The 69,283-nt window shown below is 55.0% G+C and overlaps 4 protein-coding genes across 5 annotated transcripts; all 4 read left to right on the top strand.

Annotated features, from left to right (window-relative positions):
* The first annotated feature begins 13,718 nt into the window (after positions 1–13,718).
* Positions 13,719–15,554, top strand: LOC145514073 (uncharacterized). Its single transcript, XM_081511151.1, has 3 exons — positions 13,719–13,931; positions 14,331–14,643; positions 14,894–15,554. The coding sequence occupies exons 1-3, from the start codon at positions 13,797–13,799 to the stop codon at positions 15,520–15,522; spliced, it is 1,077 nt and encodes a 358-aa protein (XP_081367277.1). The 5' UTR covers positions 13,719–13,796; the 3' UTR covers positions 15,523–15,554.
* A 25,834-nt stretch (positions 15,555–41,388) lies between these two features.
* LOC145513754 (uncharacterized) lies at positions 41,389–46,100 on the top strand. The gene is made up of 3 exons (XM_081510734.1): positions 41,389–41,394; positions 44,885–45,197; positions 45,448–46,100. Exons 1-3 carry the CDS (start codon positions 41,389–41,391, stop codon positions 46,074–46,076), a joined length of 948 nt encoding a protein of 315 aa, XP_081366860.1. The 3' UTR covers positions 46,077–46,100.
* A 13,493-nt stretch (positions 46,101–59,593) lies between these two features.
* LOC145514072 (uncharacterized) lies at positions 59,594–61,378 on the top strand. Its single transcript, XM_081511150.1, has 3 exons — positions 59,594–59,763; positions 60,163–60,475; positions 60,726–61,378. Exons 1-3 carry the CDS (start codon positions 59,629–59,631, stop codon positions 61,352–61,354), a joined length of 1,077 nt encoding a protein of 358 aa, XP_081367276.1. The 5' UTR covers positions 59,594–59,628; the 3' UTR covers positions 61,355–61,378.
* A 5,822-nt stretch (positions 61,379–67,200) lies between these two features.
* On the top strand, positions 67,201–69,021 carry LOC145514071 (uncharacterized). Of its 2 annotated transcripts, XM_081511149.1 has the most exons (3): positions 67,205–67,402; positions 67,802–68,113; positions 68,364–69,021. In XM_081511149.1, exons 1-3 carry the CDS (start codon positions 67,268–67,270, stop codon positions 68,367–68,369), a joined length of 453 nt encoding a protein of 150 aa, XP_081367275.1. In that variant the 5' UTR covers positions 67,205–67,267; the 3' UTR covers positions 68,370–69,021. The 2 variants fall into 2 exon arrangements, with proteins under 2 accessions (XP_081367274.1, XP_081367275.1); XM_081511148.1 differs by having other exon boundaries at positions 67,201–67,402; positions 67,802–69,021.
* Positions 69,022–69,283: the final 262 nt, after the last annotated feature.

Raw genomic sequence — 69,283 nt, 5'->3', positions numbered from 1 at the left:
AGCCCCCGCTCTGGGCAGAGACCCAGAGCCCTTGCCGGAAACACCACGTCCAGGGGAGCGGTCGGCTCTGCAGCCTCCATCCCTGTCTGCTCACCGTGGACGCCGGCAACTTGGTCTGCCCCCAGGGGACATGGAGTTCCTTTCCCCTGAACTGCTTTGCATTTGGTTTGTTTCCACCTTTCTGGTGATGTTTTATTTTGTGTATGGTTTCCTGTATTTCTCTTGGTTAAGTTGGGATTAGTAAACTTTGTCATCATTGTTGCAATTTGGGAACACTGTTGTGTAACTCTGGTGATACTGTGTTACCATCCCAATTTGTAGTTTCAGACCCGTTCGATCTTTATGCCCCACCCCCCAACAAAGCCTGGATTCAAGGCAAGCACGCCCTGTTCATCCCTCCCCCCGATCCTGAACACAATTTCATCTTTTCTTTCTGCATTCCTTCCTATATTCTTGGTGTCCCCAATCAATGACTCTCAGTGAAATGACTGAAGGAGTTTTTTTCGGACTCTCCACCTACTGTAAGACTCCATTGGAGAGTTCTCATTTGTATGTCATTTGAACTATCCTTTGATAGCTGAAAGGACGGTGTACGTCCTTTCAAGATATCATGTGCCAAACGAAGCCCTTTTGGCAAATGCCATCATTATCTCCAGGCAGGCATTGCTGTTTGAAGGGTGACATCTCAGCCAGAAGGCAGAGGCTGAGCTCCTCTTGTTGCACCAGCTCCCAAAAGAAGCCAAGAAAGGGAGCTGGAGCAACAAACCACCCCAACGCCCAGGAAAGCGTTCTTCACGACAGAAGGCTAGAAAATGACCCAACAACCTTGTGGCCCAGAACCCCTCTAAAAAATCACTGTTCCATAAAAAAGAGAAACACATGGGAAGTTCCAAGGAGAGGCAATGCCCATGGCCAGTGTACTTTAGAGACGGCCTGACCGCTCCGGGGAAGACACGCACCGACGGAACCCCTTGGGAAACAGCAGTGATAGTCCTCACCGTCGTAAGGGTTGCCTCTGGGGACAACCTGCCCTGGGCACCACATGAGGGAGCAGACCGGCTTCTCTTCCTCTGCCCCCACACCATTCACTCATGAAGGCAGCTCAGGTGTTCTCATGCCCTGCCTGCCTGCCTGCCTGCCTGCCTGGCTCATCCGTGAGCTGTGCCCACCTCCAGGGCAGGACTCCACCTTCTCCTCTCTGTGTACCGTGAATCTGCACACAGTGGGCTTTCAGAACCTTAGGAGACTTGAGCCATTCCCACTGGAGCCAGAACCCTCCCCAGGAAGGAAAACAGCTGTGGAGTCATTTTGGCCCCAGCACTGGTTCCCAAACCCTGGCGGCTCCTACAGCCTCTACGGTGTGAAGAGGGAGGTCCCTTTTGACAGAGCTTTCCGGCTGTCAGATCTAAGCTGTTGTTTCCCTGTCAGCTGTGTCTCTTCCGTTGCAGCCAGGTGGGCCACGCTGCTCCAAAGGAGCTCACAAGCTGAGTTGCAAGGGAGGTATTGAGAGGACAGGGATGGCTACAACGTGCTGCAAACTGAGTGAGGGTCCCCACAATCCTCAGCAAAGGTCTGTGGTGTGCAAGTGGGGAGTAGAGGGCCCCCAAGTTCCAAAGGAAGGGAGGTACTCGGGAGCTAAAGCCCTTGGCTGCTGTGGTAGCAGCTGCACATGGCAGCTCGTCCACAGTGCACTTCGAATGAGGTCATATGAGCGGGACTCTGGAAATGGCTCCGAAATCCAGAGAAAGGGGTCAGGGTATGTGGGAATCCGGCGGGGGTGGGGGGTGGATGAAGGAAGGTGTCCTTCCCCTCTCCAGTGCAATTTGGTTTGGTGAGTCTCAAAGCTACCAGATGGCACTTCCCAAGTCAGGCCCCCGCAGGAATCAGGGTGGGCTGCGTGCCTCGGCCCCTGCCACAGGGACAAGCCACACCACTGGCCTCCCTGAGCTCAAATGGCCGGATCTGGGGGTTCTGTCTGGGTGCACACCTCCTTGCTGTGGCCAAGTTCCCCCCTTCTCTGAGCACCAGCTTCATCCTCTCGAAGGAGGACATCGATTGCTACCTTGGCACGTTACTCTCTTCATCCTGTGAAGACTCATTAGGCTTATCCTACAATTACTAGCTGGCCCGAAGAGATATCTCCTGAATCCAGATTAAGCTGGAGTCTCCCAGGCTCATCTGGCATGTCTTCCCTGAAGTCTGCCAAAACCCACACCCTTGCATTTCCAGGGACTCCCCTTAGCCAGCTGGGCAGAAAACCCAGCATGCTTCAAACAAGCTGACAGACAAGCGGGAGAGGACTCACGGGCAGACGGCCTCCCTCAGGTCTCGGGTGGAGCTCTGGGACCACAGCAGCAACGGGCCATCCCAGCCCCTGGGCTCAGCAGCGCCCTCATTCTCAGGCCGGCGGCTCTGCCCTGAGGGGAGCAGGAAGGTCACCAACTGCCGCAGGCGGACCTCAAGCCCCTCCCACTGCTGGAGCCTGACCTCCCCCGGCCCCACCCCTTCCCCTACCCCAGCAGGACGAGAGCTCGTCTTCCCCTGGCTTCCAACGTGAGGCCCGGCCCTGGGCCCCGATTGGGCACTGCCCCAGTCCGGAGCCAATCACAGTGGCCAGGGAGGTGGAACGCACCGATTGGCCAGGGCCAGGTCATGTGACCATGCTCCCCAGGAAACTCAAATATTACCAAGATTCCCTAACAAACCAATGAACAAAATTATCCAGTAAACGCAAACCGTACTTTTTAATGAGGCCAATGTCACAGAAAAAAAAAAAAATGCTTCACAATGAACTGCTCAAGGAAGCTACTAAATAAACTTTCAGAAAAGTTAAGTCGTTTTTTTTTTTTTTTTTTAATAGGGTGACGGAGAGCTATACCTTTCCCATCTATGTGAATTTAGGTTTAAACTAGATTTCCCTTGGCTATTATATAAGACAAAAAACCCCACATCACCCCCTTTCACTCCCCCCACCCCCAAAAAGTGTTTTAGTCTATTGAGTTTTTGTGTCCTCAGTTGTGTCTGATTCACGGCAACTCACGAACTCTACACAGCCAGGCTCTTCCGTCCATGGAATTCAGGGCAATTTTTTTCTGTCACAGTAAATGCCCACCCTGGGTGATCCAAAGGCAAGGGCTCAGAGGCTCCTGAGAGACTAACTCCTTTCAGCTGAGCACAGAGCTGGCTCCTCACTGGGATGCCTGTGGCCTGGGGCTCCCAGAGGGAACAGCAGCACTCGCCCCACCGTGTGGTCACTGCTGCAAGTGCAGGCTGCTCCTCACTCCCCCTTGACAGTGTCCCTGAGGGCAGAACAGTGTGAATCTACTCAAGGTGGAAATGCAAACTCCGATGCAACCAAACTTCCCACAAGGTCTCCAAAACCACTCAGGAACAGGGAATTGGAAACTGCAGGGCATGACATGAATGGAGATGGAGACTTGACACCTTACACCGAGTTCACTTCCAGTTATCCCTAGACAAAGTTTCCATGAAAACTTGTCACAAATCTAGAAGAACAATGAGCAGAAACCGGACACGTGCTTTGAGTCTTCACACACAAAACTAAAAGGCAGTCCACAAAACAACCCAGAGAATACAGTGGACTTTGCAAAATCAAAGGTATCTACCGTGGGAAAGACCTCATTACAAAAGCAAAAGACAGGTCATACATCGCGAGACGAATGAGTGGAAACACAAAGCTTCTCAAGGACGTGTCTCCAAACAGACAAAGAACACCAACACAACAAGCCTGTGAAAACTAGGGAAAGGTCTGAAGGGACGCCAGACTGAGGAAGACACACACAGAGTATCCCGGATGATGTCCAGCACTGAGGGCCTGAAGAAACAACAGTCTAGTTGCACTCCCTCAGGCCTGTGTGACCCTGGATGAGGCCTCTGTTTCCCGGTGGCTCTGAGAGATGGACAGGGAGGAAGGGGAAGAGAAATCACTTGCACTTCTAATACTCACAGCAAAGTCTTCCAATGAGAAGGGAATTATCACCCCCACTGACAATGCCATTCACTGAAGTGATACCCACGAGTCCATCTAACCCAGAAGGGAAGGAAGGACCTGTTCTCACAAAACGGCGAGAGATGGAAGAAAGAAGATCAAGCCCACACCAATCACTGGAAAGAGAAGCTGTGCTCAGGGCTTGAAAGAATTCCTATTGGGAAAATGATGTCACAGCCCCACAAGGCAATCCACAGCTTCGATGCTATTCCTCCCAAAATGCCAATGCATGTTCGCACCGAACAAAGAATTGCAAAAGGGGTTACGGAAACAGAAAAGAGCCTAAATTGTCAATACAATCCGACGAAAAAGCCCCGATACGGACGTCCAAGGTTGTGTGAAAGGAAATTAGACGACCAAACTAGGATCCTCAGGAGAGTATCGGAGAAGGCGATGGCGACCCACTCCAGTACTCTTGCCTGGAAAATGCCCTGGACGGAGGAGCCTGGTAGGCTGCAGGCCATGGGGTCGCGCAGAGTCAGACACGACTGAAGTGACTTAGCCGCAGCGGCAGCAGCAGGACAGTACGCTATTGGGAATACAACAACACACACAGATCCAGATCGATGGAATAAAGTTGAGGGTCCAGAAACAAACCCCGGCATCCAAGGTCAACTCATCTCTGACACAGAAGGGGAGAATATCCAAATGGGAACAAGAAAGCCTCTTCAATCAATGTCCATGGGAAAACCAGACAGCTACATCTGAAGAACGCTATTGGTTTTGATCTCACACCACCTCAATATCGGGGAAAAACCTCACCCTAAAGACTGATGTCATGAGATAGCTAGAAAGAAGCGTAGGTCAAAGGCTCCTTAACATCAGAGTCTCCTTGCCATTTGCTGGGCGGAGGTAGAAATGGGTCTCTTCAAGTAAGGGAAAGAGGGAAACCAAGTACACCAATGGGTATCCATCCAATGGAACCTCTTCACAACAGAGAAGCTAAGCATTCACAAATGCAAAAGATAGGAAACGGAACATGAGAGACTCCTTGCAAGTGGTGTATCTGAGAAGGGGTTCATATGGAAAGAGACGAAGAATGCACAGCACTCAGATTCCAAGAAACACCACCACCACCCTTGACCCTTCCCCCATGACCAACTCCGACCTAAAGCCTTTCTCTCCCTCTAACCTATCCCTAAAACATAACCCTCATCTAATCATATACATGTGCATTCCTAGCATCCATCCTTCCACACACGAGAGAGAAAGAGGAAGACACACACTGAATCGAGAAAGGAAAAGAGAGGGACACAGCCGGAGAGAGACACGGAACCAAAGAGAGGAAAGGAGTCGATGGTCCAGACTTTTCACCAATCTGTCTCGAAGGTAGAAGCAATGACAGCGCCCATCCACCCAGGAAGGGGGAAACGGACGGAAGGTTTGGAGAAGAAAAGACAAGAACGCAGGGAGCCATTAGAAGCTCAGCCACCCGCAGAAGCCGAGCTGGGACACTTGAACAGAATCTCAATGGAAACAGAGGACCAGAAAGTTGGCTACTCTTTTCTATCAGAGAGGGAGACCTTCGAGTCTTCCTTTCGGTCCTCCAACTTGCATGCGGGGTCTCAAAACAGTCAGGAGGGGGAGTGCCTTTTCCTGGGTACCACGGTGCATCCAGGCCTCGTTCTGCCCCATTCTGTGCTGTGTCAGCCCTGGATGGAGTCTTTCTTTCTGAAGTCTCAGCGCACAAGCTCCACGTGATATCAGCCCCAGGTGGAAAGGCATGGAGCTGCTCGTAGGCCGACAGACCTAGGAAACAGATGGGAGAATGACCCCCACTCTGCAGATGGAGAGACCGGGGAAACCCTGAGGGGCATATGCTTGTCCAGGGCCACACCACTTATGAGAAGAAGGAGCCTGGTCTGAGAGCAGCGGGGTCCTCGGAGCTCAGGCCCTGGCTGCACCCAGGCCTCCCCAGCGCTGTGGGCTGGGCTGTGTGGCTGTCACTGTGCCTGCACATGGCCTAAGGGGGGTGGTCGAGCAGTCAGAAACCCAGAGATTCCCTTGCGAAGTTTTGGGGAAGGGACCTCAGCACGAACCCCAGGAAATGATGTCACCTGCCGGCAACAGAACCCAACAGAACCCACAACCCGGGTAGCCAGGCCTCCAGAGCGGAGAGGAGCCCCCAGCCAGATCACTTGCTGCCAGGATGTTCTGCTGCTTGCCCCTGCCCAGAGGCCGGGGCCTCAGGAGAGCTCACAGGCAGTGAGCATGGGCACCCTGTCGACGTTGGCTCAGGGCACCCCCGAGAGGCCTCTGGCCCTTTGCCCGGAGAAACAGAAAGGTAACACGGGGAGCCCCAGGCGGGGCCAGGCCACCTCTCCCATGCCACCCGGAAACACCGGGTCCTTTGCCTGTGTGTGTGGATGCGGGTTTCTCGGGGTGTGTCTCCCTCAAGGAAGCCCAGGCGGAGGTGGTGGTCAGAAGCCTGCAGACAAGTTGTGTCCACACCCCAGGGGAGAGCAGGCTGGGTGGGATGGGGAGAGTGTGGGCAGCGCTGGCCGCCCAGGCTGACCTCACACCCTCAGGTGGGTCTCTTTCCTCCCGGGTGGGGATCTGAGCAGACACACGTCTCTGACCCTTCTGGGAAGAGAAGTTCGAGCAGGCAGAAGCAGCGGCTCCACTGGCCAGGCCCAGCTCGGAAAACTCCCAGCACGGCTGGCTGACGGTCACTGTCGTTTCAGAGCTTCCCACGTGATGAGGCCGAGGACGGGGACACCCCGTCCACCTCCCGGAGGGAGGGGTCGGAGCACCACCCCCCCGCCCGTGAGGCCCAGTGCAGGCTCCAGGTGAGCGTGCCCACGGAGGCATCAGCCCCACCGGGGGCGAAGCGGAGGCGGGGAAGGCCTGCTGCCGAGACACCGCCCAGGATACACCCGGCGGCCCGGTCTGAGGCTGCCACGGAGCTCAGCACACCCGGCTCCGACCCAGAGTCCCGAGAACCCCGGCCTCTGAGGCAGCAAGAGGACCTGGAGCCCAGCACGCCAGAGCACAGAGGTGAGGACGCTGGGGCTGGTGCACGGGAGTGTGTGGGGAGGGGGTGCTGAGCTACACACGGACGAGTCCCCGAAAGATGCTGCTGGGCCTGCAGCAAGCGCTGGCCTCACACCCCCACCCCCATCTTGCACACTTCAGTCCCAAAAGACATCCGACCCTGGGTATTCTTTGGGAATCTCTTGGAAGCTTTCTGTCCCGGGATACGCACATGCCAAGGCTGGCCTGTGGGCAAACTTTGCTTCTCCCCCAGCTCTAGCACTGGCCTCCAACTGGAACCAGGCTCTACTTCCCAGACCTGTCCCTACAGAGGTGGTGGCTCCAGGTGCAGGACCCAGGGATCCACCGAGGCCAGATGGAGAACCGAGACTTGCCCTCGCAGAGACACCAGGCCAGCTGGGTACTGGCCAGCACACCGGGCAGATCGGATCTCCGTGCCTGCAGGGCCCCCAGCCCCAGGCACTGATGTCCCACCCCCTCAGCCAGAACCTCCACCTCCACGTGCACCTGTACCTGCTCGGGCTTTGGCAGGAGAACCCGAGGCAGAGGAGGAGTCACCGCCTCGGCAGGGAGAGCCTGCCCTGGCTCCCGCGCAACACCCAGACGCGGACGATGACTCACCCGCCCCTGCAGGAAGAACGAGCCCCCGCTCTGGGCAGAGACCCAGAGCCCTTGCCGGAAACACCACGTCCAGGGGAGCGGTCGGCTCTGCAGCCTCCATCCCTGTCTGCTCACCGTGGACGCCGGCAACTCGGTCTGCCCCCAGGGGACATGGAGTTCCTTTCCCCTGAACTGCTTTGCATTTGGTTTGTTTCCACCTTTCTGGTGATGTTTTATTTTGTGTATGGTTTCCTGTATTTCTCTTGGTTAAGTTGGGATTAGTAAACTTTTTCATCATTGTTGCAATTTGGGAACACTGTTGTGTAACTCTGGTGATACTGTGTTACCATCCCAATTTGTAGTTTCAGACCCGTTCGATCTTTATGCCCCACCCCCCAACAAAGCCTGGATTCAAGGCAAGCACGCCCTGTTCATCCCTCCCCCGATCCTGAACACAATTTCATCTTTTCTTTCTGCATTCCTTCCTATATTCTTGGTGTCCCCAATCAATGACTCTCAGTGAAATGACTGAAGGAGTTTTTTTCGGACTCTCCACCTACTGTAAGACTCCATTGGAGAGTTCTCATTTGTATGTCATTTGAACTAGCCTTTGATAGCTGAAAGGACGGTGTACGTCCTTTCAAGATATCATGTGCCAAACGAAGCCCTTTTGGCAAATGCCATCATTATCTCCAGGCAGGCATTGCTGTTTGAAGGGTGACATCTCACCCAGAAGGCAGAGGCTGAGCTCCTCTTGTTGCACCAGCTCCCAAAAGAAGCCAAGAAAGGGAGCTGGAGCAACAAACCACCCCAACGCCCAGGAAAGCGTTCTTCACGACAGAAGGCTAGAAAATGACCCAACAACCTTGTGGCCCAGAACCCCTCTAAAAAATCACTGTTCTATAAAAAAGAGAAACACATGGGAAGTTCCAAGGAGAGGCAATGCCCATGGCCAGTGTACTTTAGAGACGGCCTGACCGCTCCGGGGAAGACACGCACCGACGGAACCCCTTGGGAAACAGCAGTGATAGTCCTCACCGTCGTAGGGGTTTCCTCTGGGGACAACCTGCCCTGGGCACCACATGAGGGAGCAGACCGGCTTCTCTTCCTCTGCCCCCACACCATTCACTCATGAAGGTAGCTCAGGTGTTCTCATGCCCTGCCTGCCTGCCTGCCTGCCTGGCTCATCCGTGAGCTGTGCCCACCTCCAGGGCAGGACTCCACCTTCTCCTCTCTGTGTACCGTGAATCTGCACACAGTGGGCTTTCAGAACCTTAGGAGACTTGAGCCATTCCCACTGGAGCCAGAACCCTCCCCAGGAAGGAAAACAGCTGTGGAGTCATTTTGGCCCCAGCACTGGTTCCCAAACCCTGGCGGCTCCTACAGCCTCTATGGTGTGAAGAGGGAGGTCCCTTTTGACAGAGCTTTCCGGCTGTCAGATCTAAGCTGTTGTTTCCCTGTCAGCTGTGTCTCTTCCGTTGCAGCCAGGTGGGCCACGCTGCTCCAAAGGAGCTCACAAGCTGAGTTGCAAGGGAGGTATTGAGAGGACAGGGATGGCTACAACGTGCTGCAAACTGAGTGAGGGTCCCCACAATCCTCAGCAAAGGTCTGTGGTGTGCAAGTGGGGAGTAGAGGGCCCCCAAGTTCCAAAGGAAGGGAGGTACTCGGGAGCTAAAGCCCTTGGCTGCTGTGGTAGCAGCTGCACATGGCAGCTCGTCCACAGTGCACTTCGAATGAGGTCATATGAGCGGGACTCTGGAAATGGCTCCGAAATCCAGAGAAAGGGGTCAGGGTATGTGGGAATCCGGCGGGGGTGGGGGGTGAATGAAGGAAGGTGTCCTTCCTCTCTCCAGTGCAATTTGCTTTGGTGAGTCTCAAAGCTACCAGATGGCACTTCCCAAGTCAGGCCCCCGCAGGAATCAGGGTGGGCTGCGTGCCTCGGCCCCTGCCACAGGGACAAGCCACACCACTGGCCTCCCTGAGCTCAAATGGCCGGATCTGGGGGTTCTGTCTGGGTGCACACCTCCTTGCTGTGGCCAAGTTCCCCCCTTCTCTGAGCACCAGCTTCATCCTCTCGAAGGAGGACATCGATTGCTACCTTGGCACGTTACTCTCTTCATCCTGTGAAGACTCATTAGGCTTATCCTACAATTACTAGCTGGCCCGAAGAGATATCTCCTGAATCCAGATTAAGCTGGAGTCTCCCAGGCTCATCTGGCATGTCTTCCCTGAAGTCTGCCAAAACCCACACCCTTGCATTTCCAGGGACTCCCCTTAGCCAGCTGGGCAGAAAACCCAGCATGCTTCAAACAAGCTGACAGACAAGCGGGAGAGGACTCACGGGCAGACGGCCTCCCTCAGGTCTCGGGTGGAGCTCTGGGACCACAGCAGCAACGGGCCATCCCAGCCCCTGGGCTCAGCAGCGCCCTCATTCTCAGGCCGGCGGCTCTGCCCTGAGGGGAGCAGGAAGGTCACCAACTGCCGCAGGCGGACCTCAAGCCCCTCCCACTGCTGGAGCCTGACCTCCCCCGGCCCCACCCCTTCCCCTACCCCAGCAGGACGAGAGCTCGTCTTCCCCTGGCTTCCAACGTGAGGCCCGGCCCTGGGCCCCGATTGGGCACTGCCCCAGTCCGGAGCCAAACACAGTGGCCAGGGAGGTGGAACGCACCGATTGGCCAGGGCCAGGTCATGTGACCATGCTCCCCAGGAAACTCAAATATTACCAAGATTCCCTAACAAACCAATGAACAAAATTATCCAGTAAACGCAAACCGTACTTTTTAATGAGGCCAATGTCACAGAAAAAAAAAAAAATGCTTCACAATGAACTGCTCAAGGAAGCTACTAAATAAACTTTCAGAAAAGTTAAGTCGTTGTTTTTTTTTTTTTTAATAGGGTGACGGAGAGCTATACCTTTCCAATCTATGTGAATTTAGGTTTAAACTAGATTTCCCTTGGCTATTATATAAGACAAAAAACCCCACATCACCCCCTTTCACTCCCCCCACCCCCAAAAAGTGTTTTAGTCTATTGAGTTTTTGTGTCCTCAGTTGTGTCTGATTCACGGCAACTCACGAACTCTACACAGCCAGGCTCTTCCGTCCATGGAATTCAGGGCAATTTTTTTCTGTCACAGTAAATGCCCACCCTGGGTGATCCAAAGGCAAGGGCTCAGAGGCTCCTGAGAGACTAACTCCTTTCAGCTGAGCACAGAGCTGGCTCCTCACTGGGATGCCTGTGGCCTGGGGCTCCCAGAGGGAACAGCAGCACTCGCCCCACCGTGTGGTCACTGCTGCAAGTGCAGGCTGCTCCTCACTCCCCCTTGACAGTGTCCCTGAGGGCAGAACAGTGTGAATCTACTCAAGGTGGAAATGCAAACTCCGATGCAACCAAACTTCCCACAAGGTCTCCAAAACCACTCAGGAACAGGGAATTGGAAACTGCAGGGCATGACATGAATGGAGATGGAGACTTGACACCTTACACCGAGTTCACTTCCAGTTATCCCTAGACAAAGTTTCCATGAAAACTTGTCACAAATCTAGAAGAACAATGAGCAGAAACCGGACACGTGCTTTGAGTCTTCACACACAAAACTAAAAGGCAGTCCACAAAACAACCCAGAGAATACAGTGGACTTTGCAAAATCAAAGATATCTACCGTGGGAAAGACCTCATTACAAAAGCAAAAGACAGGTCATACATCGCGAGACGAATGAGTGGAAACACAAAGCTTCTCAAGGACGTGTCTCCAAACAGACAAAGAACACCAACACAACAAGCCTGTGAAAACTAGGGAAAGGTCTGAAGGGACGCCAGACTGAGGAAGACACACACAGAGTATCCCGGATGATGTCCAGCACTGAGGGCCTGAAGAAACAACAGTCTAGTTGCACTCCCTCAGGCCTGTGTGACCCTGGATGAGGCCTCTGTTTCCCGGTGGCTCTGAGAGATGGACAGGGAGGAAGGGGAAGAGAAATCACTTGCACTTCTAATACTCACAGCAAAGTCTTCCAATGAGAAGGGAATTATCACCCCCACTGACAATGCCATTCACTGAAGTGATACCCACGAGTCCATCTAACCCAGAAGGGAAGGAAGGACCTGTTCTCACAAAACGGCGAGAGATGGAAGAAAGAAGATCAAGCCCACACCAATCACTGGAAAGAGAAGCTGTGCTCAGGGCTTGAAAGAATTCCTATTGGGAAAATGATGTCACAGCCCCACAAGGCAATCCACAGCTTCGATGCTATTCCTCCCAAAATGCCAATGCATGTTCGCACCGAACAAAGAATTGCAAAAGGGGTTACGGAAACAGAAAAGAGCCTAAATTGTCAATACAATCCGACGAAAAAGCCCCGATACGGACGTCCAAGGTTGTGTGAAAGGAAATTAGACGACCAAACTAGGATCCTCAGGAGAGTATCGGAGAAGGCGATGGCGACCCACTCCAGTACTCTTGCCTGGAAAATGCCCTGGACGGAGGAGCCTGGTAGGCTGCAGGCCATGGGGTCGCGCAGAGTCAGACACGACTGAAGTGACTTAGCCGCAGCGGCAGCAGCAGGACAGTACGCTATTGGGAATACAACAACACACACAGATCCAGATCGATGGAATAAAGTTGAGGGTCCAGAAACAAACCCCGGCATCCAAGGTCAACTCATCTCTGACACAGAAGGGGAGAATATCCAAATGGGAACAAGAAAGCCTCTTCAATCAATGTCCATGGGAAAACCAGACAGCTACATCTGAAGAACGCTATTGGTTTTGATCTCACACCACCTCAATATCGGGGAAAAACCTCACCCTAAAGACTGATGTCATGAGATAGCTAGAAAGAAGCGTAGGTCAAAGGCTCCTTAACATCAGAGTCTCCTTGCCATTTGCTGGGCGGAGGTAGAAATGGGTCTCTTCAAGTAAGGGAAAGAGGGAAACCAAGTACACCAATGGGTATCCATCCAATGGAACCTCTTCACAACAGAGAAGCTAAGCATTCACAAATGCAAAAGATAGGAAACGGAACATGAAAGACTCCTTGCAAGTGGTGTATCTGAGAAGGGGTTCATATGGAAAGAGACGAAGAATGCACAGCACTCAGATTCCAAGAAACACCACCACCACCCTTGACCCTTCCCCCATGACCAACTCCGACCTAAAGCCTTTCTCTCCCTCTAACCTATCCCTAAAACATAACCCTCATCTAATCATATACATGTGCATTCCTAGCATCCATCCATCCACACACGAGAGAGAAAGAGGAAGACACAGACTGAATCGAGAAAGGAAAAGAGAGGGACACAGCCAGAGAGAGACACGGAACCAAAGAGAGGAAAGGAGTCGATGGTCCAGACTTTTCATCAATCTGTCTCGAAGGTAGAAGCAATGACAGCGCCCATCCACCCCAGAAGGGGGAAACGGACGGAAGGTTTGGAGAGGAAAAGACAAGAACGCAGGGAGCCATTAGAAGCTCAGCCACCCGCAGAAGCCGAGCTGGGACACTTGAACAGAATCTCAATGGAAACAGAGGACCAGAAAGTTGGCTACTCTTTTCTATCAGAGAGGGAGACCTTCGAGTCTTCCTTTCGGTCCTCCAACTTGCATGCGGGGTCTCCAAACAGTCAGGAGGGGGAGTGCCTTTTCCTGGGTACCACGGCGCATCCAGGCCTCGTTCTGCCCCATTCTGTGCTGTGTCAGCCCTGGATGGAGTCTTTCTTTCTGAAGTCTCAGCGCACAAGCTCCACGTGATATCAGCCCCAGGTGGAAAGGCATGGAGCTGCTCGTAGGCCGACAGACCTAGGAAACAGATGGGAGAATGACCCCCACTCTGCAGATGGAGAGACCGGGGAAACCCTGAGGGGCATATGCTTGTCCAGGGCCACACCACTTATGAGAAGAAGGAGCCTGGTCTGAGAGCAGCGGGGTCCTCGGAGCTCAGGCCCTGGCTGCACCCAGGCCTCCCCAGGGCTGTGGGCTGGGCTGTGTGGCTGTCACTGTGCCTGCACATGGCCTAAGGGGGGTGGTCGAGCAGTCAGAAACCCAGAGATTCCCTTGCGAAGTTTTGGGGAAGGGACCTCAGCACGAACCCCAGGAAATGATGTCACCTGCCGGCAACAGAACCCAACAGAACCCGCAACCCGGGTATCCAGGCCTCCAGAGCGGAGAGGAGCCCCCAGCCAGATCACTTGCTGCCAGGATGTTCTGCTGCTTGCCCCTGCCCAGAGGCCGGGGCCTCAGGAGAGCTCACAGGCAGTGTGCGTGGGCACCCTGTCGACGTTGGCTCAGGGCACCCCCGAGAGGCCTCTGGCCCTTTGCCCGGAGAAACAGAAAGGTAACACGGGGAGCCCCAGGCGGGGCCAGGCCACCTCTCCCATGCCACCCGGAAACACCGGGTCCTTTGCCTGTGTGTGTGGATGCGGGTTTCTCGGGGTGTGTCTCCCTCAAGGAAGCCCAGGCGGATGTGGGGTCAGAAGCCTGCGGAGAAGTTGTGTCCACACCCCAGGGGAGAGCAGGCTGGGTGGGATGGGGAGAGTGCGGGCAGCGCCGGCCGCCCAGGCTGACCTCACACCCTCAGGTGGGTCTCTTTCCTCCCGGGTGGGGATCTGAGCAGACACACGTCTCTGACCCTTCTGGGAAGAGAAGTTCGAGCAGGCAGAAGCAGCGGCTCCACTGGCCAGGCCCAGCTCGGAAAACTCCCAGCACGGCTGGCTGACGGTCACTGTCGTTGCAGAGCTTCCCACGTGATGAGGCCGAGGACGGGGACACCCCGTCCACCTCCCGGAGGGAGGGGTCGGAGCACCACCCCCCCGCCCGTGAGGCCCAGTGCAGGCTCCAGGTGAGCGTGCCCACGGAGGCATCAGCCCCACCGGGGGCGAAGCGGAGGCGGGGAAGGCCTGCTGCCGAGACACCGCCCAGGATACACCCGGCGGCCCAGTCTGAGGCTGCCACGGAGCTCAGCACACCCGGCTCCGACCCAGAGTCCCGAGAACCCCGGCCTCTGAGGCAGCAGGAGGACCTGGAGCCCAGCACGCCAGAGCACAGAGGTGAGGACGCTGGGGCTGGTGCACGGGAGTGTGTGGGGAGGGGGTGCTGAGCTACACACGGACGAGTCCCCGAAAGATGCTGCTGGGCCTGCAGCAAGCGCTGGCCTCACACCCCCACCCCCATCTTGCACACTTCAGTCCCAAAAGACATCCGACCCTGGGTATTCTTTGGGAATCTCTTGGAAGCTTTCTGTCCCGGGATACGCACATGCCAAGGCTGGCCTGTGGGCAAACTTTGCTTCTCCCCCAGCTCTAGCACTGGCCTCCAACTGGAACCAGGCTCTACTTCCCAGACCTGTCCCTACAGAGGTGGTGGCTCCAGGTGCAGGACCCAGGGATCCACCGAGGCCAGATGGAGAACCGAGACTTGCCCTCGCAGAGACACCAGGCCAGCTGGGTACTGGCCAGCACACCGGGCAGATCGGATCTCCGTGCCTGCAGGGCCCCCAGCCCCAGGCACTGACGTCCCACCCCCTCAGCCAGAACCTCCACCTCCACGTGCACCTGTACCTGCTCGGGCTTTGGCAGGAGAACCCGAGGCAGAGGAGGAGTCACCGCCTCGGCAGGGAGAGCCTGCCCTGGCTCCCGCGCAACACCCAGACGCCGACGATGACTCACTCGCCCCTGCAGGAAGAACGAGCCCCCGCTCTGGGCAGAGACCCAGAGCCCTTGCCGGAAACACCACGTCCAGGGGAGCGGTCGGCTCTGCAGCCTCCATCCCTGTCTGCTCACCGTGGACGCCGGCAACTCGGTCTGCCCCCAGGGGACATGGAGTTCCTTTCCCCTGAACTGCTTTGCATTTGGTTTGTTTCCACCTTTCTGGTGATGTTTTATTTTGTGTATGGTTTCCTGTATTTCTCTTGGTTAAGTTGGGATTAGTAAACTTTTTCATCATTGTTGCAATTTGGGAACACTGTTGTGTAACTCTGGTGATACTGTGTTACCATCCCACTTTGTAGTTTCAGACCCGTTCGATCTTTATGCCCCACCCCCCAACAAAGCCTGGATTCAAGGCAAGCACGCCCTGTTCATCCCTCCCCCCGATCCTGAACACAATTTCATCTTTTCTTTCTGCATTCCTTCCTATATTCTTGGTGTCCCCAATCAATGACTCTCAGTGAAATGACTGAAGGAGTTTTTTTCGGACTCTCCACCTACTGTAAGACTCCATTGGAGAGTTCTCATTTGTATGTCATTTGAACTAGCCTTTGATAGCTGAAAGGACGGTGTACGTCCTTTCAAGATATCATGTGCCAAACGAAGCCCTTTTGGCAAATGCCATCATTATCTCCAGGCAGGCATTGCTGTTTGAAGGGTGACATCTCAGCCAGAAGGCAGAGGCTGAGCTCCTCTTGTTGCACCAGCTCCCAAAAGAAGCCAAGAAAGGGAGCTGGAACAACAAACCACCCCAACGCCCAGGAAAGCGTTCTTCACGACAGAAGGCTAGAAAATGACCCAACAACCTTGTGGCCCAGAACCCCTCTAAAAAATCACTGTTCCATAAAAAAGAGAAACACATGGGAAGTTCCAAGGAGAGGCAATGCCCATGGCCAGTGTACTTTAGAGACGGCCTGACCGCTCCGGGGAAGACACGCACCGACGGAACCCCTTGGGAAACAGCAGTGATAGTCCTCACCGTCGTAAGGGTTTCCTCTGGGGACAACCTGCCCTGGGCACCACATGAGGGAGCAGACCGGCTTCTCTTCCTCTGCCCCCACACCATTCACTCATGAAGGCAGCTCAGGTGTTCTCATGCCCTGCCTGCCTGCCTGCCTGCCTGGCTCATCCGTGAGCTGTGCCCACCTCCAGGGCAGGACTCCACCTTCTCCTCTCTGTGTACCGTGAATCTGCACACAGTGGGCTTTCAGAACCTTAGGAGACTTGAGCCATTCCCACTGGAGCCAGAACCGTCCCCAGGAAGGAAAACAGCTGTGGAGTCATTTTGGCCCCAGCACTGGTTCCCAAACCCTGGCGGCTCCTACAGCCTCTACGGTGTGAAGAGGGAGGTCCCTTTTGACAGAGCTTTCCGGCTGTCAGATCTAAGCTGTTGTTTCCCTGTCAGCTGTGTCTCTTCCGTTGCAGCCAGGTGGGCCACGCTGCTCCAAAGGAGCTCACAAGCTGAGTTGCAAGGGAGGTATTGAGAGGACAGGGATGGCTACAACGTGCTGCAAACTGAGTGAGGGTCCCCACAATCCTCAGCAAAGGTCTGTGGTGTGCAAGTGGGGAGTAGAGGGCCCCCAAGTTCCAAAGGAAGGGAGGTACTCGGGAGCTAAAGCCCTTGGCTGCTGTGGTAGCAGCTGCACATGGCAGCTCGTCCACAGTGCACTTCGAATGAGGTCATATGAGCGGGACTCTGGAAATGGCTCCGAAATCCAGAGAAAGGGGTCAGGGTATGTGGGAATCCGGCGGGGGTGGGGGGTGGATGAAGGAAGGTGTCCTTCCTCTCTCCAGTGCAATTTGCTTTGGTGAGTCTCAAAGCTACCAGATGGCACTTCCCAAGTCAGGCCCCCGCAGGAATCAGGGTGGGCTGCGTGCCTCGGCCCCTGCCACAGGGACAAGCCACACCACTGGCCTCCCTGAGCTCAAATGGCCGGATCTGGGGGTTCTGTCTGGGTGCACACCTCCTTGCTGTGGCCAAGTTCCCCCCTTCTCTGAGCACCAGCTTCATCCTCTCGAAGGAGGACATCGATTGCTACCTTGGCACGTTACTCTCTTCATCCTGTGAAGACTCATTAGGCTTATCCTACAATTACTAGCTGGCCCGAAGAGATATCTCCTGAATCCAGATTAAGCTGGAGTCTCCCAGGCTCATCTGGCATGTCTTCCCTGAAGTCTGCCAAAACCCACACCCTTGCATTTCCAGGGACTCCCCTTAGCCAGCTGGGCAGAAAACCCAGCATGCTTCAAACAAGCTGACAGACAAGCGGGAGAGGACTCACGGGCAGACGGCCTCCCTCAGGTCTCGGGTGGAGCTCTGGGACCACAGCAGCAACGGGCCATCCCAGCCCCTGGGCTCAGCAGCGCCCTCATTCTCAGGCCGGCGGCTCTGCCCTGAGGGGAGCAGGAAGGTCACCAACTGCCGCAGGCGGACCTCAAGCCCCTCCCACTGCTGGAGCCTGACCTCCCCCGGCCCCACCCCTTCCCCTACCCCAGCAGGACGAGAGCTCGTCTTCCCCTGGCTTCCAACGTGAGGCCCGGCCCTGGGCCCCGATGGGGCACTGCCCCAGTCCGGAGCCAAACACAGTGGCCAGGGAGGTGGAACGCACCGATTGGCCAGGGCCAGGTCATGTGACCATGCTCCCCAGGAAACTCAAATATTACCAAGATTCCCTAACAAACCAATGAACAAAATTATCCAGTAAAGGCAAACCGTACTTTTTAATGAGGCCAATGTCACAGAAAAAAAAAAAAATGCTTCACAATGAACTGCTCAAGGAAGCTACTAAATAAACTTTCAGAAAAGTTAAGTCGTTGTTTTTTTTTTTTTTAATAGGGTGACGGAGAGCTATACCTTTCCAATCTATGTGAATTTAGGTTTAAACTAGATTTCCCTTGGCTATTATATAAGACAAAAAACCCCACATCACCCCCTTTCACTCCCCCCACCCCCAAAAAGTGTTTTAGTCTATTGAGTTTTTGTGTCCTCAGTTGTGTCTGATTCACGGCAACTCACGAACTCTACACAGCCAGGCTCTTCCGTCCATGGAATTCAGGGCAATTTTTTTCTGTCACAGTAAATGCCCACCCTGGGTGATCCAAAGGCAAGGGCTCAGAGGCTCCTGAGAGACTAACTCCTTTCAGCTGAGCACAGAGCTGGCTCCTCACTGGGATGCCTGTGGCCTGGGGCTCCCAGAGGGAACAGCAGCACTCGCCCCACCGTGTGGTCACTGCTGCAAGTGCAGGCTGCTCCTCACTCCCCCTTGACAGTGTCCCTGAGGGCAGAACAGTGTGAATCTACTCAAGGTGGAAATGCAAACTCCGATGCAACCAAACTTCCCACAAGGTCTCCAAAACCACTCAGGAACAGGGAATTGGAAACTGCAGGGCATGACATGAATGGAGATGGAGACTTGACACCTTACACCGAGTTCACTTCCAGTTATCCCTAGACAAAGTTTCCATGAAAACTTGTCACAAATCTAGAAGAACAATGAGCAGAAACCGGACACGTGCTTTGAGTCTTCACACACAAAACTAAAAGGCAGTCCACAAAACAACCCAGAGAATACAGTGGACTTTGCAAAATCAAAGATATCTACCGTGGGAAAGACCTCATTACAAAAGCAAAAGACAGGTCATACATCGCGAGACGAATGAGTGGAAACACAAAGCTTCTCAAGGACGTGTCTCCAAACAGACAAAGAACACCAACACAACAAGCCTGTGAAAACTAGGGAAAGGTCTGAAGGGACGCCAGACTGAGGAAGACACACACAGAGTATCCCGGATGATGTCCAGCACTGAGGGCCTGAAGAAACAACAGTCTAGTTGCACTCCCTCAGGCCTGTGTGACCCTGGATGAGGCCTCTGTTTCCCGGTGGCTCTGAGAGATGGACAGGGAGGAAGGGGAAGAGAAATCACTTGCACTTCTAATACTCACAGCAAAGTCTTCCAATGAGAAGGGAATTATCACCCCCACTGACAATGCCATTCACTGAAGTGATACCCACGAGTCCATCTAACCCAGAAGGGAAGGAAGGACCTGTTCTCACAAAACGGCGAGAGATGGAAGAAAGAAGATCAAGCCCACACCAATCACTGGAAAGAGAAGCTGTGCTCAGGGCTTGAAAGAATTCCTATTGGGAAAATGATGTCACAGCCCCACAAGGCAATCCACAGCTTCGATGCTATTCCTCCCAAAATGCCAATGCATGTTCGCACCGAACAAAGAATTGCAAAAGGGGTTACGGAAACAGAAAAGAGCCTAAATTGTCAATACAATCCGACGAAAAAGCCCCGATACGGACGTCCAAGGTTGTGTGAAAGGAAATTAGACGACCAAACTAGGATCCTCAGGAGAGTATCGGAGAAGGCGATGGCGACCCACTCCAGTACTCTTGCCTGGAAAATGCCCTGGACGGAGGAGCCTGGTAGGCTGCAGGCCATGGGGTCGCGCAGAGTCAGACACGACTGAAGTGACTTAGCCGCAGCGGCAGCAGCAGGACAGTACGCTATTGGGAATACAACAACACACACAGATCCAGATCGATGGAATAAAGTTGAGGGTCCAGAAACAAACCCCGGCATCCAAGGTCAACTCATCTCTGACACAGAAGGGGAGAATATCCAAATGGGAACAAGAAAGCCTCTTCAATCAATGTCCATGGGAAAACCAGACAGCTACATCTGAAGAACGCTATTGGTTTTGATCTCACACCACCTCAATATCGGGGAAAAACCTCACCCTAAAGACTGATGTCATGAGATAGCTAGAAAGAAGCGTAGGTCAAAGGCTCCTTAACATCAGAGTCTCCTTGCCATTTGCTGGGCGGAGGTAGAAATGGGTCTCTTCAAGTAAGGGAAAGAGGGAAACCAAGTACACCAATGGGTATCCATCCAATGGAACCTCTTCACAACAGAGAAGCTAAGCATTCACAAATGCAAAAGATAGGAAACGGAACATGAAAGACTCTTTGCAAGTGGTGTATCTGAGAAGGGGTTCATATGGAAAGAGACGAAGAATGCACAGCACTCAGATTCCAAGAAACACCACCACCACCCTTGACCCTTCCCCCATGACCAACTCCGACCTAAAGCCTTTCTCTCCCTCTAACCTATCCCTAAAACATAACCCTCATCTAATCATATACATGTGCATTCCTAGCATCCATCCATCCACACACGAGAGAGAAAGAGGAAGACACAGACTGAATCGAGAAAGGAAAAGAGAGGGACACAGCCAGAGAGAGACACGGAACCAAAGAGAGGAAAGGAGTCGATGGTCCAGACTTTTCATCAATCTGTCTCGAAGGTAGAAGCAATGACAGCGCCCATCCACCCCAGAAGGGGGAAACGGACGGAAGGTTTGGAGAGGAAAAGACAAGAACGCAGGGAGCCATTAGAAGCTCAGCCACCCGCAGAAGCCGAGCTGGGACACTTGAACAGAATCTCAATGGAAACAGAGGACCAGAAAGTTGGCTACTCTTTTCTATCAGAGAGGGAGACCTTCGAGTCTTCCTTTCGGTCCTCCAACTTGCATGCGGGGTCTCCAAACAGTCAGGAGGGGGAGTGCCTTTTCCTGGGTACCACGGCGCATCCAGGCCTCGTTCTGCCCCATTCTGTGCTGTGTCAGCCCTGGATGGAGTCTTTCTTTCTGAAGTCTCAGCGCACAAGCTCCACGTGATATCAGCCCCAGGTGGAAAGGCATGGAGCTGCTCGTAGGCCGACAGACCTAGGAAACAGATGGGAGAATGACCCCCACTCTGCAGATGGAGAGACCGGGGAAACCCTGAGGGGCATATGCTTGTCCAGGGCCACACCACTTATGAGAAGAAGGAGCCTGGTCTGAGAGCAGCGGGGTCCTCGGAGCTCAGGCCCTGGCTGCACCCAGGCCTCCCCAGGGCTGTGGGCTGGGCTGTGTGGCTGTCACTGTGCCTGCACATGGCCTAAGGGGGGTGGTCGAGCAGTCAGAAACCCAGAGATTCCCTTGCGAAGTTTTGGGGAAGGGACCTCAGCACGAACCCCAGGAAATGATGTCACCTGCCGGCAACAGAACCCAACAGAACCCGCAACCCGGGTATCCAGGCCTCCAGAGCGGAGAGGAGCCCCCAGCCAGATCACTTGCTGCCAGGATGTTCTGCTGCTTGCCCCTGCCCAGAGGCCGGGGCCTCAGGAGAGCTCACAGGCAGTGTGCGTGGGCACCCTGTCGACGTTGGCTCAGGGCACCCCCGAGAGGCCTCTGGCCCTTTGCCCGGAGAAACAGAAAGGTAACACGGGGAGCCCCAGGCGGGGCCAGGCCACCTCTCCCATGCCACCCGGAAACACCGGGTCCTTTGCCTGTGTGTGTGGATGCGGGTTTCTCGGGGTGTGTCTCCCTCAAGGAAGCCCAGGCGGATGTGGGGTCAGAAGCCTGCGGAGAAGTTGTGTCCACACCCCAGGGGAGAGCAGGCTGGGTGGGATGGGGAGAGTGCGGGCAGCGCCGGCCGCCCAGGCTGACCTCACACCCTCAGGTGGGTCTCTTTCCTCCCGGGTGGGGATCTGAGCAGACACACGTCTCTGACCCTTCTGGGAAGAGAAGTTCGAGCAGGCAGAAGCAGCGGCTCCACTGGCCAGGCCCAGCTCGGAAAACTCCCAGCACGGCTGGCTGACGGTCACTGTCGTTGCAGAGCTTCCCACGTGATGAGGCCGAGGACGGGGACACCCCGTCCACCTCCCGGAGGGAGGGGTCGGAGCACCACCCCCCCGCCCGTGAGGCCCAGTGCAGGCTCCAGGTGAGCGTGCCCACGGAGGCATCAGCCCCACCGGGGGCGAAGCGGAGGCGGGGAAGGCCTGCTGCCGAGACACCGCCCAGGATACACCCGGCGGCCCAGTCTGAGGCTGCCACGGAGCTCAGCACACCCGGCTCCGACCCAGAGTCCCGAGAACCCCGGCCTCTGAGGCAGCAGGAGGACCTGGAGCCCAGCACGCCAGAGCACAGAGGTGAGGACGCTGGGGCTGGTGCACGGGAGTGTGTGGGGAGGGGGTGCTGAGCTACACACGGACGAGTCCCCGAAAGATGCTGCTGGGCCTGCAGCAAGCGCTGGCCTCACACCCCCACCCCCATCTTGCACACTTCAGTCCCAAAAGACATCCGACCCTGGGTATTCTTTGGGAATCTCTTGGAAGCTTTCTGTCCCGGGATACGCACATGCCAAGGCTGGCCTGTGGGCAAACTTTGCTTCTCCCCCAGCTCTAGCACTGGCCTCCAACTGGAACCAGGCTCTACTTCCCAGACCTGTCCCTACAGAGGTGGTGGCTCCAGGTGCAGGACCCAGGGATCCACCGAGGCCAGATGGAGAACCGAGACTTGCCCTCGCAGAGACACCAGGCCAGCTGGGTACTGGCCAGCACACCGGGCAGATCGGATCTCCGTGCCTGCAGGGCCCCCAGCCCCAGGCACTGACGTCCCACCCCCTCAGCCAGAACCTCCACCTCCACGTGCACCTGTACCTGCTCGGGCTTTGGCAGGAGAACCCGAGGCAGAGGAGGAGTCACCGCCTCGGCAGGGGGAGCCTGCCCTGGCTCCCGCGCAACACCCAGACGCCGACGATGACTCACTCGCCCCTGCAGGAAGAACGAGCCCCCGCTCTGGGCAGAGACCCAGAGCCCTTGCCGGAAACACCACATCCAGGGGAGCGGTCGGCTCTGCAGCCTCCATCCCTGTCTGCTCACCGTGGACGCCGGCAACTCGGTCTGCCCCCAGGGGACATGGAGTTCCTTTCCCCTGAACTGCTTTGCATTTGGTTTGTTTCCACCTTTCTGGTGATGTTTTATTTTGTGTATGGTTTCCTGTATTTCTCTTGGTTAAGTTGGGATTAGTAAACTTTTTCATCATTGTTGCAATTTGGGAACACTGTTGTGTAACTCTGGTGATACTGTGTTACCATCCCACTTTGTAGTTTCAGACCCGTTCGATCTTTATGCCCCACCCCCCAACAAAGCCTGGATTCAAGGCAAGCACGCCCTGTTCATCCCTCCCCCCGATCCTGAACACAATTTCATCTTTTCTTTCTGCATTCCTTCCTATATTCTTGGTGTCCCCAATCAATGACTCTCAGTGAAATGACTGAAGGAGTTTTTTTCGGACTCTCCACCTACTGTAAGACTCCATTGGAGAGTTCTCATTTGTATGTCATTTGAACTAGCCTTTGATAGCTGAAAGGACGGTGTACGTCCTTTCAAGATATCATGTGCCAAACGAAGCCCTTTTGGCAAATGCCATCATTATCTCCAGGCAGGCATTGCTGTTTGAAGGGTGACATCTCAGCCAGAAGGCAGAGGCTGAGCTCCTCTTGTTGCACCAGCTCCCAAAAGAAGCCAAGAAAGGGAGCTGGAACAACAAACCACCCCAACGCCCAGGAAAGCGTTCTTCACGACAGAAGGCTAGAAAATGACCCAACAACCTTGTGGCCCAGAACCCCTCTAAAAAATCACTGTTCCATAAAAAAGAGAAACACATGGGAAGTTCCAAGGAGAGGCAATGCCCATGGCCAGTGTACTTTAGAGACGGCCTGACCGCTCCGGGGAAGACACGCACCGACGGAACCCCTTGGGAAACAGCAGTGATAGTCCTCACCGTCGTAAGGGTTTCCTCTGGGGACAACCTGCCCTGGGCACCACATGAGGGAGCAGACCGGCTTCTCTTCCTCTGCCCCCACACCATTCACTCATGAAGGCAGCTCAGGTGTTCTCATGCCCTGCCTGCCTGCCTGCCTGCCTGGCTCATCCGTGAGCTGTGCCCACCTCCAGGGCAGGACTCCACCTTCTCCTCTCTGTGTACCGTGAATCTGCACACAGTGGGCTTTCAGAACCTTAGGAGACTTGAGCCATTCCCACTGGAGCCAGAACCCTCCCCAGGAAGGAAAACAGCTCTGGAGTCATTTTGGCCCCAGCACTGGTTCCCAAACCCTGGCGGCTCCTACAGCCTCTACGGTGTGAAGAGGGAGGTCCCTTTTGACAGAGCTTTCCGGCTGTCAGATCTAAGCTGTTGTTTCCCTGTCAGCTGTGTCTCTTCCGTTGCAGCCAGGTGGGCCACGCTGCTCCAAAGGAGCTCACAAGCTGAGTTGCAAGGGAGGTATTGAGAGGACAGGGATGGCTACAACGTGCTGCAAACTGAGTGAGGGTCCCCACAATCCTCAGCAAAGGTCTGTGGTGTGCAAGTGGGGAGTAGAGGGCCCCCAAGTTCCAAAGGAAGGGAGGTACTCGGGAGCTAAAGCCCTTGGCTGCTGTGGTAGCAGCTGCACATGGCAGCTCGTCCACAGTGCACTTCGAATGAGGTCATATGAGCGGGACTCTGGAAATGGCTCCGAAATCCAGAGAAAGGGGTCAGGGTATGTGGGAATCCGGCGGGGGTGGGGGGTGGATGAAGGAAGGTGTCCTTCCTCTCTCCAGTGCAATTTGCTTTGGTGAGTCTCAAAGCTACCAGATGGCACTTCCCAAGTCAGGCCCCCGCAGGAATCAGGGTGGGCTGCGTGCCTCGGCCCCTGCCACAGGGACAAGCCACACCACTGGCCTCCCTGAGCTCAAATGGCCGGACCTGGGGGTTCTGTCTGGGTGCACACCTCCTTGCTGTGGCCAAGTTCCCCCCTTCTCTGAGCACCAGCTTCATCCTCTCGAAGGAGGACATCGATTGCTACCTTGGCACGTTACTCTCTTCATCCTGTGAAGACTCATTAGGCTTATCCTACAATTACTAGCTGGCCCGAAGAGATATCTCCTGAATCCAGATTAAGCTGGAGTCTCCCAGGCTCATCTGGCATGTCTTCCCTGAAGTCTGCCAAAACCCACACCCTTGCATTTCCAGGGACTCCCCTTAGCCAGCTGGGCAGAAAACCCAGCATGCTTCAAACAAGCTGACAGACAAGCGGGAGAGGACTCACGGGCAGACGGCCTCCCTCAGGTCTCGGGTGGAGCTCTGGGACCACAGCAGCAACGGGCCATCCCAGCCCCTGGGCTCAGCAGCGCCCTCATTCTCAGGCCGGCGGCTCTGCCCTGAGGGGAGCAGGAAGGTCACCAACTGCCGCAGGCGGACCTCAAGCCCCTCCCACTGCTGGAGCCTGACCTCCCCCGGCCCCACCCCTTCCCCTACCCCAGCAGGACGAGAGCTCGTCTTCCCCTGGCTTCCAACGTGAGGCCCGGCCCTGGGCCCCGATTGGGCACTGCCCCAGTCCGGAGCCAATCACAGTGGCCAGGGAGGTGGAACGCACCGATTGGCCAGGGCCAGGTCATGTGACCATGCTCCCCAGGAAACTCAAATATTACCAAGATTCCCTAACAAACCAATGAACAAAATTATCCAGTAAACGCAAACCGTACTTTTTAATGAGGCCAATGTCACAGAAAAAAAAAAAAAATGCTTCACAATGAACTGCTCAAGGAAGCTACTAAATAAACTTTCAGAAAAGTTAAGTCGTTTTTTTTTTTTTTTTTAATAGGGTGACGGAGAGCTATACCTTTCCCATCTATGTGAACTTAGGTTTAAACTAGATTTCCCTTGGCTATTATATAAGACAAAAAACCCCACATCACCCCCTTTCACTCCCCCAACCCCCAAAAAGTGTTTTAGTCTATTGAGTTTTTGTGTCCTCAGTTGTGTCTGATTCACGGCAACTCACGAACTCTACACAGCCAGGCTCTTCCGTCCATGGAATTCAGGGCAATTTTTTTCTGTCACAGTAAATGCCCACCCTGGGTGATCCAAAGGCAAGGGCTCAGAGGCTCCTGAGAGAATAACTCCTTTCAGCTGAGCACAGAGCTGGCTCCTCACTGGGATGCCTGTGGCCTGGGGCTCCCAGAGGGGACAGCAGCACTCGCCCCACCGTGTGGTCACTGCTGCAAGTGCAGGCTGCTCCTCACTCCCCCTTGACAGTGTCCCTGAGGGCAGAACAGTGTGAATCTACTCAAGGTGGAAATGCAAACTGCGATGCAACCAAACTTCCCACAAGGTCTCCAAAACCACTCAGGAACAGGGAATTGGAAACTGCAGGGCATGACATGAATGGAGATGGAGACTTGACACCTTACACCGAGTTCACTTCCAGTTATCCCTAGACAAAGTTTCCATGAAAACTTGTCACAAATCTAGAAGAACAATGAGCAGAAACCGGACACGTGCTTTGAGTCTTCACACACAAAACTAAAAGGCAGTCCACAAAACAACCCAGAGAATACAGTGGACTTTGCAAAATCAAAGACATCTACCGTGGGAAAGACCTCATTACAAAAGCAAAAGACAGGTCATACATCGCGAGACGAATGAGTGGAAACACAAAGCTTCTCAAGGACGTGTCTCCAAACAGACAAAGAACACCAACACAACAAGCCTGTGAAAACTAGGGAAAGGTCTGAAGGGACGCCAGACTGAGGAAGACACACACAGAGTATCCCGGATGATGTCCAGCACTGAGGGCCTGAAGAAACAACAGTCTACTTGCACTCCCTCAGGCCTGTGTGACCCTGGATGAGGCCTCTGTTTCCCGGTGGCTCTGAGAGATGGACAGGGAGGAAGGGGAAGAGAAATCACTTGCACTTCTAATACTCACAGCAAAGTCTTCCAATGAGAAGGGAATTATCACCCCCACTGACAATGCCATTCACTGAAGTGATACCCACGAGTCCATCTAACCCAGAAGGGAAGGAAGGACCTGTTCTCACAAAACGGCGAGAGATGGAAGAAAGAAGATCAAGCCCACACCAATCACTGGAAAGAGAAGCTGTGCTCAGGGCTTGAAAGAATTCCTATTGGGGAAATGATGTCACAGCCCCACAAGGCAATCCACAGCTTCGATGCTATTCCTCCCAAAATGCCAATGCATGTTCGCACCGAACAAAGAATTGCAAAAGGGGTTACGGAAACAGAAAAGAGCCTAAATTGTCAATACAATCCGACGAAAAAGCCCCGATACGGACGTCCAAGGTTGTGTGAAAGGAAATTAGACGACCAAACTAGGATCCTCAGGAGAGTATCGGAGAAGGCGATGGCGACCCACTCCAGTACTCTTGCCTGGAAAATGCCCTGGACGGAGGAGCCTGGTAGGCTGCAGGCCATGGGGTCGCGCAGAGTCAGACACGACTGAAGTGACTTAGCCGCAGCGGCAGCAGCAGGACAGTATGCTATTGGGAATACAACAACACACACAGATCCAGATCGATGGAATAAAGTTGAGGGTCCAGAAACAAACCCCGGCATCCAAGGTCAACTCATCTCTGACACAGAAGGGGAGAATATCCAAATGGGAACAAGAAAGCCTCTTCAATCAATGTCCATGGGAAAACCAGACAGCTACATCTGAAGAACGCTATTGGTTTTGATCTCACACCACCTCAATATCGGGGAAAAACCTCACCCTAAAGACTGATGTCATGAGATAGCTAGAAAGAAGCGTAGGTCAAAGGCTCCTTAACATCAGAGTCTCCTTGCCATTTGCTGGGCGGAGGTAGAAATGGGTCTCTTCAAGTAAGGGAAAGAGGGAAACCAAGTACACCAATGGGTATCCATCCAATGGAACCTCTTCACAACAGAGAAGCTAAGCATTCACAAATGCAAAAGATAGGAAACGGAACATGAAAGACTCCTTGCAAGTGGTGTATCTGAGAAGGGGTTCATATGGAAAGAGACGAAGAATGCACAGCACTCAGATTCCAAGAAACACCACCACCACCCTTGACCCTTCCCCCATGACCAACTCCGACCTAAAGCCTTTCTCTCCCTCTAACCTATCCCTAAAACATAACCCTCATCTAATCATATACATGTGCATTCCTAGCATCCATCCATCCACACACGAGAGAGAAAGAGGAAGACACAGACTGAATCGAGAAAGGAAAAGAGAGGGACACAGCCAGAGAGAGACACGGAACCAAAGAGAGGAAAGGAGTCGATGGTCCAGACTTTTCATCAATCTGTCTCGAAGGTAGAAGCAATGACAGCGCCCATCCACCCCAGAAGGGGGAAACGGACGGAAGGTTTGGAGAGGAAAAGACAAGAACGCAGGGAGCCATTAGAAGCTCAGCCACCCGCAGAAGCCGAGCTGGGACACTTGAACAGAATCTCAATGGAAACAGAGGACCAGAAAGTTGGCTACTCTTTTCTATCAGAGAGGGAGACCTTCGAGACTTCCTTTCGGTCCTCCAACTTGCATGCGGGGTCTCCAAACAGTCAGGAGGGGGAGTGCCTTTTCCTGGGTACCACGGCGCATCCAGGCCTCGTTCTGCCCCATTCTGTGCTGTGTCAGCCCTGGATGGAGTCTTTCTTTCTGAAGTCTCAGCGCACAAGCTCCACGTGATATCAGCCCCAGGTGGAAAGGCATGGAGCTGCTCGTAGGCCGACAGACCTAGGAAACAGATGGGAGAATGACCCCCACTCTGCAGATGGAGAGACCGGGGAAACCCTGAGGGGCATATGCTTGTCCAGGGCCACACCACTTATGAGAAGAAGGAGCCTGGTCTGAGAGCAGCGGGGTCCTCGGAGCTCAGGCCCTGGCTGCACCCAGGCCTCCCCAGGGCTGTGGGCTGGGCTGTGTGGCTGTCACTGTGCCTGCACATGGCCTAAGGGGGGTGGTCGAGCAGTCAGAAACCCAGAGATTCCCTTGCGAAGTTTTGGGGAAGGGACCTCAGCACGAACCCCAGGAAATGATGTCACCTGCCGGCAACAGAACCCAACAGAACCCGCAACCCGGGTATCCAGGCCTCCAGAGCGGAGAGGAGCCCCCAGCCAGATCACTTGCTGCCAGGATGTTCTGCTGTTTGCCCCTGCCCAGAGGCCGGGGCCTCAGGAGAGCTCACAGGCAGTGTGCGTGGGCACCCTGTCGACGTTGGCTCAGGGCACCCCCGAGAGGCCTCTGGCCCTTTGCCCGGAGAAACAGAAAGGTAACACGGGGAGCCCCAGGCGGGGCCAGGCCACCTCTCCCATGCCACCCGGAAACACCGGGTCCTTTGCCTGTGTGTGTGGATGCGGGTTTCTCGGGGTGTGTCTCCCTCAAGGAAGCCCAGGCGGATGTGGGGTCAGAAGCCTGCAGACAAGTTGTGTCCACACCCCAGGGGAGAGCAGGCTGGGTGGGATGGGGAGAGTGCGGGCAGCGCCGGCCGCCCAGGCTGACCTCACACCCTCAGGTGGGTCTCTTTCCTCCCGGGTGGGGATCTGAGCAGACACACGTCTCTGACCCTTCTGGGAAGAGAAGTTCGAGCAGGCAGAAGCAGCGGCTCCACTGGCCAGGCCCAGCTCGGAAAACTCCCAGCACGGCTGGCTGACGGTCACTGTCGTTGCAGAGCTTCCCACGTGATGAGGCCGAGGACAGGGACACCCCGTCCACCTCCTGGAGGGAGGGGTCGGAGCACCACCCCCCCGCCCGTGAGGCCCAGTGCAGGCTCCAGGTGAGCGTGCCCACGGAGGCATCAGCCCCACCGGGGGCGAAGCGGAGGCGGGGAAGGCCTGCTGCCGAGACACCGCCCAGGATACACCCGGCGGCCCAGTCTGAGGCTGCCACGGAGCTCAGCACACCCGGCTCCGACCCAGAGTCCCGAGAACCCCGGCCTCTGAGGCAGCAGGAGGACCTGGAGCCCAGCACGCCAGAGCACAGAGGTGAGGACGCTGGGGCTGGTGCACGGGAGTGTGTGGGGAGGGGGTGCTGAGCTACACACGGACGAGTCCCCGAAAGATGCTGCTGGGCCTGCAGCAAGCGCTGGCCTCACACCCCCACCCCCATCTTGCACACTTCAGTCCCAAAAGACATCCGACCCTGGGTATTCTTTGGGAATCTCTTGGAAGCTTTCTGTCCCGGGATACGCACATGCCAAGGCTGGCCTGTGGGCAAACTTTGCTTCTCCCCCAGCTCTAGCACTGGCCTCCAACTGGAACCAGGCTCTACTTCCCAGACCTGTCCCTACAGAGGTGGTGGCTCCAGGTGCAGGACCCAGGGATCCACCGAGGCCAGATGGAGAACCGAGACTTGCCCTCGCAGAGACACCAGGCCAGCTGGGTACTGGCCAGCACACCGGGCAGATCGGATCTCCGTGCCTGCAGGGCCCCCAGCCCCAGGCACTGATGTCCCACCCCCTCAGCCAGAACCTCCACCTCCACGTGCACCTGTACCTGCTCGGGCTTTGGCAGGAGAACCCGAGGCAGAGGAGGAGTCACCGCCTCGGCAGGGAGAGCCTGCCCTGGCTCCCGCGCAACACCCAGACGCCGACGATGACTCACTCGCCCCTGCAGGAAGAACGAGCCCCCGCTCTGGGCAGAGACCCAGAGCCCTTGCCGGAAACACCACGTCCAGGGGAGCGGTCGGCTCTGCAGCCTCCATCCCTGTCTGCTCACCGTGGACGCCGGCAACTCGGTCTGCCCCCAGGGGACATGGAGTTCCTTTCCCCTGAACTGCTTTGCATTTGGTTTGTTTCCACCTTTCTGGTGATGTTTTATTTTGTGTATGGTTTCCTGTATTTCTCTTGGTTAAGTTGGGATTAGTAAACTTTTTCATCATTGTTGCAATTTGGGAACACTGTTGTGTAACTCTGGTGATACTGTGTTACCATCCCACTTTGTAGTTTCAGACCCGTTCGATCTTTATGCCCCACCCCCCAACAAAGCCTGGATTCAAGGCAAGCACGCCCTGTTCATCCCTCCCCCCGATCCTGAACACAATTTCATCTTTTCTTTCTGCATTCCTTCCTATATTCTTGGTGTCCCCAATCAATGACTCTCAGTGAAATGACTGAAGGAGTTTTTTTCGGACTCTCCACCTACTGTAAGACTCCATTGGAGAGTTCTCATTTGTATGTCATTTGAACTAGCCTTTGATAGCTGAAAGGACGGTGTACGTCCTTTCAAGATATCATGTGCCAAACGAAGCCCTTTTGGCAAATGCCATCATTATCTCCAGGCAGGCATTGCTGTTTGAAGGGTGACATCTCAGCCAGAAGGCAGAGGCTGAGCTCCTCTTGTTGCACCAGCTCCCAAAAGAAGCCAAGAAAGGGAGCTGGAACAACAAACCACCCCAACGCCCAGGAAAGCGTTCTTCACGACAGAAGGCTAGAAAATGACCCAACAACCTTGTGGCCCAGAACCCCTCTAAAAAATCACTGTTCCATAAAAAAGAGAAACACATGGGAAGTTCCAAGGAGAGGCAATGCCCATGGCCAGTGTACTTTAGAGACGGCCTGACCGCTCCGGGGAAGACACGCACCGACGGAACCCCTTGGGAAACAGCAGTGATAGTCCTCACCGTCGTAAGGGTTTCCTCTGGGGACAACCTGCCCTGGGCACCACATGAGGGAGCAGACCGGCTTCTCCTCCTCTGCCCCCACACCATTCACTCATGAAGGCAGCTCAGGTGTTCTCATGCCCTGCCTGCCTGCCTGCCTGCCTGGCTCATCCGTGAGCTGTGCCCACCTCCAGGGCAGGACTCCACCTTCTCCTCTCTGTGTACCGTGAATCTGCACACAGTGGGCTTTCAGAACCTTAGGAGACTTGAGCCATTCCCACTGGAGCCAGAACCCTCCCCAGGAAGGAAAACAGCTGTGGAGTCATTTTGGCCCCAGCACTGGTTCCCAAACCCTGGCGGCTCCTACAGCCTCTACGGTGTGAAGAGGGAGGTCCCTTTTGACAGAGCTTTCCGGCTGTCAGATCTAAGCTGTTGTTTCCCTGTCAGCTGTGTCTCTTCCGTTGCAGCCAGGTGGGCCACGCTGCTCCAAAGGAGCTCACAAGCTGAGTTGCAAGGGAGGTATTGAGAGGACAGGGATGGCTACAACGTGCTGCAAACTGAGTGAGGGTCCCCACAATCCTCAGCAAAGGTCTGTGGTGTGCAAGTGGGGAGTAGAGGGCCCCCAAGTTCCAAAGGAAGGGAGGTACTCGGGAGCTGAAGCCCTTGGCTGCTGTGGTAGCAGCTGCAGATGGCAGCTCGTCCACAGTGCACTTCGAATGAGGTCATATGAGCGGGACTCTGGAAATGGCTCCGAAATCCAGAGAAAGGGGTCAGGGTATGTGGGAATCCGGCGGGGGTGGGGGGTGGATGAAGGAAGGTGTCCTTCCCCTCTCCAGTGCAATTTGGTTTGGTGAGTCTCAAAGCTACCAGATGGCACTTCCCAAGTCAGGCCCCCGCAGGAATCAGGGTGGGCTGCGTGCCTCGGCCCCTGCCACAGGGACAAGCCACACCACTGGCCTCCCTGAGCTCAAATGGCCGGATCTGGGGGTTCTGTCTGGGTGCACACCTCCTTGCTGTGGCCAAGTTCCCCCCTTCTCTGAGCACCAGCTTCATCCTCTCGAAGGAGGACATCGATTGCTACCTTGGCACGTTACTCTCTTCATCCTGTGAAGACTCATTAGGCTTATCCTACAATTACTAGCTGGCCCGAAGAGATATCTCCTGAATCCAGATTAAGCTGGAGTCTCCCAGGCTCATCTGGCATGTCTTCCCTGAAGTCTGCCAAAACCCACACCCTTGCATTTCCAGGGACTCCCCTTAGCCAGCTGGGCAGAAAACCCAGCATGCTTCAAACAAGCTGACAGACAAGCGGGAGAGGACTCACGGGCAGACGGCCTCCCTCAGGTCTCGGGTGGAGCTCTGGGACCACAGCAGCAACGGGCCATCCCAGCCCCTGGGCTCAGCAGCGCCCTCATTCTCAGGCCGGCGGCTCTGCCCTGAGGGGAGCAGGAAGGTCACCAACTGCCGCAGGCGGACCTCAAGCCCCTCCCACTGCTGGAGCCTGACCTCCCCCGGCCCCACCCCTTCCCCTACCCCAGCAGGACGAGAGCTCGTCTTCCCCTGGCTTCCAACGTGAGGCCCGGCCCTGGGCCCCGATTGGGCACTGCCCCAGTCCGGAGCCAATCACAGTGGCCAGGGAGGTGGAACGCACCGATTGGCCAGGGCCAGGTCATGTGACCATGCTCCCCAGGAAACTCAAATATTACCAAGATTCCCTAACAAACCAATGAACAAAATTATCCAGTAAACGCAAACCGTACTTTTTAATGAGGCCAATGTCACAGGAAAAAAAAAAAATGCTTCACAATGAACTGCTCAAGGAAGCTACTAAATAAACTTTCAGAAAAGTTAAGTCGTTTTTTTTTTTTTTTTTTAATAGGGTGACGGAGAGCTATACCTTTCCCATCTATGTGAATTTAGGTTTAAACTAGATTTCCCTTGGCTATTATATAAGACAAAAAACCCCACATCACCCCCTTTCACTACCCCCACCCCCAAAAAGTGTTTTAGTCTATTGAGTTTTTGTGTCCTCAGTTGTGTCTGATTCACGGCAACTCACGAACTCTACACAGCCAGGCTCTTCCGTCCATGGAATTCAGGGCAATTTTTTTCTGTCACAGTAAATGCCCACCCTGGGTGATCCAAAGGCAAGGGCTCAGAGGCTCCTGAGAGAATAACTCCTTTCAGCTGAGCACAGAGCTGGCTCCTCACTGGGATGCCTGTGGCCTGGGGCTCCCAGAGGGGACAGCAGCACTCGCCCCACCGTGTGGTCACTGCTGCAAGTGCAGGCTGCTCCTCACTCCCCCTTGACAGTGTCCCTGAGGGCAGAACAGTGTGAATCTACTCAAGGTGGAAATGCAAACTCCGATGCAACCAAACTTCCCACAAGGTCTCCAAAACCACTCAGGAACAGGGAATTGGAAACTGCAGGGCATGACATGAATGGAGATGGAGACTTGACACCTTACACCGAGTTCACTTCCAGTTATCCCTAGACAAAGTTTCCATGAAAACTTGTCACAAATCTAGAAGAACAATGAGCAGAAACCGGACACGTGCTTTGAGTCTTCACACACAAAACTAAAAGGCAGTCCACAAAACAACCCAGAGAATACAGTGGACTTTGCAAAATCAAAGATATCTACCGTGGGAAAGACCTCATTAGAAAAGCAAAAGACAGGTCATACATCGCGAGACGAATGAGTGGAAACACAAAGCTTCTCAAGGACGGGTCTCCAAACAGACAAAGAACACCAACACAACAAGCCTGTGAAAACTAGGGAAAGGTCTGAAGGGACGCCAGACTGAGGAAGACACACACAGAGTATCCCGGATGATATCCAGCACTGAGGGCCTGAAGAAACAACAGTCTAGTTGCACTCCCTCAGGCCTGTGTGACCCTGGATGAGGCCTCTGTTTCCCGGTGGCTCTGAGAGATGGACAGGGAGGAAGGGGAAGAGAAATCACTTGCACTTCTAATACTCACAGCAAAGTCTTCCAATGAGAAGGGAATTATCACCCCCACTGACAATGCCATTCACTGAAGTGATACCCACGAGTCCATCTAACCCAGAAGGGAAGGAAGGACCTGTTCTCACAAAACGGCGAGAGATGGAAGAAAGAAGATCAAGCCCACACCAATCACTGGAAAGAGAAGCTGTGCTCAGGGCTTGAAAGAATTCCTATTGGGAAAATGATGTCACAGCCCCACAAGGCAATCCACAGCTTCGATGCTATTCCTCCCAAAATGCCAATGCATGTTCGCACCGAACAAAGAATTGCAAAAGGGGTTACGGAAACAGAAAAGAGCCTAAATTGTCAATACAATCCGACGAAAAAGCCCCGATACGGACGTCCAAGGTTGTGTGAAAGGAAATTAGACGACCAAACTAGGATCCTCAGGAGAGTATCGGAGAAGGCGATGGCGACCCACTCCAGTACTCTTGCCTGGAAAATGCCCTGGACGGAGGAGCCTGGTAGGCTGCAGGCCATGGGGTCGCGCAGAGTCAGACACGACTGAAGTGACTTAGCCGCAGCGGCAGCAGCAGGACAGTATGCTATTGGGAATACAACAACACACACAGATCCAGATCGATGGAATAAAGTTGAGGGTCCAGAAACAAACCCCGGCATCCAAGGTCAACTCATCTCTGACACAGAAGGGGAGAATATCCAAATGGGAACAAGAAAGCCTCTTCAATCAATGTCCATGGGAAAACCAGACAGCTACATCTGAAGAACGCTATTGGTTTTGATCTCACACCACCTCAATATCGGGGAAAAACCTCACCCTAAAGACTGATGTCATGAGATAGCTAGAAAGAAGCGTAGGTCAAAGGCTCCTTAACATCAGAGTCTCCTTGCCATTTGCTGGGCGGAGGTAGAAATGGGTCTCTTCAAGTAAGGGAAAGAGGGAAACCAAGTACACCAATGGGTTTCCATCCAATGGAACCTCTTCACAACAGAGAAGCTAAGCATTCACAAATGCAAAAGATAGGAAACGGAACATGAGAGACTCCTTGCAAGTGGTGTATCTGAGAAGGGGTTCATATGGAAAGAGACGAAGAATGCACAGCACTCAGATTCCAAGAAACACCACCACCACCCTTGACCCTTCCCCCATGACCAACTCCGACCTAAAGCCTTTCTCTCCCTCTAACCTATCCCTAAAACATAACCCTCATCTAATCATATACATGTGCATTCCTAGCATCCATCCATCCACACACGAGAGAGAAAGAGGAAGACACAGACTGAATCGAGAAAGGAAAAGAGAGGGACACAGCCAGAGAGAGACACGGAACCAAAGAGAGGAAAGGAGTCGATGGTCCAGACTTTTCATCAATCTGTCTCGAAGGTAGAAGCAATGACAGCGCCCATCCACCCCAGAAGGGGGAAACGGACGGAAGGTTTGGAGAGGAAAACACAAGAACGCAGGGAGCCATTAGAAGCTCAGCCACCCGCAGAAGCCGAGCTGGGACACTTGAACAGAATCTCAATGGAAACAGAGGACCAGAAAGTTGGCTACTCTTTTCTATCAGAGAGGGAGACCTTCGAGACTTCCTTTCGGTCCTCCAACTTGCATGCGGGGTCTCCAAACAGTCAGGAGGGGGAGTGCCTTTTCCTGGGTACCACGGCGCATCCAGGCCTCGTTCTGCCCCATTCTGTGCTGTGTCAGCCCTGGATGGAGTCTTTCTTTCTGAAGTCTCAGCGCACAAGCTCCACGTGATATCAGCCCCAGGTGGAAAGGCATGGAGCTGCTCGTAGGCCGACAGACCTAGGAAACAGATGGGAGAATGACCCCCACTCTGCAGATGGAGAGACCGGGGAAACCCTGAGGGGCATATGCTTGTCCAGGGCCACACCACTTATGAGAAGAAGGAGCCTGGTCTGAGAGCAGCGGGGTCCTCGGAGCTCAGGCCCTGGCTGCACCCAGGCCTCCCCAGGGCTGTGGGCTGGGCTGTGTGGCTGTCACTGTGCCTGCACATGGCCTAAGGGGGGTGGTCGAGCAGTCAGAAACCCAGAGATTCCCTTGCGAAGTTTTGGGGAAGGGACCTCAGCACGAACCCCAGGAAATGATGTCACCTGCCGGCAACAGAACCCAACAGAACCCGCAACCCGGGTATCCAGGCCTCCAGAGCGGAGAGGAGCCCCCAGCCAGATCACTTGCTGCCAGGATGTTCTGCTGTTTGCCCCTGCCCAGAGGCCGGGAACTCAGGAGAGCTCACAGGCAGTGAGCGTGGGCACCCTGTCGACGTTGGCTCAGGGCACCCCCGAGAGGCCTCTGGCCCTTTGCCCGGAGAAACAGAAAGGTAACACGGGGAGCCCCAGGCGGGGCCAGGCCACCTCTCCCATGCCACCCGGAAACACCGGGTCCTTTGCCTGTGTGTGTGGATGCGGGTTTCTCGGGGTGTGTCTCCCTCAAGGAAGCCCAGGCGGAGGTGTGGTCAGAAGCCTGCAGACAAGTTGTGTCCACACCCCAGGGGAGAGCAGGCTGGGTGGGATGGGGAGAGTGTGGGCAGCGCTGGCCGCCCAGGCTGACCTCACACCCTCAGGTGGGTCTCTTTCCTCCCGGGTGGGGATCTGAGCAGACACACGTCTCTGACCCTTCTGGGAAGAGAAGTTCGAGCAGGCAGAAGCAGCGGCTCCACTGGCCAGGCCCAGCTCGGAAAACTCCCAGCACGGCTGGCTGACGGTCACTGTCGTTGCAGAGCTTCCCACGTGATGAGGCCGAGGACGGGGACACCCCGTCCACCTCCCGGAGGGAGGGGTCGGAGCACCACCCCCCCGCCCGTGAGGCCCAGTGCAGGCTCCAGGTGAGCGTGCCCACGGAGGCATCAGCCCCACCGGGGGCGAAGCGGAGGCGGGGAAGGCCTGCTGCCGAGACACCGCCCAGGATACACCCGGCGGCCCAGTCTGAGGCTGCCACGGAGCTCAGCACACCCGGCTCCGACCCAGAGTCCCGAGAACCCCGGCCTCTGAGGCAGCAGGAGGACCTGGAGCCCAGCACGCCAGAGCACAGAGGTGAGGACGCTGGGGCTGGTGCACGGGAGTGTGTGGGGAGGGGGTGCTGAGCTACACACGGACGAGTCCCCGAAAGATGCTGCTGGGCCTGCAGCAAGCGCTGGCCTCACACCCCCACCCCCATCTTGCACACTTCAGTCCCAAAAGACATCCGACCCTGGGTATTCTTTGGGAATCTCTTGGAAGCTTTCTGTCCCGGGATACGCACATGCCAAGGCTGGCCTGTGGGCAAACTTTGCTTCTCCCCCAGCTCTAGCACTGGCCTCCAACTGGAACCAGGCTCTACTTCCCAGACCTGTCCCTACAGAGGTGGTGGCTCCAGGTGCAGGACCCAGGGATCCACCGAGGCCAGATGGAGAACCGAGACTTGCCCTCGCAGAGACACCAGGCCAGCTGGGTACTGGCCAGCACACCGGGCAGATCGGATCTCCGTGCCTGCAGGGCCCCCAGCCCCAGGCACTGATGTCCCACCCCCTCAGCCAGAACCTCCACCTCCACGTGCACCTGTACCTGCTCGGGCTTTGGCAGGAGAACCCGAGGCAGAGGAGGAGTCACCGCCTCGGCAGGGAGAGCCTGCCCTGGCTCCCGCGCAACACCCAGACGCCGACGATGACTCACTCGCCCCTGCAGGAAGAACGAGCCCCCGCTCTGGGCAGAGACCCAGAGCCCTTGCCGGAAACACCACGTCCAGGGGAGCGGTCGGCTCTGCAGCCTCCATCCCTGTCTGCTCACCGTGGACGCCGGCAACTCGGTCTGCCCCCAGGGGACATGGAGTTCCTTTCCCCTGAACTGCTTTGCATTTGGTTTGTTTCCACCTTTCTGGTGATGTTTTATTTTGTGTATGGTTTCCTGTATTTCTCTTGGTTAAGTTGGGATTAGTAAACTTTTTCATCATTGTTGCAATTTGGGAACACTGTTGTGTAACTCTGGTGATACTGTGTTACCATCCCACTTTGTAGTTTCAGACCCGTTCGATCTTTATGCCCCACCCCCCAACAAAGCCTGGATTCAAGGCAAGCACGCCCTGTTCATCCCTCCCCCCGATCCTGAACACAATTTCATCTTTTCTTTCTGCATTCCTTCCTATATTCTTGGTGTCCCCAATCAATGACTCTCAGTGAAATGACTGAAGGAGTTTTTTTCGGACTCTCCACCTACTGTAAGACTCCATTGGAGAGTTCTCATTTGTATGTCATTTGAACTAGCCTTTGATAGCTGAAAGGACGGTGTACGTCCTTTCAAGATATCATGTGCCAAACGAAGCCCTTTTGGCAAATGCCATCATTATCTCCAGGCAGGCATTGCTGTTTGAAGGGTGACATCTCAGCCAGAAGGCAGAGGCTGAGCTCCTCTTGTTGCACCAGCTCCCAAAAGAAGCCAAGAAAGGGAGCTGGAACAACAAACCACCCCAACGCCCAGGAAAGCGTTCTTCACGACAGAAGGCTAGAAAATGACCCAACAACCTTGTGGCCCAGAACCCCTCTAAAAAATCACTGTTCCATAAAAAAGAGAAACACATGGGAAGTTCCAAGGAGAGGCAATGCCCATGGCCAGTGTACTTTAGAGACGGCCTGACCGCTCCGGGGAAGACACGCACCGACGGAACCCCTTGGGAAACAGCAGTGATAGTCCTCACCGTCGTAAGGGTTTCCTCTGGGGACAACCTGCCCTGGGCACCACATGAGGGAGCAGACCGGCTTCTCTTCCTCTGCCCCCACACCATTCACTCATGAAGGCAGCTCAGGTGTTCTCATGCCCTGCCTGCCTGCCTGCCTGCCTGGCTCATCCGTGAGCTGTGCCCACCTCCAGGGCAGGACTCCACCTTCTCCTCTCTGTGTACCGTGAATCTGCACACAGTGGGCTTTCAGAACCTTAGGAGACTTGAGCCATTCCCACTGGAGCCAGAACCCTCCCCAGGAAGGAAAACAGCTGTGGAGTCATTTTGGCCCCAGCACTGGTTCCCAAACCCTGGCGGCTCCTACAGCCTCTACGGTGTGAAGAGGGAGGTCCCTTTTGACAGAGCTTTCCGGCTGTCAGATCTAAGCTGTTGTTTCCCTGTCAGCTGTGTCTCTTCCGTTGCAGCCAGGTGGGCCACGCTGCTCCAAAGGAGCTCACAAGCTGAGTTGCAAGGGAGGTATTGAGAGGACAGGGATGGCTACAACGTGCTGCAAACTGAGTGAGGGTCCCCACAATCCTCAGCAAAGGTCTGTGGTGTGCAAGTGGGGAGTAGAGGGCCCCCAAGTTCCAAAGGAAGGGAGGTACTCGGGAGCTGAAGCCCTTGGCTGCTGTGGTAGCAGCTGCAGATGGCAGCTCGTCCACAGTGCACTTCGAATGAGGTCATATGAGCGGGACTCTGGAAATGGCTCCGAAATCCAGAGAAAGGGGTCAGGGTATGTGGGAATCCGGCGGGGGTGGGGGGTGGATGAAGGAAGGTGTCCTTCCCCTCTCCAGTGCAATTTGGTTTGGTGAGTCTCAAAGCTACCAGATGGCACTTCCCAAGTCAGGCCCCCGCAGGAATCAGGGTGGGCTGCGTGCCTCGGCCCCTGCCACAGGGACAAGCCACACCACTGGCCTCCCTGAGCTCAAATGGCCGGATCTGGGGGTTCTGTCTGGGTGCACACCTCCTTGCTGTGGCCAAGTTCCCCCCTTCTCTGAGCACCAGCTTCATCCTCTCGAAGGAGGACATCGATTGCTACCTTGGCACGTTACTCTCTTCATCCTGTGAAGACTCATTAGGCTTATCCTACAATTACTAGCTGGCCCGAAGAGATATCTCCTGAATCCAGATTAAGCTGGAGTCTCCCAGGCTCATCTGGCATGTCTTCCCTGAAGTCTGCCAAAACCCACACCCTTGCATTTCCAGGGACTCCCCTTAGCCAGCTGGGCAGAAAACCCAGCATGCTTCAAACAAGCTGACAGACAAGCGGGAGAGGACTCACGGGCAGACGGCCTCCCTCAGGTCTCGGGTGGAGCTCTGGGACCACAGCAGCAACGGGCCATCCCAGCCCCTGGGCTCAGCAGCGCCCTCATTCTCAGGCCGGCGGCTCTGCCCTGAGGGGAGCAGGAAGGTCACCAACTGCCGCAGGCGGACCTCAAGCCCCTCCCACTGCTGGAGCCTGACCTCCCCCGGCCCCACCCCTTCCCCTACCCCAGCAGGACGAGAGCTCGTCTTCCCCTGGCTTCCAACGTCAGGCCCGGCCCTGGGCCCCGATTGGGCACTGCCCCAGTCCGGAGCCAATCACAGTGGCCAGGGAGGTGGAACGCACCGATTGGCCAGGGCCAGGTCATGTGACCATGCTCCCCAGGAAACTCAAATATTACCAAGATTCCCTAACAAACCAATGAACAAAATTATCCAGTAAACGCAAACCGTACTTTTTAATGAGGCCAATGTCACAGAAAAAAAAAAAAATGCTTCACAATGAACTGCTCAAGGAAGCTACTAAATAAACTTTCAGAAAAGTTAAGTCGTTTTTTTTTTTTTTTTTAATAGGGTGACGGAGAGCTATACCTTTCCCATCTATGTGAATTTAGGTTTAAACTAGATTTCCCTTGGCTATTATATAAGACAAAAAACCCCACATCACCCCCTTTCACTACCCCCACCCCCAAAAAGTGTTTTAGTCTATTGAGTTTTTGTGTCCTCAGTTGTGTCTGATTCACGGCAACTCACGAACTCTACACAGCCAGGCTCTTCCGTCCATGGAATTCAGGGCAATTTTTTTCTGTCACAGTAAATGCCCACCCTGGGTGATCCAAAGGCAAGGGCTCAGAGGCTCCTGAGAGAATAACTCCTTTCAGCTGAGCACAGAGCTGGCTCCTCACTGGGATGCCTGTGGCCTGGGGCTCCCAGAGGGGACAGCAGCACTCGCCCCACCGTGTGGTCACTGCTGCAAGTGCAGGCTGCTCCTCACTCCCCCTTGACAGTGTCCCTGAGGGCAGAACAGTGTGAATCTACTCAAGGTGGAAATGCAAACTCCGATGCAACCAAACTTCCCACAAGGTCTCCAAAACCACTCAGGAACAGGGAATTGGAAACTGCAGGGCATGACATGAATGGAGATGGAGACTTGACACCTTACACCGAGTTCACTTCCAGTTATCCCTAGACAAAGTTTCCATGAAAACTTGTCACAAATCTAGAAGAACAATGAGCAGAAACCGGACACGTGCTTTGAGTCTTCACACACAAAACTAAAAGGCAGTCCACAAAACAACCCAGAGAATACAGTGGACTTTGCAAAATCAAAGATATCTACCGTGGGAAAGACCTCATTAGAAAAGCAAAAGACAGGTCATACATCGCGAGACGAATGAGTGGAAACACAAAGCTTCTCAAGGACGGGTCTCCAAACAGACAAAGAACACCAACACAACAAGCCTGTGAAAACTAGGGAAAGGTCTGAAGGGACGCCAGACTGAGGAAGACACACACAGAGTATCCCGGATGATATCCAGCACTGAGGGCCTGAAGAAACAACAGTCTAGTTGCACTCCCTCAGGCCTGTGTGACCCTGGATGAGGCCTCTGTTTCCCGGTGGCTCTGAGAGATGGACAGGGAGGAAGGGGAAGAGAAATCACTTGCACTTCTAATACTCACAGCAAAGTCTTCCAATGAGAAGGGAATTATCACCCCCACTGACAATGCCATTCACTGAAGTGATACCCACGAGTCCATCTAACCCAGAAGGGAAGGAAGGACCTGTTCTCACAAAACGGCGAGAGATGGAAGAAAGAAGATCAAGCCCACACCAATCACTGGAAAGAGAAGCTGTGCTCAGGGCTTGAAAGAATTCCTATTGGGAAAATGATGTCACAGCCCCACAAGGCAATCCACAGCTTCGATGCTATTCCTCCCAAAATGCCAATGCATGTTCGCACCGAACAAAGAATTGCAAAAGGGGTTACGGAAACAGAAAAGAGCCTAAATTGTCAATACAATCCGACGAAAAAGCCCCGATACGGACGTCCAAGGTTGTGTGAAAGGAAATTAGACGACCAAACTAGGATCCTCAGGAGAGTATCGGAGAAGGCGATGGCGACCCACTCCAGTACTCTTGCCTGGAAAATGCCCTGGACGGAGGAGCCTGGTAGGCTGCAGGCCATGGGGTCGCGCAGAGTCAGACACGACTGAAGTGACTTAGCCGCAGCGGCAGCAGCAGGACAGTATGCTATTGGGAATACAACAACACACACAGATCCAGATCGATGGAATAAAGTTGAGGGTCCAGAAACAAACCCCGGCATCCAAGGTCAACTCATCTCTGACACAGAAGGGGAGAATATCCAAATGGGAACAAGAAAGCCTCTTCAATCAATGTCCATGGGAAAACCAGACAGCTACATCTGAAGAACGCTATTGGTTTTGATCTCACACCACCTCAATATCGGGGAAAAACCTCACCCTAAAGACTGATGTCATGAGATAGCTAGAAAGAAGCGTAGGTCAAAGGCTCCTTAACATCAGAGTCTCCTTGCCATTTGCTGGGCGGAGGTAGAAATGGGTCTCTTGAAGTAAGGGAAAGAGGGAAACCAAGTACACCAATGGGTTTCCATCCAATGGAACCTCTTCACAACAGAGAAGCTAAGCATTCACAAATGCAAAAGATAGGAAACGGAACATGAGAGACTCCTTGCAAGTGGTGTATCTGAGAAGGGGTTCATATGGAAAGAGACGAAGAATGCACAGCACTCAGATTCCAAGAAACACCACCACCACCCTTGACCCTTCCCCCATGACCAACTCCGACCTAAAGCCTTTCTCTCCCTCTAACCTATCCCTAAAACATAACCCTCATCTAATCATATACATGTGCATTCCTAGCATCCATCCATCCACACACGAGAGAGAAAGAGGAAGACACAGACTGAATCGAGAAAGGAAAAGAGAGGGACACAGCCAGAGAGAGACACGGAACCAAAGAGAGGAAAGGAGTCGATGGTCCAGACTTTTCATCAATCTGTCTCGAAGGTAGAAGCAATGACAGCGCCCATCCACCCCAGAAGGGGGAAACGGACGGAAGGTTTGGAGAGGAAAAGACAAGAACGCAGGGAGCCATTAGAAGCTCAGCCACCCGCAGAAGCCGAGCTGGGACACTTGAACAGAATCTCAATGGAAACAGAGGACCAGAAAGTTGGCTACTCTTTTCTATCAGAGAGGGAGACCTTCGAGACTTCCTTTCGGTCCTCCAACTTGCATGCGGGGTCTCCAAACAGTCAGGAGGGGGAGTGCCTTTTCCTGGGTACCACGGCGCATCCAGGCCTCGTTCTGCCCCATTCTGTGCTGTGTCAGCCCTGGATGGAGTCTTTCTTTCTGAAGTCTCAGCGCACAAGCTCCACGTGATATCAGCCCCAGGTGGAAAGGCATGGAGCTGCTCGTAGGCCGACAGACCTAGGAAACAGATGGGAGAATGACCCCCACTCTGCAGATGGAGAGACCGGGGAAACCCTGAGGGGCATATGCTTGTCCAGGGCCACACCACTTATGAGAAGAAGGAGCCTGGTCTGAGAGCAGCGGGGTCCTCGGAGCTCAGGCCCTGGCTGCACCCAGGCCTCCCCAGGGCTGTGGGCTGGGCTGTGTGGCTGTCACTGTGCCTGCACATGGCCTAAGGGGGGTGGTCGAGCAGTCAGAAACCCAGAGATTCCCTTGCGAAGTTTTGGGGAAGGGACCTCAGCACGAACCCCAGGAAATGATGTCACCTGCCGGCAACAGAACCCAACAGAACCCGCAACCCGGGTATCCAGGCCTCCAGAGCGGAGAGGAGCCCCCAGCCAGATCACTTGCTGCCAGGATGTTCTGCTGTTTGCCCCTGCCCAGAGGCCGGGGCCTCAGGAGAGCTCACAGGCAGTGAGCGTGGGCACCCTGTCGACGTTGGCTCAGGGCACCCCCGAGAGGCCTCTGGCCCTTTGCCCGGAGAAACAGAAAGGTAACACGGGGAGCCCCAGGCGGGGCCAGGCCACCTCTCCCATGCCACCCGGAAACACCGGGTCCTTTGCCTGTGTGTGTGGATGCGGGTTTCTCGGGGTGTGTCTCCCTCAAGGAAGCCCAGGCGGAGGTGTGGTCAGAAGCCTGCAGACAAGTTGTGTCCACACCCCAGGGGAGAGCAGGCTGGGTGGGATGGGGAGAGTGTGGGCAGCGCTGGCCGCCCAGGCTGACCTCACACCCTCAGGTGGGTCTCTTTCCTCCCGGGTGGGGATCTGAGCAGACACACGTCTCTGACCCTTCTGGGAAGAGAAGTTCGAGCAGGCAGAAGCAGCGGCTCCACTGGCCAGGCCCAGCTCGGAAAACTCCCAGCACGGCTGGCTGACGGTCACTGTCGTTGCAGAGCTTCCCACGTGATGAGGCCGAGGACGGGGACACCCCGTCCACCTCCCGGAGGGAGGGGTCGGAGCACCACCCCCCCGCCCGTGAGGCCCAGTGCAGGCTCCAGGTGAGCGTGCCCACGGAGGCATCAGCCCCACCGGGGGCGAAGCGGAGGCGGGGAAGGCCTGCTGCCGAGACACCGCCCAGGATACACCCGGCGGCCCAGTCTGAGGCTGCCACGGAGCTCAGCACACCCGGCTCCGACCCAGAGTCCCGAGAACCCCGGCCTCTGAGGCAGCAGGAGGACCTGGAGCCCAGCACGCCAGAGCACAGAGGTGAGGACGCTGGGGCTGGTGCACGGGAGTGTGTGGGGAGGGGGTGCTGAGCTACACACGGACGAGTCCCCAAAAGATGCTGCTGGGCCTGCAGCAAGCGCTGGCCTCACACCCCCACCCCCATCTTGCACACTTCAGTCCCAAAAGACATCCGACCCTGGGTATTCTTTGGGAATCTCTTGGAAGCTTTCTGTCCCGGGATACGCACATGCCAAGGCTGGCCTGTGGGCAAACTTTGCTTCTCCCCCAGCTCTAGCACTGGCCTCCAACTGGAACCAGGCTCTACTTCCCAGACCTGTCCCTACAGAGGTGGTGGCTCCAGGTGCAGGACCCAGGGATCCACCGAGGCCAGATGGAGAACCGAGACTTGCCCTCGCAGAGACACCAGGCCAGCTGGGTACTGGCCAGCACACCGGGCAGATCGGATCTCCGTGCCTGCAGGGCCCCCAGCCCCAGGCACTGATGTCCCACCCCCTCAGCCAGAACCTCCACCTCCACGTGCACCTGTACCTGCTCGGGCTTTGGCAGGAGAACCCGAGGCAGAGGAGGAGTCACCGCCTCGGCAGGGAGAGCCTGCCCTGGCTCCCGCGCAACACCCAGACGCCGACGATGACTCACTCGCCCCTGCAGGAAGAACGAGCCCCCGCTCTGGGCAGAGACCCAGAGCCCTTGCCGGAAACACCACGTCCAGGGGAGCGGTCGGCTCTGCAGCCTCCATCCCTGTCTGCTCACCGTGGACGCCGGCAACTCGGTCTGCCCCCAGGGGACATGGAGTTCCTTTCCCCTGAACTGCTTTGCATTTGGTTTGTTTCCACCTTTCTGGTGATGTTTTATTTTGTGTATGGTTTCCTGTATTTCTCTTGGTTAAGTTGGGATTAGTAAACTTTTTCATCATTGTTGCAATTTGGGAACACTGTTGTGTAACTCTGGTGATACTGTGTTACCATCCCACTTTGTAGTTTCAGACCCGTTCGATCTTTATGCCCCACCCCCCAACAAAGCCTGGATTCAAGGCAAGCACGCCCTGTTCATCCCTCCCCCCGATCCTGAACACAATTTCATCTTTTCTTTCTGCATTCCTTCCTATATTCTTGGTGTCCCCAATCAATGACTCTCAGTGAAATGACTGAAGGAGTTTTTTTCGGACTCTCCACCTACTGTAAGACTCCATTGGAGAGTTCTCATTTGTATGTCATTTGAACTAGCCTTTGATAGCTGAAAGGACGGTGTACGTCCTTTCAAGATATCATGTGCCAAACGAAGCCCTTTTGGCAAATGCCATCATTATCTCCAGGCAGGCATTGCTGTTTGAAGGGTGACATCTCAGCCAGAAGGCAGAGGCTGAGCTCCTCTTGTTGCACCAGCTCCCAAAAGAAGCCAAGAAAGGGAGCTGGAACAACAAACCACCCCAACGCCCAGGAAAGCGTTCTTCACGACAGAAGGCTAGAAAATGACCCAACAACCTTGTGGCCCAGAACCCCTCTAAAAAATCACTGTTCCATAAAAAAGAGAAACACATGGGAAGTTCCAAGGAGAGGCAATGCCCATGGCCAGTGTACTTTAGAGACGGCCTGACCGCTCCGGGGAAGACACGCACCGACGGAACCCCTTGGGAAACAGCAGTGATAGTCCTCACCGTCGTAAGGGTTTCCTCTGGGGACAACCTGCCCTGGGCACCACATGAGGGAGCAGACCGGCTTCTCTTCCTCTGCCCCCACACCATTCACTCATGAAGGCAGCTCAGGTGTTCTCATGCCCTGCCTGCCTGCCTGCCTGCCTGGCTCATCCGTGAGCTGTGCCCACCTCCAGGGCAGGACTCCACCTTCTCCTCTCTGTGTACCGTGAATCTGCACACAGTGGGCTTTCAGAACCTTAGGAGACTTGAGCCATTCCCACTGGAGCCAGAACCCTCCCCAGGAAGGAAAACAGCTGTGGAGTCATTTTGGCCCCAGCACTGGTTCCCAAACCCTGGCGGCTCCTACAGCCTCTACGGTGTGAAGAGGGAGGTCCCTTTTGACAGAGCTTTCCGGCTGTCAGATCTAAGCTGTTGTTTCCCTGTCAGCTGTGTCTCTTCCGTTGCAGCCAGGTGGGCCACGCTGCTCCAAAGGAGCTCACAAGCTGAGTTGCAAGGGAGGTATTGAGAGGACAGGGATGGCTACAACGTGCTGCAAACTGAGTGAGGGTCCCCACAATCCTCAGCAAAGGTCTGTGGTGTGCAAGTGGGGAGTAGAGGGCCCCCAAGTTCCAAAGGAAGGGAGGTACTCGGGAGCTAAAGCCCTTGGCTGCTGTGGTAGCAGCTGCACATGGCAGCTCGTCCACAGTGCACTTCGAATGAGGTCATATGAGCGGGACTCTGGAAATGGCTCCGAAATCCAGAGAAAGGGGTCAGGGTATGTGGGAATCCGGCGGGGGTGGGGGGTGGATGAAGGAAGGTGTCCTTCCTCTCTCCAGTGCAATTTGCTTTGGTGAGTCTCAAAGCTACCAGATGGCACTTCCCAAGTCAGGCCCCCGCAGGAATCAGGGTGGGCTGCGTGCCTCGGCCCCTGCCACAGGGACAAGCCACACCACTGGCCTCCCTGAGCTCAAATGGCCGGACCTGGGGGTTCTGTCTGGGTGCACACCTCCTTGCTGTGGCCAAGTTCCCCCCTTCTCTGAGCACCAGCTTCATCCTCTCGAAGGAGGACATCGATTGCTACCTTGGCACGTTACTCTCTTCATCCTGTGAAGACTCATTAGGCTTATCCTACAATTACTAGCTGGCCCGAAGAGATATCTCCTGAATCCAGATTAAGCTGGAGTCTCCCAGGCTCATCTGGCATGTCTTCCCTGAAGTCTGCCAAAACCCACACCCTTGCATTTCCAGGGACTCCCCTTAGCCAGCTGGGCAGAAAACCCAGCATGCTTCAAACAAGCTGACAGACAAGCGGGAGAGGACTCACGGGCAGACGGCCTCCCTCAGGTCTCGGGTGGAGCTCTGGGACCACAGCAGCAACGGGCCATCCCAGCCCCTGGGCTCAGCAGCGCCCTCATTCTCAGGCCGGCGGCTCTGCCCTGAGGGGAGCAGGAAGGTCACCAACTGCCGCAGGCGGACCTCAAGCCCCTCCCACTGCTGGAGCCTGACCTCCCCCGGCCCCACCCCTTCCCCTACCCCAGCAGGACGAGAGCTCGTCTTCCCCTGGCTTCCAACGTGAGGCCCGGCCCTGGGCCCCGATTGGGCACTGCCCCAGTCCGGAGCCAATCACAGTGGCCAGGGAGGTGGAACGCACCGATTGGCCAGGGCCAGGTCATGTGACCATGCTCCCCAGGAAACTCAAATATTACCAAGATTCCCTAACAAACCAATGAACAAAATTATCCAGTAAACGCAAACCGTACTTTTTAATGAGGCCAATGTCACAGAAAAAAAAAAAAGTGCTTCACAATGAACTGCTCAAGGAAGCTACTAAATAAACTTTCAGAAAAGTTAAGTCGTTTTTTTTTTTTTTTTTTAATAGGGTGACGGAGAGCTATACCTTTCCCATCTATGTGAACTTAGGTTTAAACTAGATTTCCCTTGGCTATTATATAAGACAAAAAACCCCACATCACCCCCTTTCACTCCCCCAACCCCCAAAAAGTGTTTTAGTCTATTGAGTTTTTGTGTCCTCAGTTGTGTCTGATTCACGGCAACTCACGAACTCTACACAGCCAGGCTCTTCCGTCCATGGAATTCAGGGCAATTTTTTTCTGTCACAGTAAATGCCCACCCTGGGTGATCCAAAGGCAAGGGCTCAGAGGCTCCTGAGAGAATAACTCCTTTCAGCTGAGCACAGAGCTGGCTCCTCACTGGGATGCCTGTGGCCTGGGGCTCCCAGAGGGGACAGCAGCACTCGCCCCACCGTGTGGTCACTGCTGCAAGTGCAGGCTGCTCCTCACTCCCCCTTGACAGTGTCCCTGAGGGCAGAACAGTGTGAATCTACTCAAGGTGGAAATGCAAACTGCGATGCAACCAAACTTCCCACAAGGTCTCCAAAACCACTCAGGAACAGGGAATTGGAAACTGCAGGGCATGACATGAATGGAGATGGAGACTTGACACCTTACACCGAGTTCACTTCCAGTTATCCCTAGACAAAGTTTCCATGAAAACTTGTCACAAATCTAGAAGAACAATGAGCAGAAACCGGACACGTGCTTTGAGTCTTCACACACAAAACTAAAAGGCAGTCCACAAAACAACCCAGAGAATACAGTGGACTTTGCAAAATCAAAGATATCTACCGTGGGAAAGACCTCATTACAAAAGCAAAAGACAGGTCATACATCGCGAGACGAATGAGTGGAAACACAAAGCTTCTCAAGGACGTGTCTCCAAACAGACAAAGAACACCAACACAACAAGCCTGTGAAAACTAGGGAAAGGTCTGAAGGGACGCCAGACTGAGGAAGACACACACAGAGTATCCCGGATGATGTCCAGCACTGAGGGCCTGAAGAAACAACAGTCTAGTTGCACTCCCTCAGGCCTGTGTGACCCTGGATGAGGCCTCTGTTTCCCGGTGGCTCTGAGAGATGGACAGGGAGGAAGGGGAAGAGAAATCACTTGCACTTCTAATACTCACAGCAAAGTCTTCCAATGAGAAGGGAATTATCACCCCCACTGACAATGCCATTCACTGAAGTGATACCCACGAGTCCATCTAACCCAGAAGGGAAGGAAGGACCTGTTCTCACAAAACGGCGAGAGATGGAAGAAAGAAGATCAAGCCCACACCAATCACTGGAAAGAGAAGCTGTGCTCAGGGCTTGAAAGAATTCCTATTGGGAAAATGATGTCACAGCCCCACAAGGCAATCCACAGCTTCGATGCTATTCCTCCCAAAATGCCAATGCATGTTCGCACCGAACAAAGAATTGCAAAAGGGGTTACGGAAACAGAAAAGAGCCTAAATTGTCAATACAATCCGACGAAAAAGCCCCGATACGGACGTCCAAGGTTGTGTGAAAGGAAATTAGACGACCAAACTAGGATCCTCAGGAGAGTATCGGAGAAGGCGATGGCGACCCACTCCAGTACTCTTGCCTGGAAAATGCCATGGACGGAGGAGCCTGGTAGGCTGCAGGCCATGGGGTCGCGCAGAGTCAGACACGACTGAAGTGACTTAGCCGCAGCGGCAGCAGCAGGACAGTATGCTATTGGGAATACAACAACACACACAGATCCAGATCGATGGAATAAAGTTGAGGGTCCAGAAACAAACCCCGGCATCCAAGGTCAACTCATCTCTGACACAGAAGGGGAGAATATCCAAATGGGAACAAGAAAGCCTCTTCAATCAATGTCCATGGGAAAACCAGACAGCTACATCTGAAGAACGCTATTGGTTTTGATCCCACACCACCTCAATATCGGGGAAAAACCTCACCCTAAAGACTGATGTCATGAGATAGCTAGAAAGAAGCGTAGGTCAAAGGCTCCTTAACATCAGAGTCTCCTTGCCATTTGCTGGGCGGAGGTAGAAATGGGTCTCTTCAAGTAAGGGAAAGAGGGAAACCAAGTACACCAATGGGTTTCCATCCAATGGAACCTCTTCACAACAGAGAAGCTAAGCATTCACAAATGCAAAAGATAGGAAACGGAACATGAGAGACTCCTTGCAAGTGGTGTATCTGAGAAGGGGTTCATATGGAAAGAGACGAAGAATGCACAGCACTCAGATTCCAAGAAACACCACCACCACCCTTGACCCTTCCCCCATGACCAACTCCGACCTAAAGCCTTTCTCTCCCTCTAACCTATCCCTAAAACATAACCCTCATCTAATCATATACATGTGCATTCCTAGCATCCATCCATCCACACACGAGAGAGAAAGAGGAAGACACAGACTGAATCGAGAAAGGAAAAGAGAGGGACACAGCCAGAGAGAGACACGGAACCAAAGAGAGGAAAGGAGTCGATGGTCCAGACTTTTCATCAATCTGTCTCGAAGGTAGAAGCAATGACAGCGCCCATCCACCCCAGAAGGGGGAAACGGACGGAAGGTTTGGAGAGGAAAAGACAAGAACGCAGGGAGCCATTAGAAGCTCAGCCACCCGCAGAAGCCGAGCTGGGACACTTGAACAGAATCTCAATGGAAACAGAGGACCAGAAAGTTGGCTACTCTTTTCTATCAGAGAGGGAGACCTTCGAGTCTTCCTTTCGGTCCTCCAACTTGCATGCGGGGTCTCCAAACAGTCAGGAGGGGGAGTGCCTTTTCCTGGGTACCACGGCGCATCCAGGCCTCGTTCTGCCCCATTCTGTGCTGTGTCAGCCCTGGATGGAGTCTTTCTTTCTGAAGTCTCAGCGCACAAGCTCCACGTGATATCAGCCCCAGGTGGAAAGGCATGGAGCTGCTCGTAGGCCGACAGACCTAGGAAACAGATGGGAGAATGACCCCCACTCTGCAGATGGAGAGACCGGGGAAACCCTGAGGGGCATATGCTTGTCCAGGGCCACACCACTTACGAGAAGAAGGAGCCTGGTCTGAGAGCAGCGGGGTCCTCGGAGCTCAGGCCCTGGCTGCACCCAGGCCTCCCCAGCGCTGTGGGCTGGGCTGTGTGGCTGTCACTGTGCCTGCACATGGCCTAAGGGGGGTGGTCGAGCAGTCAGAAACCCAGAGATTCCCTTGCGAAGTTTTGGGGAAGGGACCTCAGCACGAACCCCAGGAAATGATGTCACCTGCCGGCAACAGAACCCAACAGAACCCGCAACCCGGGTATCCAGGCCTCCAGAGCGGAGAGGAGCCCCCAGCCAGATCACTTGCTACCAGGATGTTCTGCTGCTTGCCCCTGCCCAGAGGCCGGGGCCTCAGGAGAGCTCACAGGCAGTGAGCGTGGGCACCCTGTCGACGTTGGCTCAGGGCACCCCCGAGAGGCCTCTGGCCCTTTGCCCGGAGAAACAGAAAGGTAACACGGGGAGCCCCAGGCGGGGCCAGGCCACCTCTCCCATGCCACCCGGAAACACCGGGTCCTTTGCCTGTGTGTGTGGATGCGGGTTTCTCGGGGTGTGTCTCCCTCAAGGAAGCCCAGGCGGATGTGGGGTCAGAAGCCTGCGGAGAAGTTGTGTCCACACCCCAGGGGAGAGCAGGCTGGGTGGGATGGGGAGAGTGCGGGCAGCGCCGGCCGCCCAGGCTGACCTCACACCCTCAGGTGGGTCTCTTTCCTCCCGGGTGGGGATCTGAGCAGACACACGTCTCTGACCCTTCTGGGAAGAGAAGTTCGAGCAGGCAGAAGCAGCGGCTCCACTGGCCAGGCCCAGCTCGGAAAACTCCCAGCACGGCTGGCTGACGGTCACTGTCGTTGCAGAGCTTCCCACGTGATGAGGCCGAGGACGGGGACACCCCGTCCACCTCCCGGAGGGAGGGGTCGGAGCACCACCCCCCCGCCCGTGAGGCCCAGTGCAGGCTCCAGGTGAGCGTGCCCACGGAGGCATCAGCCCCACCGGGGGCGAAGCGGAGGCGGGGAAGGCCTGCTGCCGAGACACCGCCCAGGATACACCCGGCGGCCCAGTCTGAGGCTGCCACGGAGCTCAGCACACCCGGCTCCGACCCAGAGTCCCGAGAACCCCGGCCTCTGAGGCAGCAGGAGGACCTGGAGCCCAGCACGCCAGAGCACAGAGGTGAGGACGCTGGGGCTGGTGCACGGGAGTGTGTGGGGAGGGGGTGCTGAGCTACACACGGACGAGTCCCCGAAAGATGCTGCTGGGCCTGCAGCAAGCGCTGGCCTCACACCCCCACCCCCATCTTGCACACTTCAGTCCCAAAAGACATCCGACCCTGGGTATTCTTTGGGAATCTCTTGGAAGCTTTCTGTCCCGGGATACGCACATGCCAAGGCTGGCCTGTGGGCAAACTTTGCTTCTCCCCCAGCTCTAGCACTGGCCTCCAACTGGAACCAGGCTCTACTTCCCAGACCTGTCCCTACAGAGGTGGTGGCTCCAGGTGCAGGACCCAGGGATCCACCGAGGCCAGATGGAGAACCGAGACTTGTCCTCGCAGAGACACCAGGCCAGCTGGGTACTGGCCAGCACACCGGGCAGATCGGATCTCCGTGCCTGCAGGGCCCCCAGCCCCAGGCACTGATGTCCCACCCCCTCAGCCAGAACCTCCACCTCCACGTGCACCTGTACCTGCTCGGGCTTTGGCAGGAGAACCCGAGGCAGAGGAGGAGTCACCGCCTCGGCAGGGAGAGCCTGCCCTGGCTCCCGCGCAACACCCAGACGCCGACGATGACTCACTCGCCCCTGCAGGAAGAACGAGCCCCCGCTCTGGGCAGAGACCCAGAGCCCTTGCCGGAAACACCACGTCCAGGGGAGCGGTCGGCTCTGCAGCCTCCATCCCTGTCTGCTCACCGTGGACGCCGGCAACTCGGTCTGCCCCCAGGGGACATGGAGTTCCTTTCCCCTGAACTGCTTTGCATTTGGTTTGTTTCCACCTTTCTGGTGATGTTTTATTTTGTGTATGGTTTCCTGTATTTCTCTTGGTTAAGTTGGGATTAGTAAACTTTTTCATCATTGTTGCAATTTGGGAACACTGTTGTGTAACTCTGGTGATACTGTGTTACCATCCCAATTTGTAGTTTCAGACCCGTTCGATCTTTATGCCCCACCCCCCAACAAAGCCTGGATTCAAGGCAAGCACGCCCTGTTCATCCCTCCCCCCGATCCTGAACACAATTTCATCTTTTCTTTCTGCATTCCTTCCTATATTCTTGGTGTCCCCAATCAATGACTCTCAGTGAAATGACTGAAGGAGTTTTTTTCGGACTCTCCACCTACTGTAAGACTCCATTGGAGAGTTCTCATTTGTATGTCATTTGAACTAGCCTTTGATAGCTGAAAGGACGGTGTACGTCCTTTCAAGATATCATGTGCCAAACGAAGCCCTTTTGGCAAATGCCATCATTATCTCCAGGCAGGCATTGCTGTTTGAAGGGTGACATCTCAGCCAGAAGGCAGAGGCTGAGCTCCTCTTGTTGCACCAGCTCCCAAAAGAAGCCAAGAAAGGGAGCTGGAACAACAAACCACCCCAACGCCCAGGAAAGCGTTCTTCACGACAGAAGGCTAGAAAATGACCCAACAACCTTGTGGCCCAGAACCCCTCTAAAAAATCACTGTTCCATAAAAAAGAGAAACACATGGGAAGTTCCAAGGAGAGGCAATGCCCATGGCCAGTGTACTTTAGAGACGGCCTGACCGCTCCGGGGAAGACACGCACCGACGGAACCCCTTGGGAAACAGCAGTGATAGTCCTCACCGTCGTAAGGGTTTCCTCTGGGGACAACCTGCCCTGGGCACCACATGAGGGAGCAGACCGGCTTCTCTTCCTCTGCCCCCACACCATTCACTCATGAAGGCAGCTCAGGTGTTCTCATGCCCTGCCTGCCTGCCTGCCTGCCTGGCTCATCCGTGAGCTGTGCCCACCTCCAGGGCAGGACTCCACCTTCTCCTCTCTGTGTACCGTGAATCTGCACACAGTGGGCTTTCAGAACCTTAGGAGACTTGAGCCATTCCCACTGGAGCCAGAACCCTCCCCAGGAAGGAAAACAGCTGTGGAGTCATTTTGGCCCCAGCACTGGTTCCCAAACCCTGGCGGCTCCTACAGCCTCTACGGTGTGAAGAGGGAGGTCCCTTTTGACAGAGCTTTCCGGCTGTCAGATCTAAGCTGTTGTTTCCCTGTCAGCTGTGTCTCTTCCGTTGCAGCCAGGTGGGCCACGCTGCTCCAAAGGAGCTCACAAGCTGAGTTGCAAGGGAGGTATTGAGAGGACAGGGATGGCTACAACGTGCTGCAAACTGAGTGAGGGTCCCCACAATCCTCAGCAAAGGTCTGTGGTGTGCAAGTGGGGAGTAGAGGGCCCCCAAGTTCCAAAGGAAGGGAGGTACTCGGGAGCTGAAGCCCTTGGCTGCTGTGGTAGCAGCTGCAGATGGCAGCTCGTCCACAGTGCACTTCGAATGAGGTCATATGAGCGGGACTCTGGAAATGGCTCCGAAATCCAGAGAAAGGGGTCAGGGTATGTGGGAATCCGGCGGGGGTGGGGGGTGGATGAAGGAAGGTGTCCTTCCCCTCTCCAGTGCAATTTGGTTTGGTGAGTCTCAAAGCTACCAGATGGCACTTCCCAAGTCAGGCCCCCGCAGGAATCAGGGTGGGCTGCGTGCCTCGGCCCCTGCCACAGGGACAAGCCACACCACTGGCCTCCCTGAGCTCAAATGGCCGGATCTGGGGGTTCTGTCTGGGTGCACACCTCCTTGCTGTGGCCAAGTTCCCCCCTTCTCTGAGCACCAGCTTCATCCTCTCGAAGGAGGACATCGATTGCTACCTTGGCACGTTACTCTCTTCATCCTGTGAAGACTCATTAGGCTTATCCTACAATTACTAGCTGGCCCGAAGAGATATCTCCTGAATCCAGATTAAGCTGGAGTCTCCCAGGCTCATCTGGCATGTCTTCCCTGAAGTCTGCCAAAACCCACACCCTTGCATTTCCAGGGACTCCCCTTAGCCAGCTGGGCAGAAAACCCAGCATGCTTCAAACAAGCTGACAGACAAGCGGGAGAGGACTCACGGGCAGACGGCCTCCCTCAGGTCTCGGGTGGAGCTCTGGGACCACAGCAGCAACGGGCCATCCCAGCCCCTGGGCTCAGCAGCGCCCTCATTCTCAGGCCGGCGGCTCTGCCCTGAGGGGAGCAGGAAGGTCACCAACTGCCGCAGGCGGACCTCAAGCCCCTCCCACTGCTGGAGCCTGACCTCCCCCGGCCCCACCCCTTCCCCTACCCCAGCAGGACGAGAGCTCGTCTTCCCCTGGCTTCCAACGTGAGGCCCGGCCCTGGGCCCCGATTGGGCACTGCCCCAGTCCGGAGCCAATCACAGTGGCCAGGGAGGTGGAACGCACCGATTGGCCAGGGCCAGGTCATGTGACCATGCTCCCCAGGAAACTCAAATATTACCAAGATTCCCTAACAAACCAATGAACAAAATTATCCAGTAAACGCAAACCGTACTTTTTAATGAGGCCAATGTCACAGAAAAAAAAAAAATGCTTCACAATGAACTGCTCAAGGAAGCTACTAAATAAACTTTCAGAAAAGTTAAGTCGTTTTTTTTTTTTTTTTTTTAATAGGGTGACGGAGAGCTATACCTTTCCCATCTATGTGAATTTAGGTTTAAACTAGATTTCCCTTGGCTATTATATAAGACAAAAAACCCCACATCACCCCCTTTCACTACCCCCACCCCCAAAAAGTGTTTTAGTCTATTGAGTTTTTGTGTCCTCAGTTGTGTCTGATTCACGGCAACTCACGAACTCTACACAGCCAGGCTCTTCCGTCCATGGAATTCAGGGCAATTTTTTTCTGTCACAGTAAATGCCCACCCTGGGTGATCCAAAGGCAAGGGCTCAGAGGCTCCTGAGAGAATAACTCCTTTCAGCTGAGCACAGAGCTGGCTCCTCACTGGGATGCCTGTGGCCTGGGGCTCCCAGAGGGGACAGCAGCACTCGCCCCACCGTGTGGTCACTGCTGCAAGTGCAGGCTGCTCCTCACTCCCCCTTGACAGTGTCCCTGAGGGCAGAACAGTGTGAATCTACTCAAGGTGGAAATGCAAACTCCGATGCAACCAAACTTCCCACAAGGTCTCCAAAACCACTCAGGAACAGGGAATTGGAAACTGCAGGGCATGACATGAATGGAGATGGAGACTTGACACCTTACACCGAGTTCACTTCCAGTTATCCCTAGACAAAGTTTCCATGAAAACTTGTCACAAATCTAGAAGAACAATGAGCAGAAACCGGACACGTGCTTTGAGTCTTCACACACAAAACTAAAAGGCAGTCCACAAAACAACCCAGAGAATACAGTGGACTTTGCAAAATCAAAGATATCTACCGTGGGAAAGACCTCATTAGAAAAGCAAAAGACAGGTCATACATCGCGAGACGAATGAGTGGAAACACAAAGCTTCTCAAGGACGGGTCTCCAAACAGACAAAGAACACCAACACAACAAGCCTGTGAAAACTAGGGAAAGGTCTGAAGGGACGCCAGACTGAGGAAGACACACACAGAGTATCCCGGATGATATCCAGCACTGAGGGCCTGAAGAAACAACAGTCTAGTTGCACTCCCTCAGGCCTGTGTGACCCTGGATGAGGCCTCTGTTTCCCGGTGGCTCTGAGAGATGGACAGGGAGGAAGGGGAAGAGAAATCACTTGCACTTCTAATACTCACAGCAAAGTCTTCCAATGAGAAGGGAATTATCACCCCCACTGACAATGCCATTCACTGAAGTGATACCCACGAGTCCATCTAACCCAGAAGGGAAGGAAGGACCTGTTCTCACAAAACGGCGAGAGATGGAAGAAAGAAGATCAAGCCCACACCAATCACTGGAAAGAGAAGCTGTGCTCAGGGCTTGAAAGAATTCCTATTGGGAAAATGATGTCACAGCCCCACAAGGCAATCCACAGCTTCGATGCTATTCCTCCCAAAATGCCAATGCATGTTCGCACCGAACAAAGAATTGCAAAAGGGGTTACGGAAACAGAAAAGAGCCTAAATTGTCAATACAATCCGACGAAAAAGCCCCGATACGGACGTCCAAGGTTGTGTGAAAGGAAATTAGACGACCAAACTAGGATCCTCAGGAGAGTATCGGAGAAGGCGATGGCGACCCACTCCAGTACTCTTGCCTGGAAAATGCCCTGGACGGAGGAGCCTGGTAGGCTGCAGGCCATGGGGTCGCGCAGAGTCAGACACGACTGAAGTGACTTAGCCGCAGCGGCAGCAGCAGGACAGTATGCTATTGGGAATACAACAACACACACAGATCCAGATCGATGGAATAAAGTTGAGGGTCCAGAAACAAACCCCGGCATCCAAGGTCAACTCATCTCTGACACAGAAGGGGAGAATATCCAAATGGGAACAAGAAAGCCTCTTCAATCAATGTCCATGGGAAAACCAGACAGCTACATCTGAAGAACGCTATTGGTTTTGATCTCACACCACCTCAATATCGGGGAAAAACCTCACCCTAAAGACTGATGTCATGAGATAGCTAGAAAGAAGCGTAGGTCAAAGGCTCCTTAACATCAGAGTCTCCTTGCCATTTGCTGGGCGGAGGTAGAAATGGGTCTCTTGAAGTAAGGGAAAGAGGGAAACCAAGTACACCAATGGGTTTCCATCCAATGGAACCTCTTCACAACAGAGAAGCTAAGCATTCACAAATGCAAAAGATAGGAAACGGAACATGAGAGACTCCTTGCAAGTGGTGGATCTGAGAAGGGGTTCATATGGAAAGAGACGAAGAATGCACAGCACTCAGATTCCAAGAAACACCACCACCACCCTTGACCCTTCCCCCATGACCAACTCCGACCTAAAGCCTTTCTCTCCCTCTAACCTATCCCTAAAACATAACCCTCATCTAATCATATACATGTGCATTCCTAGCATCCATCCATCCACACACGAGAGAGAAAGAGGAAGACACAGACTGAATCGAGAAAGGAAAAGAGAGGGACACAGCCAGAGAGAGACACGGAACCAAAGAGAGGAAAGGAGTCGATGGTCCAGACTTTTCATCAATCTGTCTCGAAGGTAGAAGCAATGACAGCGCCCATCCACCCCAGAAGGGGGAAACGGACGGAAGGTTTGGAGAGGAAAAGACAAGAACGCAGGGAGCCATTAGAAGCTCAGCCACCCGCAGAAGCCGAGCTGGGACACTTGAACAGAATCTCAATGGAAACAGAGGACCAGAAAGTTGGCTACTCTTTTCTATCAGAGAGGGAGACCTTCGAGACTTCCTTTCGGTCCTCCAACTTGCATGCGGGGTCTCCAAACAGTCAGGAGGGGGAGTGCCTTTTCCTGGGTACCACGGCGCATCCAGGCCTCGTTCTGCCCCATTCTGTGCTGTGTCAGCCCTGGATGGAGTCTTTCTTTCTGAAGTCTCAGCGCACAAGCTCCACGTGATATCAGCCCCAGGTGGAAAGGCATGGAGCTGCTCGTAGGCCGACAGACCTAGGAAACAGATGGGAGAATGACCCCCACTCTGCAGATGGAGAGACCGGGGAAACCCTGAGGGGCATATGCTTGTCCAGGGCCACACCACTTATGAGAAGAAGGAGCCTGGTCTGAGAGCAGCGGGGTCCTCGGAGCTCAGGCCCTGGCTGCACCCAGGCCTCCCCAGGGCTGTGGGCTGGGCTGTGTGGCTGTCACTGTGCCTGCACATGGCCTAAGGGGGGTGGTCGAGCAGTCAGAAACCCAGAGATTCCCTTGCGAAGTTTTGGGGAAGGGACCTCAGCACGAACCCCAGGAAATGATGTCACCTGCCGGCAACAGAACCCAACAGAACCCGCAACCCGGGTATCCAGGCCTCCAGAGCGGAGAGGAGCCCCCAGCCAGATCACTTGCTGCCAGGATGTTCTGCTGTTTGCCCCTGCCCAGAGGCCGGGGCCTCAGGAGAGCTCACAGGCAGTGTGCGTGGGCACCCTGTCGACGTTGGCTCAGGGCACCCCCGAGAGGCCTCTGGCCCTTTGCCCGGAGAAACAGAAAGGTAACACGGGGAGCCCCAGGCGGGGCCAGGCCACCTCTCCCATGCCACCCGGAAACACCGGGTCCTTTGCCTGTGTGTGTGGATGCGGGTTTCTCAGGGTGTGTCTCCCTCAAGGAAGCCCAGGCGGATGTGGGGTCAGAAGCCTGCGGACAAGTTGTGTCCACACCCCAGGGGAGAGCAGGCTGGGTGGGATGGGGAGAGTGCGGGCAGCGCCGGCCGCCCAGGCTGACCTCACACCCTCAGGTGGGTCTCTTTCCTCCCGGGTGGGGATCTGAGCAGACACACGTCTCTGACCCTTCTGGGAAGAGAAGTTCGAGCAGGCAGAAGCAGCGGCTCCACTGGCCAGGCCCAGCTCGGAAAACTCCCAGCACGGCTGGCTGACGGTCACTGTCGTTGCAGAGCTTCCCACGTGATGAGGCCGAGGACGGGGACACCCCGTCCACCTCCCGGAGGGAGGGGTCGGAGCACCACCCCCCCGCCCGTGAGGCCCAGTGCAGGCTCCAGGTGAGCGTGCCCACGGAGGCATCAGCCCCACCGGGGGCGAAGCGGAGGCGGGGAAGGCCTGCTGCCGAGACACCGCCCAGGATACACCCGGCGGCCCAGTCTGAGGCTGCCACGGAGCTCAGCACACCCGGCTCCGACCCAGAGTCCCGAGAACCCCGGCCTCTGAGGCAGCAGGAGGACCTGGAGCCCAGCACGCCAGAGCACAGAGGTGAGGACGCTGGGGCTGGTGCACGGGAGTGTGTGGGGAGGGGGTGCTGAGCTACACACGGACGAGTCCCCGAAAGATGCTGCTGGGCCTGCAGCAAGCGCTGGCCTCACACCCCCACCCCCATCTTGCACACTTCAGTCCCAAAAGACATCCGACCCTGGGTATTCTTTGGGAATCTCTTGGAAGCTTTCTGTCCTGGGATACGCACATGCCAAGGCTGGCCTGTGGGCAAACTTTGCTTCTCCCCCAGCTCTAGCACTGGCCTCCAACTGGAACCAGGCTCTACTTCCCAGACCTGTCCCTACAGAGGTGGTGGCTCCAGGTGCAGGACCCAGGGATCCACCGAGGCCAGATGGAGAACCGAGACTTGCCCTCGCAGAGACACCAGGCCAGCTGGGTACTGGCCAGCACACCGGGCAGATCGGATCTCCGTGCCTGCAGGGCCCCCAGCCCCAGGCACTGATGTCCCACCCCCTCAGCCAGAACCTCCACCTCCACGTGCACCTGTACCTGCTCGGGCTTTGGCAGGAGAACCCGAGGCAGAGGAGGAGTCACCGCCTCGGCAGGGAGAGCCTGCCCTGGCTCCCGCGCAACACCCAGACGCCGACGATGACTCACTCGCCCCTGCAGGAAGAACGAGCCCCCGCTCTGGGCAGAGACCCAGAGCCCTTGCCGGAAACACCACGTCCAGGGGAGCGGTCGGCTCTGCAGCCTCCATCCCTGTCTGCTCACCGTGGACGCCGGCAACTCGGTCTGCCCCCAGGGGACATGGAGTTCCTTTCCCCTGAACTGCTTTGCATTTGGTTTGTTTCCACCTTTCTGGTGATGTTTTATTTTGTGTATGGTTTCCTGTATTTCTCTTGGTTAAGTTGGGATTAGTAAACTTTTTCATCATTGTTGCAATTTGGGAACACTGTTGTGTAACTCTGGTGATACTGTGTTACCATCCCACTTTGTAGTTTCAGACCCGTTCGATCTTTATGCCCCACCCCCCAACAAAGCCTGGATTCAAGGCAAGCACGCCCTGTTCATCCCTCCCCCCGATCCTGAACACAATTTCATCTTTTCTTTCTGCATTCCTTCCTATATTCTTGGTGTCCCCAATCAATGACTCTCAGTGAAATGACTGAAGGAGTTTTTTTCGGACTCTCCACCTACTGTAAGACTCCATTGGAGAGTTCTCATTTGTATGTCATTTGAACTAGCCTTTGATAGCTGAAAGGACGGTGTACGTCCTTTCAAGATATCATGTGCCAAACGAAGCCCTTTTGGCAAATGCCATCATTATCTCCAGGCAGGCATTGCTGTTTGAAGGGTGACATCTCAGCCAGAAGGCAGAGGCTGAGCTCCTCTTGTTGCACCAGCTCCCAAAAGAAGCCAAGAAAGGGAGCTGGAACAACAAACCACCCCAACGCCCAGGAAAGCGTTCTTCACGACAGAAGGCTAGAAAATGACCCAACAACCTTGTGGCCCAGAACCCCTCTAAAAAATCACTGTTCCATAAAAAAGAGAAACACATGGGAAGTTCCAAGGAGAGGCAATGCCCATGGCCAGTGTACTTTAGAGACGGCCTGACCGCTCCGGGGAAGACACGCACCGACGGAACCCCTTGGGAAACAGCAGTGATAGTCCTCACCGTCGTAAGGGTTTCCTCTGGGGACAACCTGCCCTGGGCACCACATGAGGGAGCAGACCGGCTTCTCTTCCTCTGCCCCCACACCATTCACTCATGAAGGCAGCTCAGGTGTTCTCATGCCCTGCCTGCCTGCCTGCCTGCCTGGCTCATCCGTGAGCTGTGCCCACCTCCAGGGCAGGACTCCACCTTCTCCTCTCTGTGTACCGTGAATCTGCACACAGTGGGCTTTCAGAACCTTAGGAGACTTGAGCCATTCCCACTGGAGCCAGAACCCTCCCCAGGAAGGAAAACAGCTGTGGAGTCATTTTGGCCCCAGCACTGGTTCCCAAACCCTGGCGGCTCCTACAGCCTCTACGGTGTGAAGAGGGAGGTCCCTTTTGACAGAGCTTTCCGGCTGTCAGATCTAAGCTGTTGTTTCCCTGTCAGCTGTGTCTCTTCCGTTGCAGCCAGGTGGGCCACGCTGCTCCAAAGGAGCTCACAAGCTGAGTTGCAAGGGAGGTATTGAGAGGACAGGGATGGCTACAACGTGCTGCAAACTGAGTGAGGGTCCCCACAATCCTCAGCAAAGGTCTGTGGTGTGCAAGTGGGGAGTAGAGGGCCCCCAAGTTCCAAAGGAAGGGAGGTACTCGGGAGCTGAAGCCCTTGGCTGCTGTGGTAGCAGCTGCAGATGGCAGCTCGTCCACAGTGCACTTCGAATGAGGTCATATGAGCGGGACTCTGGAAATGGCTCCGAAATCCAGAGAAAGGGGTCAGGGTATGTGGGAATCCGGCGGGGGTGGGGGGTGGATGAAGGAAGGTGTCCTTCCCCTCTCCAGTGCAATTTGGTTTGGTGAGTCTCAAAGCTACCAGATGGCACTTCCCAAGTCAGGCCCCCGCAGGAATCAGGGTGGGCTGCGTGCCTCGGCCCCTGCCACAGGGACAAGCCACACCACTGGCCTCCCTGAGCTCAAATGGCCGGATCTGGGGGTTCTGTCTGGGTGCACACCTCCTTGCTGTGGCCAAGTTCCCCCCTTCTCTGAGCACCAGCTTCATCCTCTCGAAGGAGGACATCGATTGCTACCTTGGCACGTTACTCTCTTCATCCTGTGAAGACTCATTAGGCTTATCCTACAATTACTAGCTGGCCCGAAGAGATATCTCCTGAATCCAGATTAAGCTGGAGTCTCCCAGGCTCATCTGGCATGTCTTCCCTGAAGTCTGCCAAAACCCACACCCTTGCATTTCCAGGGACTCCCCTTAGCCAGCTGGGCAGAAAACCCAGCATGCTTCAAACAAGCTGACAGACAAGCGGGAGAGGACTCACGGGCAGACGGCCTCCCTCAGGTCTCGGGTGGAGCTCTGGGACCACAGCAGCAACGGGCCATCCCAGCCCCTGGGCTCAGCAGCGCCCTCATTCTCAGGCCGGCGGCTCTGCCCTGAGGGGAGCAGGAAGGTCACCAACTGCCGCAGGCGGACCTCAAGCCCCTCCCACTGCTGGAGCCTGACCTCCCCCGGCCCCACCCCTTCCCCTACCCCAGCAGGACGAGAGCTCGTCTTCCCCTGGCTTCCAACGTGAGGCCCGGCCCTGGGCCCCGATTGGGCACTGCCCCAGTCCGGAGCCAATCACAGTGGCCAGGGAGGTGGAACGCACCGATTGGCCAGGGCCAGGTCATGTGACCATGCTCCCCAGGAAACTCAAATATTACCAAGATTCCCTAACAAACCAATGAACAAAATTATCCAGTAAACGCAAACCGTACTTTTTAATGAGGCCAATGTCACAGAAAAAAAAAAAAATGCTTCACAATGAACTGCTCAAGGAAGCTACTAAATAAACTTTCAGAAAAGTTAAGTCGTTTTTTTTTTTTTTTTTTAATAGGGTGACGGAGAGCTATACCTTTCCCATCTATGTGAATTTAGGTTTAAACTAGATTTCCCTTGGCTATTATATAAGACAAAAAACCCCACATCACCCCCTTTCACTACCCCCACCCCCAAAAAGTGTTTTAGTCTATTGAGTTTTTGTGTCCTCAGTTGTGTCTGATTCACGGCAACTCACGAACTCTACACAGCCAGGCTCTTCCGTCCATGGAATTCAGGGCAATTTTTTTCTGTCACAGTAAATGCCCACCCTGGGTGATCCAAAGGCAAGGGCTCAGAGGCTCCTGAGAGAATAACTCCTTTCAGCTGAGCACAGAGCTGGCTCCTCACTGGGATGCCTGTGGCCTGGGGCTCCCAGAGGGGACAGCAGCACTCGCCCCACCGTGTGGTCACTGCTGCAAGTGCAGGCTGCTCCTCACTCCCCCTTGACAGTGTCCCTGAGGGCAGAACAGTGTGAATCTACTCAAGGTGGAAATGCAAACTCCGATGCAACCAAACTTCCCACAAGGTCTCCAAAACCACTCAGGAACAGGGAATTGGAAACTGCAGGGCATGACATGAATGGAGATGGAGACTTGACACCTTACACCGAGTTCACTTCCAGTTATCCCTAGACAAAGTTTCCATGAAAACTTGTCACAAATCTAGAAGAACAATGAGCAGAAACCGGACACGTGCTTTGAGTCTTCACACACAAAACTAAAAGGCAGTCCACAAAACAACCCAGAGAATACAGTGGACTTTGCAAAATCAAAGATATCTACCGTGGGAAAGACCTCATTAGAAAAGCAAAAGACAGGTCATACATCGCGAGACGAATGAGTGGAAACACAAAGCTTCTCAAGGACGGGTCTCCAAACAGACAAAGAACACCAACACAACAAGCCTGTGAAAACTAGGGAAAGGTCTGAAGGGACGCCAGACTGAGGAAGACACACACAGAGTATCCCGGATGATATCCAGCACTGAGGGCCTGAAGAAACAACAGTCTAGTTGCACTCCCTCAGGCCTGTGTGACCCTGGATGAGGCCTCTGTTTCCCGGTGGCTCTGAGAGATGGACAGGGAGGAAGGGGAAGAGAAATCACTTGCACTTCTAATACTCACAGCAAAGTCTTCCAATGAGAAGGGAATTATCACCCCCACTGACAATGCCATTCACTGAAGTGATACCCACGAGTCCATCTAACCCAGAAGGGAAGGAAGGACCTGTTCTCACAAAACGGCGAGAGATGGAAGAAAGAAGATCAAGCCCACACCAATCACTGGAAAGAGAAGCTGTGCTAAGGGCTTGAAAGAATTCCTATTGGGAAAATGATGTCACAGCCCCACAAGGCAATCCACAGCTTCGATGCTATTCCTCCCAAAATGCCAATGCATGTTCGCACCGAACAAAGAATTGCAAAAGGGGTTACGGAAACAGAAAAGAGCCTAAATTGTCAATACAATCCGACGAAAAAGCCCCGATACGGACGTCCAAGGTTGTGTGAAAGGAAATTAGACGACCAAACTAGGATCCTCAGGAGAGTATCGGAGAAGGCGATGGCGACCCACTCCAGTACTCTTGCCTGGAAAATGCCCTGGACGGAGGAGCCTGGTAGGCTGCAGGCCATGGGGTCGCGCAGAGTCAGACACGACTGAAGTGACTTAGCCGCAGCGGCAGCAGCAGGACAGTATGCTATTGGGAATACAACAACACACACAGATCCAGATCGATGGAATAAAGTTGAGGGTCCAGAAACAAACCCCGGCATCCAAGGTCAACTCATCTCTGACACAGAAGGGGAGAATATCCAAATGGGAACAAGAAAGCCTCTTCAATCAATGTCCATGGGAAAACCAGACAGCTACATCTGAAGAACGCTATTGGTTTTGATCTCACACCACCTCAATATCGGGGAAAAACCTCACCCTAAAGACTGATGTCATGAGATAGCTAGAAAGAAGCGTAGGTCAAAGGCTCCTTAACATCAGAGTCTCCTTGCCATTTGCTGGGCGGAGGTAGAAATGGGTCTCTTCAAGTAAGGGAAAGAGGGAAACCAAGTACACCAATGGGTTTCCATCCAATGGAACCTCTTCACAACAGAGAAGCTAAGCATTCACAAATGCAAAAGATAGGAAACGGAACATGAGAGACTCCTTGCAAGTGGTGTATCTGAGAAGGGGTTCATATGGAAAGAGACGAAGAATGCACAGCACTCAGATTCCAAGAAACACCACCACCACCCTTGACCCTTCCCCCATGACCAACTCCGACCTAAAGCCTTTCTCTCCCTCTAACCTATCCCTAAAACATAACCCTCATCTAATCATATACATGTGCATTCCTAGCATCCATCCATCCACACACGAGAGAGAAAGAGGAAGACACAGACTGAATCGAGAAAGGAAAAGAGAGGGACACAGCCAGAGAGAGACACGGAACCAAAGAGAGGAAAGGAGTCGATGGTCCAGACTTTTCATCAATCTGTCTCGAAGGTAGAAGCAATGACAGCGCCCATCCACCCCAGAAGGGGGAAACGGACGGAAGGTTTCGAGAGGAAAAGACAAGAACGCAGGGAGCCATTAGAAGCTCAGCCACCCGCAGAAGCCGAGCTGGGACACTTGAACAGAATCTCAATGGAAACAGAGGACCAGAAAGTTGGCTACTCTTTTCTATCAGAGAGGGAGACCTTCGAGACTTCCTTTCGGTCCTCCAACTTGCATGCGGGGTCTCCAAACAGTCAGGAGGGGGAGTGCCTTTTCCTGGGTACCACGGCGCATCCAGGCCTCGTTCTGCCCCATTCTGTGCTGTGTCAGCCCTGGATGGAGTCTTTCTTTCTGAAGTCTCAGCGCACAAGCTCCACGTGATATCAGCCCCAGGTGGAAAGGCATGGAGCTGCTCGTAGGCCGACAGACCTAGGAAACAGATGGGAGAATGACCCCCACTCTGCAGATGGAGAGACCGGGGAAACCCTGAGGGGCATATGCTTGTCCAGGGCCACACCACTTATGAGAAGAAGGAGCCTGGTCTGAGAGCAGCGGGGTCCTCGGAGCTCAGGCCCTGGCTGCACCCAGGCCTCCCCAGGGCTGTGGGCTGGGCTGTGTGGCTGTCACTGTGCCTGCACATGGCCTAAGGGGGGTGGTCGAGCAGTCAGAAACCCAGAGATTCCCTTGCGAAGTTTTGGGGAAGGGACCTCAGCACGAACCCCAGGAAATGATGTCACCTGCCGGCAACAGAACCCAACAGAACCCGCAACCCGGGTATCCAGGCCTCCAGAGCGGAGAGGAGCCCCCAGCCAGATCACTTGCTGCCAGGATGTTCTGCTGTTTGCCCCTGCCCAGAGGCCGGGGCCTCAGGAGAGCTCACAGGCAGTGTGCGTGGGCACCCTGTCGACGTTGGCTCAGGGCACCCCCGAGAGGCCTCTGGCCCTTTGCCCGGAGAAACAGAAAGGTAACACGGGGAGCCCCAGGCGGGGCCAGGCCACCTCTCCCATGCCACCCGGAAACACCGGGTCCTTTGCCTGTGTGTGTGGATGCGGGTTTCTCAGGGTGTGTCTCCCTCAAGGAAGCCCAGGCGGATGTGGGGTCAGAAGCCTGCGGAGAAGTTGTGTCCACACCCCAGGGGAGAGCAGGCTGGGTGGGATGGGGAGAGTGCGGGCAGCGCCGGCCGCCCAGGCTGACCTCACACCCTCAGGTGGGTCTCTTTCCTCCCGGGTGGGGATCTGAGCAGACACACGTCTCTGACCCTTCTGGGAAGAGAAGTTCGAGCAGGCAGAAGCAGCGGCTCCACTGGCCAGGCCCAGCTCGGAAAACTCCCAGCACGGCTGGCTGACGGTCACTGTCGTTGCAGAGCTTCCCACGTGATGAGGCCGAGGACGGGGACACCCCGTCCACCTCCCGGAGGGAGGGGTCGGAGCACCACCCCCCCGCCCGTGAGGCCCAGTGCAGGCTCCAGGTGAGCGTGCCCACGGAGGCATCAGCCCCACCGGGGGCGAAGCGGAGGCGGGGAAGGCCTGCTGCCGAGACACCGCCCAGGATACACCCGGCGGCCCAGTCTGAGGCTGCCACGGAGCTCAGCACACCCGGCTCCGACCCAGAGTCCCGAGAACCCCGGCCTCTGAGGCAGCAGGAGGACTGGAGCCCAGCACGCCAGAGCACAGAGGTGAGGACGCTGGGGCTGGTGCACGGGAGTGTGTGGGGAGGGGGTGCTGAGCTACACACGGACGAGTCCCCGAAAGATGCTGCTGGGCCTGCAGCAAGCGCTGGCCTCACACCCCCATCCCCATCTTGCACACTTCAGTCCCAAAAGACATCCGACCCTGGGTATTCTTTGGGAATCTCTTGGAAGCTTTCTGTCCCGGGATACGCACATGCCAAGGCTGGCCTGTGGGCAAACTTTGCTTCTCCCCCAGCTCTAGCACTGGCCTCCAACTGGAACCAGGCTCTACTTCCCAGACCTGTCCCTACAGAGGTGGTGGCTCCAGGTGCAGGACCCAGGGATCCACCGAGGCCAGATGGAGAACCGAGACTTGTCCTCGCAGAGACACCAGGCCAGCTGGGTACTGGCCAGCACACCGGGCAGATCGGATCTCCGTGCCTGCAGGGCCCCCAGCCCCAGGCACTGATGTCCCACCCCCTCAGCCAGAACCTCCACCTCCACGTGCACCTGTACCTGCTCGGGCTTTGGCAGGAGAACCCGAGGCAGAGGAGGAGTCACCGCCTCGGCAGGGAGAGCCTGCCCTGGCTCCCGCGCAACACCCAGACGCCGACGATGACTCACTCGCCCCTGCAGGAAGAACGAGCCCCCGCTCTGGGCAGAGACCCAGAGCCCTTGCCGGAAACACCACGTCCAGGGGAGCGGTCGGCTCTGCAGCCTCCATCCCTGTCTGCTCACTGTGGACGCCGGCAACTCGGTCTGCCCCCAGGGGACATGGAGTTCCTTTCCCCTGAACTGCTTTGCATTTGGTTTGTTTCCACCTTTCTGGTGATGTTTTATTTTGTGTATGGTTTCCTGTATTTCTCTTGGTTAAGTTGGGATTAGTAAACTTTTTCATCATTGTTGCAATTTGGGAACACTGTTGTGTAACTCTGGTGATACTGTGTTACCATCCCACTTTGTAGTTTCAGACCCGTTCGATCTTTATGCCCCACCCCCCAACAAAGCCTGGATTCAAGGCAAGCACGCCCTGTTCATCCCTCCCCCCGATCCTGAACACAATTTCATCTTTTCTTTCTGCATTCCTTCCTATATTCTTGGTGTCCCCAATCAATGACTCTCAGTGAAATGACTGAAGGAGTTTTTTTCGGACTCTCCACCTACTGTAAGACTCCA

Source organism: Giraffa tippelskirchi, chromosome 7, assembly GCF_054371585.1.
Source record: "Giraffa tippelskirchi isolate mGirTip1 chromosome 7, T2T-mGirTip1v1.2.pri, whole genome shotgun sequence".
NCBI lineage: Eukaryota > Metazoa > Chordata > Mammalia > Artiodactyla > Giraffidae > Giraffa > Giraffa tippelskirchi.
Note: the sequence above shows the minus strand (reverse complement) of the source record. Positions and strands in the feature narration are given on the sequence as shown.

Excerpts from the sequence above, each read along its gene's own strand:
- LOC145514073 (XM_081511151.1), top strand. The coding sequence starts at position 13,797 with ATGTTCTGCTGCTTGCCCCTGCCCAGAGGCCGGGGCCTCAGGAGAGCT. Across the intron at positions 13,932-14,330 it reads TTGCCCGGAGAAACAGAAAG|AGCTTCCCACGTGATGAGGC; the intron begins GTAACACGGGGA and ends CTGTCGTTGCAG. Across the intron at positions 14,644-14,893 it reads CAGCACGCCAGAGCACAGAG|CTCTAGCACTGGCCTCCAAC; the intron begins GTGAGGACGCTG and ends CTTCTCCCCCAG.
- LOC145513754 (XM_081510734.1), top strand. Across the intron at positions 45,198-45,447 it reads CAGCACGCCAGAGCACAGAG|CTCTAGCACTGGCCTCCAAC; the intron begins GTGAGGACGCTG and ends CTTCTCCCCCAG.
- LOC145514072 (XM_081511150.1), top strand. The coding sequence starts at position 59,629 with ATGTTCTGCTGTTTGCCCCTGCCCAGAGGCCGGGGCCTCAGGAGAGCT. Across the intron at positions 59,764-60,162 it reads TTGCCCGGAGAAACAGAAAG|AGCTTCCCACGTGATGAGGC; the intron begins GTAACACGGGGA and ends CTGTCGTTGCAG. Across the intron at positions 60,476-60,725 it reads CAGCACGCCAGAGCACAGAG|CTCTAGCACTGGCCTCCAAC; the intron begins GTGAGGACGCTG and ends CTTCTCCCCCAG.
- LOC145514071 (XM_081511148.1), top strand. The coding sequence starts at position 67,268 with ATGTTCTGCTGTTTGCCCCTGCCCAGAGGCCGGGGCCTCAGGAGAGCT. Across the intron at positions 67,403-67,801 it reads TTGCCCGGAGAAACAGAAAG|AGCTTCCCACGTGATGAGGC; the intron begins GTAACACGGGGA and ends CTGTCGTTGCAG.